This window comes from Molossus molossus, unplaced genomic scaffold (assembly GCF_014108415.1).
Source record: "Molossus molossus isolate mMolMol1 unplaced genomic scaffold, mMolMol1.p scaffold_m16_p_21, whole genome shotgun sequence".
NCBI classification, from domain to species: domain Eukaryota; kingdom Metazoa; phylum Chordata; class Mammalia; order Chiroptera; family Molossidae; genus Molossus; species Molossus molossus.
Genome location: NW_023425357.1, coordinates 48449946 through 48520276, shown reverse-complemented (window position 1 = coordinate 48520276; position 70331 = coordinate 48449946). Strand labels below are relative to the sequence as shown.

At 53.6% G+C, this 70331-nt stretch overlaps 1 protein-coding gene across 5 annotated transcripts; it reads right to left on the bottom strand.

Annotated features, from left to right (window-relative positions):
• Nucleotides 1-18698: 18698 nt before the first annotated feature.
• Nucleotides 18699-54939, bottom strand: N4BP1 (NEDD4 binding protein 1). 5 transcript variants are annotated; one of them, XM_036274367.1, is made up of 7 exons: nucleotides 54742-54939; nucleotides 35036-36726; nucleotides 27149-27279; nucleotides 25631-25727; nucleotides 24473-24580; nucleotides 20796-20903; nucleotides 18699-19336 (listed from the first exon to the last, which is right to left on the bottom strand). In XM_036274367.1, exons 1-7 carry the CDS (start codon nucleotides 54937-54939, stop codon nucleotides 18979-18981), a joined length of 2691 nt encoding a protein of 896 aa, XP_036130260.1. In that variant the 3' UTR covers nucleotides 18699-18978. The 5 variants fall into 5 exon arrangements, with proteins under 5 accessions (XP_036130260.1, XP_036130262.1, XP_036130261.1 ...); XM_036274369.1 differs by lacking the exon at nucleotides 18699-19336 and adding an exon at nucleotides 50283-50426 and having other exon boundaries at nucleotides 19558-20903; nucleotides 54742-54808; XM_036274368.1 differs by lacking the exons at nucleotides 18699-19336; nucleotides 54742-54939 and adding an exon at nucleotides 50283-50845 and having other exon boundaries at nucleotides 19558-20903.
• Between the last annotated feature and the right edge of the window lie 15392 nt (nucleotides 54940-70331).

The window sequence follows — 70331 nt, the reverse complement described above, 5'->3', positions numbered from 1 at the left end:
AACACTAGCGGGGCTGCCAGAGTGAGGCTGGATTCTGTTTCAGGGCCCCTGAGGTCTTCAGAAGGGGTCTCCTCTTCCTCGCCAGTTGGGTGCCCCTGAGCCGCAGGCCAGCCTCGCAGTCCAGGCGGGGCGGCCCCTGCAGCAGGGCCGGAGCCGGGGAGGCGGAGGGTGGTCTGCCGCTCCCAGGCCTCTGCCAGGCGCCGGGGGCACTGGGCCCTCCTGGCATTCCAGCCCGCCGAGGATCCCCGCGGGTGCCAAGTCTCCAGTATCAGGAGAAATTGCCTCAGCACTTTGGACGTGGCCAGCAGGCTACTGCCCAGACTTCAAGGTCCCCCGGCGCACCTGTCACCGGAGCTGCCATCCTTCCCCACCCCAGACCTTCCAGAAGGGAGCTGCTGGTTCTGGGAAAGAAAAGAGGCCTCTGGGGTGAGGCCTCGGAATCCCAAAGCCCCCGTTTGAACGTCCGGCTCCCTGAGGTCTGCACACAGCTTTCCTGTCGGGTCGGGTGGGAGAAGGGGACCTGCTAAATGGCTGCGGCCCTGTTGGAAGGGGCCGGAAAAAGACCCTCTCTTGCCCCCAGGGACCAACTGCTACCCCTCCCTGTGGGAGAGAACCAGAAAGAAGGGCTGCTCTCCACACTGACTCGACTTCCAGGGCCTGCGCCCCTCCCCCCCGCAAGGGCTGGGACTACGGTCAGAGTATTTCACAGTGGAGGAGCCGGGCCAGAAGAGTTACTTGTGATCCATCCAGAGCCAGGGACCAAAGCCACCTGGGTGTTCTGGGTACAAGGAGCTGCACTCTTGGGTCAGTAACACGATGTCAAAGAGCCAGGGTCTGAAGTTCAAGTTCTGGTCCCACCTCCTAACTGGCTGTGTGGTTTTAAAGAATACCTAACCTCCCTGTGCCCCCTTTCCTTGGGGGAAGACAGAGGTCATCATTATATCTGCCTCTTGGTTGTCATGAGGGATAGTGAGATAATGAGTACATGGCACTTTGCGGGGTGCCGCCCCCAAAGTGCTCCACGCAGGTTGACGGTGGTTATTACCGGGGCCGCGCGTAGGCTCGGGGGGGTCAGCCTGGACCTCGGTCATGTTCTCATGGCTGCATCTCCTGCTCACCGTCATGGGTGTTTCAGATCTAATTTGCTCTATGATTCGGTTGCTGAGCGACGGTGTCATTTTCCCATGCTGACTCAGCATTGTCAACGACAAGCAAAATGACAGGGCTGCACCGGCCCGGGCCCAGGGGCCTGTTTTCCCTGCTTTGTTCTGCAGCAGTGGAGTTTTTTTCTTTTTTTAATCAAATAAACAAGTCAGCCAACACTCTCCAGCCTCATCGTGATCTCTGGCAGCCTGGAACGGGTCTGATCCCCTAGGGCCTGGAGCCGAGCCCAGGGCCCGGAGGGGGTCAGGCCGCGGTGGCTGAGGACGCCTGACGCCTCTGAAGTCATCAGGTGTCAGGACAGCTGGCGTTGGCACCAGGCCTCAGGGGACCGGCGAGAGCATGATTGGGGGGGTGGGAGGCCCCGAGAGCCCTCTGCCCCCTGACTCGCCGCTTCATTCACCTGGAGCTCGCTCCGTTTGTCACCGAGACGATCGCGTGTTGTTGGAAGTAGTAGATGTTCCTGCTGCAATAAAGACATCTGTGAGCATGAACACGTGAGCTGTGTTTGCGTTTCCAAGGACTGGGTTGAAACTGTATGATTTTCTATTTCTCCAGCAGTGTCTCGTTACCACGAAGCATCTCCTGTTTGCTGGGTTCCGGGCCCAGGGTTTCATTCCAGCGAACACGTCTGCAGGCCACCAAAGGAAGGGAAAACCACGTCGGGGGGCAAGAGAGCTGGGTTTCCCTTCTGTCTCTGATGAGGAGGGACATGTCGCTGGGGCCGGTGGAGGGGCGTGAAGATCCGGGAGCCCGAGCCACCACCGGCTCTTGCAAAGTCTGATGTTGATCACTAAAGACCGTGCCTCCGTTCTGGCCTCCACTTCTGTGACTCCTCGAGTTCCCGGGCCACGCCCAAGGGCGTGGCCACAAGTCAGGCCACAAGCGGCCAGTGTTGGCCTTTTCCGGGCTCCACCAACACTCGGTCTTTGTGTTTCATTGTATTTGTTTTAGAACAAGTAACAGGCTGTGAGAAAACCAAGTATCAGGTCACGTTGCCACTCAGAGATACGGACCAGATCTGGGCCGCTTGGGTGACAAACGAAGCGTCGTTTCCCGAATTCGAAGCAAGAGTTCCCACGGAACAGGGGCAGACGCTCACGGCAGCCGGGTGGAGACAGAATGGCTGTGCGCTCCGTGGGCACCATGCTGCAGGCACACGCACAGCGTGGCATGTCGCAAAGCGGGTGACCCTTGAAAACTAAGTGAAAAAGGGGGGCGGACACCAAAGGCGCATATTGTGTGGTTCCACCGAAGTGAACCGCCCAGAATGGGCAAATCTCCAGACTCAGAAAGCAGATTGCTGGTTGCCAAGGGCCTGGGGGAGGGGGGAGGCTTCCTTCTGGGGTGATGAGGAGGTTCTACAACTAGGCAGCTGTGATGACAGACATCACTGTGCGTGTCCTCCATGTCACTAACAGTCAGGTGGGTGCCATGTGTATTATGTCAATTTTTACTTATTTAATTTTTTTCCTTTATTGATGTTAGAGAGAGAGGAAGGGAGAGGGAGAGAGAGAAAGAAACATCGATGAGAGAGAACATCGATTGGCCGCCTCCCGCATGCCCCACCCTGGGGATCAGACCCACAACCTGGGCATGTGCCCTGACCAGGAATCGAACCTGCGACCTCTTGGTGCAGGGGTCAACACTCAACTACTGAGCCACACTAGTCGGGCAATATACCACAGTTTTTTAAAAAACTTCCCTTGAAAGCAAAAGAAAACAACCTTTTTCAGAGATCTTTGAGTATCATTTCAATTTAATATTTACCCAAGTTCCCAGGGAGAAAATCAATCAGTGAACATGTTGGTTACATGGGCGCGTGCATTTGTCAGAACTCCTGGAATTGTGCTCGACACCTGCATGCTTCCCCGTCGGTAAATTTTACCTTGACCGACATCAGCCCCCTGAGACGCCGTCACGACACATACACATACTCTGCGGAAATGCGATGCGCCGCTTAGCGGACGGGTTGAATGCGCGGCCCTGGGAAGCCGAGACTTCGCCTCCATCGCTGTGCAGGGCTCGGGGAAGCATATCGTAAAGTTATTTAAATTTCCGCTGCCGTCGGGAAGGATTCACATTGGTCGTGGTCAGGGTAGATGTTCAGAAGCCTGGGGGTCACAGCGTGTCCCTGTCGCTGACGGTACAGTGGTGGGAACTTGCTTTCTGGACCCAGGAAGTCGGAACCTGAAGTCACCAGAGTCCTTGGGCGGCTCGCTGCACACACCCCTCGGGACAGAGCGCGCCCGGTTGTGGTCCAGCCGGCCAGTCCACCGCCACCTCCCTGCGCCGCACGCTCTGTGGATTCAGCCACCGGGTCTGACAAACGCGTGCAGGGAAGAGTGTTCTCGCGTTGAAATGAACTGCATCCAGGAAGACCCTCCTCAAACAGATGCAAATGTTTAACAACGTGCAGCCAATATCTGTGGAGCATAAAGTGCACGGGATTATAACCCAGCACTCGCTCTGTAGTCCTAATTTCACATCAACTGCATTCCTACTTTTATCCTTAAGGACTATGAAAGTAAAACTGGGCCAGTTTTAGTGTCTTTCTCCCCTTGCTCATTCTTTTTTTTTTTTTAATTCTCACCTGAGGACATTTTTGCATTTATCTTCAGATAGAGCAGGGGGAGGGGGGGAAGAAAGAGAAACATTGATGTGAGAGAGACACATCAACTGAGTGCCACCCACGCGACCCCAACCGGGGCCGGGGACAAACTACAACCAAGGTACGTGCCCTTAGTGGGAACCAAACCCGGGACTCTCTGGTCCATGGGCTGATGCTCTAACCGCTGAGAAAAACCAGCCAGGGCCTCCTGCTCATTCTTTTCTACCAGATAGAAATGGGTTACATGAACAACCCTTTACAATGGCCTACATCAAACACAGCAAGGGGTAAAAAATGGAACCACAAGCTCCAGAAAAACCAAAGAGCTGATAAAAACAAAACAAAAACAATGTAATTAAAAAATATATTTCTTTGGCCCTGGCCGGTTTGGCTCAGTGGTTGGAGCATCAGCCTGTGGACCAGAGAGTCCTGGGTTCATTTCCCGCTCAGGGCATGTACCTCGGTTGTGGTTTGTCCCCGGCCCCAGTTGGGGTCATGTGGGTGGCAACCAGTCAATGTATCTCTCTCACATCGATGTTTCTCTCTCTCTCTCTCTCTCTCTCTCTCTCTCTCTCTCTCTCTTCCCTCTCTCTCCCTCCCACTCTTTCTGAAGATAAATGCAAGAATGTCCTTGGGTGAGGATAAAAAAATGATATTAAAAAACAAAAGGAATCTTGTTTATTAAACTGAAACTCTTACAATCTATAGTTAAACAACATCCAGGTATAACTTTGATTACAGGACAGAAAATACATGCTATTCGCTTTGTCCACATCAAAGTGAAAGTTCAAATTCTAGAAGCTGACAAGCAGAAGGGAGAAGAAGAAGTCAAGGTGAGGGGGCTAATTTCATTTCACAAGACAAAGAGGGGCTGAAAGACACGGCATAATCAATGCCGTTAGAAGTAGAGGGGTCAGTGTCTGACTAGCCGGACCTGGGGCACACACACCACTGACCAGTGCCCCCTGCCCTCGACTTCCTGGTAACAGAACCCCCCTTGGTATCATGCACCCCGATGCAGGCAGGGAATCGTTCCGAACCCAGTGATTCTCATACCTGGGCGAGATGATCATTTTTGATCTAGTTTGTATCAGTGAGTTGGGCGAGGTTTCTCAGTCTTGACACTGTTGCTCTTTCGGGCCGGACGGTGCTCTGCTTGGGGCCGTCCTGTGCATTGTGGATACGTGGCAGCACCTGGCCTCTCCCACTGGTGTCGGGTCCTCCTTCCTACCTACGACCATCAAAGTTCTTGGAAGGAGCCACCAAAACATTTCTTAGCAGAGTTGAAAGTGATTTCTTAGGAGCAGGAGCAGGCCCCAAACCCATCGCTTTTTATTATTGTCCCTTCTGTACTTCTTAATTTTAAACAACGTGTTTACGTTACTTTGATCAAATTTTAAAAGAAAATGTAAAGGAAGAAAAAGTGACATAGGAATATTTCTTTCTTTGTAGCCTTGGAAAAGCTGGAGGCTCTAGCGCGGAAGGATTTCCCTCTCTCGTTTCCAGGCCGGTTGCCAAGTTCAATCCCCTCCCTTCCCTGCCGGTCTCTGCCAGCGCGGTGTGGGACGCTGGGAACGAGCTTGGAAGTCGGAGGGCGTCTTAAAAAAATTAAAAAGCACGTTCTTAATTAAAATCACACCTTTACAATTCTTCAGGCTGGTGACAAGCTCGATGTTCTTCTTAACAGAGAAAAAGTGAGGCACATCCTAATTCAAAATCAATTCCGAATCCCTGTAAACGCTGTTCATCAAGAATAAGGAGGATGTTGCCCTGGCCGGTGTGGCTCTGTGGGTTGGGCATCATCCCACGCACCAGGAGGTCACCTGTTGGATTCCCGCTCAGGGCACATGCCCGGGTTGTGGGCTCAATCCCCAGTAGGGGGCGTGCAGGAGGCAGCCGATCCATGTTCTCTTTCATATCGATGTTTCTATCTCTCCCTTCCTCTCTCTCTGAAAGTCAATAAACTAGTCCTGGACAGTTTGGCTCAGGGGTTAGAGCATCGGCCAGCAGACCAGTGTCCCGGGTTCGGTTTCCTCTAAGGGCACGTACCTCGGTTGCAGTTTGTCCCTGGCCCTGGTTGGGGTCGTGTGGGTGGCAGCCAGTACATGTGTCTCTTTCACATCGTTGTTTCTCTCTCTCTCTCTCTCCAACCCCCCCCCCCCCCCCCGCTCTATCTGAAGATAAATGCAAAAATGTCCTCGGGTGAGGATAAAAAATAATTAACAACAAATAAATAAAATTAAAAAGAAGAAGAAGGGTCCAGCCGGTGTGGCTCAGTGGTTGAGCGTTGACTCTACATCAAGAGGTCACCAGTTCGATTCCCGGTCAGGGCACATGCCCAGGTTGTGGGCCCGATCCCCAGTGGGGGGCATGCAGGAGGCAGCCAACCAATGTTCTCTCTCATCGATGTTTCTATCTCTCTCTCCCTCTCACCTCCTCTCTCTCTAAAACCAATAAAGGGAAACAAAAGTTTGAAAGAAGGAGTGTGTTGAATAGTGGTGTGTCACATTCGCTCGATCTCAACCCCAGACCTGTGGACCAGTGGACAAGGTCACAGTGACAGGACGGCAGATGCCGAGACAGAAGTTCATGCTCCCAACCGGACAATCTGTTTCCCTTGAAACTGTCCCTTCTGCCTGCAGCTGATAATGACCATGATTCCAGATCCATAGGGAATCACAGACCCAGCTTCTCATGAGGGGTGACTGACTTAGAAGGAGAAAAATGTTGTTGTGCACAGATTGCTTCTCGCCTGAGTCAGGAGCAGAGGTCTGGCTGCTGACACGGCCGACGCCTCCCTCCGAGTCCACCTGGGCGCCGTCAGCTCCCGGCCTTTTCCGCCACAGCCTCACACCTTCTCTCGCCTTTCCGAAAGCGTCCGGGCCTCCAGCGCCTTTGCCACCCCTCAAAAGACCCCCAATGGGACTGTGAGATGCTCAAATTGTTCCCGAGTGGACAGAATTGGATGGGGCCCAAAGCCTCGATGCCTGGTTTCCCCGGGAGCCTGAGGCTGACCCGTCCTGTGACCTAGTCCTGCGGACCTCCCTGGACTCTGAGCTCCTGCCTCGGGGGCCTTCTCTCCACGCCCACGCCAGCGGCCCGGAGGGGAGGGTCCTGGTGGTTTTAGTTGTTACCCTGCTTCCCGGGCACTGCCCTCTGCAGCCTGTGAGGCCCCCCGGGCACTGCCCTCTCTGCAGCCTGGACAGCCCCCGGGCACTGCCGCCTGCAGCCTGGACGTCCCCCCGGGCACTGCCCTCTGCAGCCTGGACGGCCCCCCGGGCACTGCCCTCTCTGCAGCCTGGACAGCCCCCGGGCACTGCCGCCTGCAGCCTGGACGTCCCCCCGGGCACTGCCCTCTGCAGCCTGGACGGCCCCCCGGGCACTGCCCTCTCTGCAGCCTGGACATCCCCCCGGGCACTGCCCTCTGCAGCCTGTGAGGCCCCCCCGGGCACTGCCCTCTGCAGCCTGGACATCCCCCCGGGCACTGCCCTCTGCAGCCTGGACATCCCCCCGGGCACTGCCCTCTCTGCAGCCTGGACATCCCCCCGGGCACTGCCCTCTGCAGCCTGTGAGGCCCCCCGGGCACTGCCCTCTGCAGCCTGTGAGGCCCCCCGGGCACTGCCCTCTGCAGCCTGGACATCCCCCCGGGCACTGCCCTCTCTGCAGCCTGGACATCCCCCCGGGCACTGCCCTCTGCAGCCTGTGAGGCCCCCCGGGCACTGCCCTCTGCAGCCTGGACATCCCCCCGGGCACTGCCCTCTCTGCAGCCTGGACGTCCCCCCGGGCACTGCCCTCTCTGCAGCCTGGACATCCCCCCGGGCACTGCCCTCTCTGCAGCCTGGACGTCCCCCCGGGCACTGCCCTCTGCAGCCTGGACATCCCCCTGGGCACTGCCCTCTCTGCAGCCTGGACATCCCCCCGGGCACTGCCCTCTGCAGCCTGGACGGACCCCCAGGCACTGCCCTCTGCAGCCTGGACATCCCCCCGGGCACTGCCCTCTGCAGCCTGGACATCCCCCCGGGCACTGCCCTCTGCAGCCTGGACGGACCCCCAGGCACTGCCCTCTGCAGCCTGGACATCCCCCCGGGCACTGCCCTCTCTGCAGCCTGGACATCCCCCCGGGCACTGCCCTCTCTGCAGCCTGGACATCCCCCCGGGCACTGCCCTCTGCAGCCTGTGAGGCCCCCCGGGCACTGCCCTCTCTGCAGCCTGGACGGACCCCGGGCACTGCCCTCTGCAGCCTGGACATCCCCCCGGGCACTGCCCTCTCTGCAGCCTGGACATCCCCCCGGGCACTGCCCTCTTTGCAGCCTGGACGGCCCCCCGGGCACTGCCCTCTCTGCAGCCTGGACATCCCCCCGGGCACTGCCCTCTGCAGCCTGTGAGGCCCCCCGGGCACTGCCCTCTCTGCAGCCTGGACGTCCCCCCGGGCACTGCCCTCTGCAGCCTGGACATCCCCCCGGGCACTGCCCTCTCTGCAGCCTGGACATCCCCCCGGGCACTGCCCTCTGCAGCCTGGACGGACCCCCAGGCACTGCCCTCTGCAGCCTGGACATCCCCCCGGGCACTGCCCTCTCTGCAGCCTGGACATCCCCCCGGGCACTGCCCTCTCTGCAGCCTGGACATCCCCCCGGGCACTGCCCTCTGCAGCCTGTGAGGCCCCCCGGGCACTGCCCTCTCTGCAGCCTGGACGGACCCCCGGGCACTGCCCTCTGCAGCCTGGACATCCCCCCGGGCACTGCCCTCTGCAGCCTGTGAGGCCCCCCGGGCACTGCCCTCTCTGCAGCCTGGACGGACCCCCGGGCACTGCCCTCTCTGCAGCCTGGACATCCCCCCGGACACTGCCCTCTGCAGCCTGGACATCCCCCCGGGCACTGCCCTCTCTGCAGCCTGGACGGACCCCCAGGCACCGCCCTCTGCAGCCTGGACATCCCCCCGGGCACTGCCCTCTCTGCAGCCTGGACATCCCCCCGGGCACTGCCCTCTGCAGCCTGGACATCCCCCCGGGCACTGCCCTCTGCAGCCTGGACGGACCCCCGGGCACTGTCCTCTCTGCAGCCTGGACGGCCCCCGGGCACTGCCCTCTGCAGCCTGGACATCCCCCCGGGCACTGCCCTCTGCAGCCTGGACATCCCCCCGGGCACTGCCCTCTCTGCAGCCTGGACGGCCCCCGGGCACTGCCCTCTAGCCTGGGAGGCCTTCCCCAGCCAAGGCCACAGTGACGGTGGGGCTGTGGGGCCGGTGGAGGTTCAGGAGCAGTTCGGCTCCTGCTAATCCTGGCACCCCCCCACCCCAAGGAGGAAGGCGGCACCCCCAGGAACGATGGATGCCAACAGCTCCGGGCTCCCCACTGCCAGCGCCCTAGCTTGTGAGAAAGAGTCTCCAGCAGTTTCAGGAAGTCTCAGAACGGACCCCCTCGCGGGGTTTGAGTCTCATGCTCAGCACAGCCAATCAGGGGCCAGGTGGAGGATTCGGATGGGCCTGCCCTGGTTCCGTGCCACCCACCGTGGACCACGGCACGGGAGCCAGGTGGGAGCTCCCCAAATAAGGGCGATGGGTGGCAGACACACAGGACTGATGACCGCTTAAGGGAACAAGATGACCAAGGGAAGAGATGAGGGCAAACACTGGGGACTTAAAGCCACTACGGTCCCTAGACAGACGTGTCCTTGGGACCCGTCTCCGCTCACCACTTTCACTTGATGACAGCAGTTACTGTATCCAGTGCTCTGAGCTCCGCAGGGGGGTGCACAGTCCACTGGGTCCAGAAGGCCTGCCTCGGGCAGATTTCAGCTCTGCACCCCACTCTCGGCCGAGCCCTGCTCCCCACTCCTGTCCCACGCAGCACAGCACAGACTGTCCTCCCCCAGGGGGACCTCTTTCTGGGAAGGCAGCTCTGAGGCCGAAGAATCAGGACACAGGCACCTACCTGTGTCTCTCGCCCTTTCACCTCCTTGGGGGAGGCCCCCAACCTGGTGAGCCTCCCTCCCGCTCCCCTCAGGTGTTGGCTGTGTCTGGTGTATGGTGAGACCTCTCCAGAGTCACTCACATTTGAATCACAGGGCCTGGGGAGACTGGATGGTGGAACTTTGGCCAGCAGACCTGCACGGAGGAGACCCTCCCAGGTGACGTCAGGCGGCCCTGCACGGAGGAGACCCTGCCAGGAGACGTCAGGCAGACCTGCACGGAGGAGACCCCACCAGGTGACGTCAGGCGGCCCTGCACGGAGCAGACCCTCCCAGGTGACGTCAGGCGGCCCTGCACGGAGCAGACCCTCCCAGGTGACGTCAGGCGGCCCTGCACGGAGCAGACCCTCCCAGGTGACGTCAGGCGGCCCTGCACGGGGGAGACCCTCCCAGGAGACGTCAGGCGGCCCTGTACGGGGGAGACCCTCCCGGGTGACGTCAGGCAGACTTGTTTCGCTCCCAGCTTTGCCTCTTGAGTCTGTGGCTTTGAGCAAAATACTTCATCTCACCAAGCCTCGGTTATTTTGAGGATTAATTCAAAAGAACGATTGTATTTCAAACATTTATCTGGGAATCTGGTTTAACTTAGGCCCCCAATCAGCATGTTGCAATTGCCATTAATAAATAGTGTGTATTTCCACCGGCGCGCACTGGGGTCGGGGACCTGCTTGCTGGCTGACCTTTGCCGAGTCCCTGCCCCTGTCTGGACAATGAGGGTGAGATCGACATTCTGTCTGGGAGCGCGGGGTCTCCAAGGGCGGGCTCGACGGAAGGCCAGTGCCGGAGAGGGGCTGGGCTGTGTGTCCCTGTGCGCTAGGTGGAGGTTACCCCCGAACCCAGTTGGAGAACCTGAGCCGCAGCAGGGGGACCAGTCTGCAGGAATCACAGGCTGGGCTGCCAACCAGTGCTGGTCACTCCCTCTCCTGCCTCAGGCTCCTTGGAGGCACAGAGGGCTGGGCGGCCCCGGGGAGTCCTCAGCAGCTGTGTCTGTGGAAAAGGGAATGGCAGGCCCAGGCCCTCCCGTGGGGTGCTGGCTGGTGGCCAGGCCTCAGTCCACGGTCCCAGCTAAATTGGGTCCAGATGCAGCCCAGGACTCTGAGCGCAACAAACTTGTTCCTGGGGCGGCCAGTTCCTCCTACTGCGGGGAGCCTCGGGCCCGAGCCCCAGGCCCATGCGACCCCAGAAGAGCAGTTCTGGGGGACAGTGGGGAGGACCCTGCTAGTCTCAGAGGTCAGGGAATGCAGGAGCGGGGAGTGGACCGAGCACAGGCTGGGAGCACAGCGGGGGTGAGCGGAGCCCGCCCCAGGGCAGGAGAGACCGAGCCCTTCTGCAGGGAGAAGGCCCCCGGGTTGGTGTCCGGTTTCTCAGCTCACAGCAGGGTTGCCCATGTGCAGATGGTGCCCCCAGCCCGACCTCAGCAGGGCAGGGACCAGAAAGGACTCCCTGATGCCCTCCGTGGACACCAGACAGCCTGGAAGTTTCAGGCAGTCCTACAAAATGATGCCGTCACTCCGCTCGCTCGCTCGCTCCTTCATTTGCCCGTTTGTCCGCTCGCTCGCACATGCCTTCCCTGCCGAAGGCCACCTGGCTGGCCTGTTTGGAAAGTGCCCTCAGGCCACACCCTCAGGCCCCAACCCCAAGCCTGCCGCTGGGCTGGCCCTAGGTGGATGAGGACACCGCGGACACTTGCCTCTGGTTCAGGTCCTGGGTCTCTGTGGGCCTGTACAGGTGAGGACAGTGGTCGTGGGTCATCTCAGGTGAACGGTGTGCCATGGAGGGAGCTGGGAATTGAGCCAGGACAGGTCTGGGTTCAAATCTCCATTTCTTGACGTCTCCGCCTTGAAACTGGGCAAGTCCCTTAACCTCAGTGAGCCTGTTTCTGTCTGTGAAATGGGCACGATCCAGGCCCCCCCAGGAGCACTGACCATGGTGCGTACCTCAATGCTCGTCACTGGAGCCACTTTTCCGGTGACTCATTTTGTTCATAATGGTCCTTTGTAAGCTCCGAAGGGTAGCAGCCATGCCCATCATCATTAGCAATAATCAATGAAGGCTGAGAATTGGAGTCATGTAGGAAGAAGGCCAGGGTGCACATTACCCTGGGGACCCCGGTCTGGCTGCACCCTCTTTCCTTTCTTGCTGGCCTGGCTCCCCTGCTGGCTTCCTGGGGCACCCCGGACATTGTCTTACCTGTTTGTGCAATGAGCCCCAGGCCCTTTCTGCTCTGACCATCTGTGTTCCCACAGTGCATCTGAGGGCCCACTGGGAGGAGCCAGACCTCCTAGGTCCCAGCATGGGGCTTCATCCCGGGCATGCGGGACCTACAAGGCTCTGTGCAGGCCTGGCCTCCATCCCCCCGCGGAAGGCTCTGACCACCCAGGGAGGACCTGCTCCTGACATCAGCCTTCTCCCCCAGCACCCCTCCCCTCCCCTCCCCGGGGCTCCCACCAGCTCCGCCATCCTGCTCAGGTTCCTACAGACAGCCCACAGGGTCCCAGTGTCCCGCTAATGCAGGGCCCCCGGCCACAGGTTGGAGGGGTTTCTGCCTCCCGTCCAGGAAGCTGTGCGTCAGTCAGGAGCTGCTGGGAACACTGACTGGCTTCTGGCCGTCTGGTCCCGACAGCTCCCGACAGCTCCCTCCCACCTGGGCCCGCCTGCTGTCTCCATCTGCAGACTCCGAGGTCCGAACGCATCCACCAGACACGCTTGGCATAATCCGCGAAGAATGTGGCCCCCAGGGGCGAGGCCGACCTCATGACGGTGTCCCCAGAACACGGGAGTCCTAGACCAGTGCTGTCCGCCCCGTCACACACGTGACACGGGCTCCTAGACATGCCTGAACCCCTCTGCGGGGTGAGGGGCTCGCCTCACCCCCATCACCCGTTTACCTGCTCACGCAGTGCCCACTACGTGCCACGCTGTGCTGCACGTAGGGAACAGTCACAAAAGCATAAATCCTCGTGGCCTAGAAGGGCAGACGGACGTCACATATAATCTAGGGAACATTTGATGACGCGTGTGCTCTGTACACCCCTCCAGCCCAGGGCCGGGCTGCGGGCTCTGGGCCTGTGGCTGACGAGATGGCAGAGGGGCTGCCCTGTGTGGACGATCACCCCCACTGACTGTCCCTAGTGCATGACCGTCCCTGTGCCTTAAGCTGGGACAAGCTCTGGGGGACCCTGTGCGCCCCAGATCCCCACAGCGTCAGGCAGAGCCACCTCCGTGGGGACAGTCTACAGTGAGCTCTGTTCCTGGGCTATGCCTCTTTCCTCCCCCTCCTCCTCCGAGAACCCCTTCCACAAACCTCCCCACGCACCCCTGTCCACATCCCTGTCCGTCTGTCCGCAGCTCTGCCTCTGCTCGCGGGCACCTCCTCAGATTCTCTCGGCCTCCCCGGTTCCCAGGCTGTCAGCCCTTTGGAGCTCCGCACTGCCCCCCATTATCAGTCTCCCATCCTTGGGGTCCTTCGGCGCTGCAGCGGCCCTGGCACCCGGCCCGCACCCAAGCAGCTCTGGTCTCCGGAGGCCCGTCCAGGTCTGGGGCCCAGTGGTTCTGGCCCCTGGGCAGGGTGAACACCTGCACCGTCAGAGGTTGTTTTGCTGGTTAAATAGGAGCCCCCTGGAGTGTAGTGTGTCCCACAGCGCTGGGCACGTAGTAGATGCTCAATAAATCCAAGCATTCCCAGCGGCCAGGGGCTGCTCTCTGGGAGACTTCCTGGAAGAGGAGGCTTGGAGCTGATCCCGCCCACCTCTCCCAGCGCTCTCACCCCCATGGGTCTCGCCACTGAAACGCGGACCCCCGGAGAGGGAAAGGGCCCAGCCTGAGGGATCCTGGCAGAGCTGAAACCGAACTGGGGTCTCCTTGACCTGAGAGGAGATAGGGTGGCAAGGGTGGGTTCCTCCCTCGACCCCCAGTTTCCGCTCTGCCCAGCTGGGTGCAATGCCTAATCCAGGGGAACAGGCGGCCAGGAGCCCTCTCCGCTGCTGAGCCTCGGGATGGGACTGAGCCCGGTGGCCCTGTCCTCCGGTCTCTGGGATGTGGCATGGCCTGGCCTCCTGAGGGCCTGGCAAGGCCACAGGGACCCGATGGCCTCAAGGGACACCGGTTTGTGAGCAAAGCAGCGTCCGCGGCTCCCCGGGCAGGGGCGGGTGGCCCTCTCCTTCCTGCGGCCTTTTTTGGTGGCTGAAACCTTAGACTGATCCCGGAGCCAGACAGGCGGGCAGACAAGCACATTCTTTTCGGGGGAGGCCTCCTCCTCACTCTGGGAGCAGGACGGGGGAAGGGCAGTCCTGCCCAGGCCTGTGAGGCCTGGAGGGCGGGCTCCCGGGGGACTCGGTGGGGTGGGGAGCCCCAAGGCCCAGGACTGTGGCTGGGGGTCCAGCAGGAGGACCTGGGAGGGGCTGATTCAAGGAGCCCCAGGCCCCTGGGCGTCCAACTCCAGCAATGGCTGTGGGCACGTCGCCGTTTCTGGGCAAAGCCTGGCTTGTCCAGCCTCGGTTTCCCCGGTGGCTTCCCAGCTCGGGAACCCCTGCTGCCAGGAGACTGACCCCCGAGCTGTGAAAAGTCGCCTTTCAGTTTTCAGAAACCATCGGGGCCACTTTACGGATCTGCGCCCCCCAGTGAAACGGAAGCGGGGTGACAAGCGTGTGGGCTCAGTCTGGACAGGGCTGCGCTGCGGCCAGTCCGCTTCCCCTTTTCAGAACTGTGCCCGTGGCCCCCCCACAGGAGCAGGGCTGCGTGGGGCCCCTGGATGAGCAGGGAGGAGGGGGTGCGAGGCGGGCTGACACCCCTGACCTGGGCCCAGGCCTGTCTGCTCACTGGGTGGGGGCGGGGTCGCGTAGGTGCCCCTGTGGGAGAGTGTGCGTCGTGGGGCGTGGCAGGGCCTGTGGGGGACCCCGAGCCCTGGACACCGGCTGTGGGAACCGGTCCATCCCAGCGGCCGCTCTGCTCAGTGTCGCCAGGCCACTCTCCTGGCAGGGCCTATACCCTGCCCCCCATCTGCCCGGCCCCGCCCTGTGGGCAGGGGCAGAGGACACGCCCAGAATCTGGAAGATGTGATCACGGAGCGTTTGGAGACTGGGTCCCTGGCCTCTGGCCAGGGGAGGTGTGGGTGCTCTGTGGCAGGCACAGAAGTGTCCCCAGGGCCGCTGACGAGAGCCACAGCAGTAAGAACACACCTGTCCCTCCCAGCGCCTGGGCGGGAGGACCACCCCGGTCGGCCTGTTTCCGGCGGGGCGGGGAGAGCTCAGCAGGGCCAAGCGCACGTGGGCAGGAGTGGTCTCACCCCACTCGGGCACTGGGCCTCGAGAAGCAGGGCCCCGAGGGGCAGCCGGGGAGGGAAGGACGCTGTCCCTCCGCAGCCGCGGGGCTCTGACCATCCAAGTGGGGTGAGCATTCTCAGTTCTGTGGGCGCACATCCTCGGGGTCTTTCTAGACACGAGGTGCCTCCCCGTCTCAGCTGCTGCGCCGAGGGCAGTGATGCAGAACACTTGCCTTTTGGTTTTAAAGGAGGTGCACCCGTTTGTACCAGCTGAGGTTAGGATCCTGGGCTGCCAGGACAGTGGAGGAAGGTGTTCATGACAACAGGGACCTAGGACTTACGCCACCAGGCCTCTCGCAGGCTGGCTTCTGCCTCTCGCAGGTCTGGCGTGACCCTCCCGGCTCCCATCACCAGAGGGAGAATCTAGGAGGAGGGGCTCGGGTCAGCCCCAGCAGGACAGGTGTCTGCCCTCCCCCCCCCCCAGCCCACTGCGTGGCCAGCCGGCCAGGTGCCATCCCTGCAGAAGGGAAGAGGGAGGGAGCCAGGCAGCCGCCCACTGAGGTCTCCGAGGCAGAGCGGGCACCGTGGTCCTCCAGTTCAGCTGAGCACCCACGTGCAAGGCCCGCAGGGGCTCACAGTCCGGAGGGAGGTAAAGCTACACGGCCGCAGGGACACCGGCCGCTCCGCGGGCCCTGGACCACGGCTGCCTCTGCTCGGCAGGTGGGCTCCGGGCCGGGCCCCGAGGGGACGCCACTGGGGGGCAGAGAGGAGGTGCACCGGGCAGGAGACCACAGCCAGGAAGTGTGAGCGTGGGGGTGGGGAAACAAAGTGGGCAAACAAGCAGGCCGGGGGTGGGCAGCCAAGGAGACCACACCCGGGTCTGAGCTGGGTGCTCTGGTCTCTAGCCACTGCAGCCCACGGGGGCACAACTGGCGGTCAAAGGGCCAGAGAGGAGCCAGGGCGGACGAGGCGGCCTGGGAGGCGGCGGCGGGAAAGGCCAGCCAGGCAGAGGCAGGCCGCGGGCCGGGTGAGCCCGCGGGTGTCCCGGGGCTTCAGGTGGAGCTGGAAATGCACTCCTGAGGGGCAGCGGGCACAGCTGGAGCGGGAAGAGCGGCTCCCCAAGGTGACTGGTGCTGGTCAGTTGTGGTCCACGGCCCACCGCACGGGCGCGGGCAGGGGCTGCCGTGCAGGCGTCCAGCCTCTCCCAGAGCCGCCGCACACACCTCGGGACGGGCCGGAGTCCGCGCGGGGAGAGCCGCCCTGTCCGCCCTGAGTCCCTCCGCTGGCCCGAAGCTCCAGAAGCACCCTGGGGAGGGTGAGGGACTGGCCTCTGGGGAAAAGGAGGTCAACGGTGTCAACTGCCAAAGCCCAGCGTGGGCGTGGGTCTGGGGGTCCTGCGGCATGAGCGGTGTCTCGCATCTCCCGTGCCATCCCCACGCGGCAGGGCGGAGGCCAGTGTGCAGGCCGGGAGCAGGGCGCGGAGGCGAGGAGGCGAGGAAAGCAATGGCCAAGGATGAACCTCAAAGGAAATCAGTTATCTTCTTTTAATCGAAGGACCTGAAATATGCAGGAATAACGAGGAGGTAGGTAATGACCACTAGATGGGGGGGTGCAGACACAGGAAGCAGGCAGAAGGGGCCTGGCGGTGCTGGGGGAAGGCTTCCTGAAGGCAGGAAGGTCTGCGAGCTGGGTGCAGGGGAGGCCGGGACCAGGAGCTGGGGCTGCTGAGAGCACCCTGGAGGGCACGGGCCTGGTCTGCGAGGTGGGTGCAGGGGAGGCCGGGACCGGGAGCTGGGGCTGCAGAGAGCACCCTGGAGGGCACGGGTCTTCAAGTGCAGGTCAGATGCCCCCCCTCCTCTCACCAACACCAAAGTCTCCGGCGACACTGCCAACACAAGGTCAAGCCTGCCAGACAACGATGACCAGTCACCCAGGATGGCCGAGGTGACTTCTCACTGCCCGGCTAGCTGACAGCTTCCAGGGGCGCAAACACAGGTACTGGGCACAAAGGTCACACAAGCCTCCTCCCGGAGGAGAGCCTGGGGCACCTGCGGGCCTGATGCAACCAGCACAGCTGCAGCTCGGTCTCGGACGACGGCCTTCGAGCAGAGGGCGTGCCTGCAGATGGCCTGTGCCCTGCGGCCTGCGCGGGTGGGAGCTGCAGGACACGGCCCCTGGGCACGAAGGCCTGGAGGCGGCTCAGGCGTCCCCCGCGGCAGGCAGACCACAGAAACACTCATCCGCACTGAGCTGAGGATCAAGAGGAGTCGGAGTAGGTAATGACTGTTTTTGATGATTTGAAAATTGAGGTTTTAAGTATTAAATTTAACTAAAGACTTGATGAATTTCAGAAAGATCTGTGAATCGTGTTTTCTGTACGCCTCCCACAGTTCTCTGCATTTTCCTTCCCACACCCAAGAAAGGGGCAGGCAGAGGGCTCACAGACAATACACACTTCAAAGGGCAAAGCGCCAGTCACTGGCAGAGCCCACCCAGCTGCACCTGACACCAGGGAGGCCCGGCCCCTCCAGGCGGACCTGGGGCTGGGCCCCGGCTACCAGGGAGCGCCACCTGGGCCCGTCTCTGAAACGGCAGAGAAACACTGGACTGGCAAGGCTGCTGGGCCAAACCTTGACCCCGAAGGTCAGGGTCACTGCCAGACAGCCCGGCCTCACACCTGCAGTGTCCGAAGCCACTTCCTGGCCCACCTCAAGCCTTGTGCCTGCACCCACAGTGACAGCTGACACCAGTCCCACGCTGGCCTGTGCCTGGAGGGCATCCGAGAGGAGAGGAGATGGGAGAAGTCTAGCCGCCTGGGAGCCACCCAGCTCTGCTCACGGCTGGGAGTCCCCTTGCCAGAGGGCAAACCAGGCCTCGGCGGGGTCTCGGGGGCTGGGAGACAGGATCCAAGGGCTGGACAGTGACCGTGAGCAGCCTGGGGAGGAACGGGTGTGAAACATGAGCCCTTCGAAGCTCCAGAGAACCGTGAGGATGTTCATTAACTGCCAGCGAAGAGCTTCACTGACACGGAATGTGGGCAGCACTGAAGACACAGCACTGAGACCAACTCCGAGAAGGCTCCCCGGAAGGGCAGCTTAGGAGGGCCCTACAGAGACAAGCACAGGAGAAATAAACACAGGGGCTCTGCACCCCCACACAAGCAACTAACGCTTTATTGGCTTGGGCCATTTTGAAAATAGAAACTGTTTTTGGCAAAACCGCAGAGTTCACGTGAGCATCTCCTGTGGCCACGGACACAAAATCACCACAGTTGAGAGGCTGTTCACTGCGCCCCCCCCCCACTTTCAAAGGCTAACAAAGGACGAGAGTCAGGTCAGGTCAGTGAGGCTCCGCCGTGCGTGTGCCAGGGCGGAGCAGCGGGCAGCGGGCAGGGGCGTGGGCCGGCGGGCAGGGCTCGGCCCCCCAGGGGTGGGGCGGGAGAGCTGTGGGGTGGAGCTCCTCGCCTCGCCAACAATGGCAGGCACAAGATGCCATCTAGTGGCGCCCTGGCCAGTCTGGCAACCGGCTCCCTTGCAAGACCCCACAGGAGCAGAGCCACTTCCAGAGGGGAGGGCAGAGGCGGCGGCAGGGGCGCACTTCCCGTGAGTGGACGTGACAGTCATCTCAAGAAAATATGCTTTAAGAGGTCTTGCTTCCCCTAAGAAAGCAGGATTTTTTTTTTTTATTTAGAAAGGCTAATCATATCAATGTGTCAATATTTTCAGCTTTAAGGAAAATAGTTTAAAAAACATAAAAATGTAATACACTCAAGAGTAACTGCTATTAAACAGTTCTGAACAGGCAGAAAATGTACACTTTCCCTTTACAGAAAATGTTAACTCTGTGTAGCAGCATAATTTATATATAGAAAAAGCTGGTTTGGAAACCCAGGTTTTACAACACAGAACGTCTGTGTCTTCTGTACACGACTGCATCTCCACCGGAGACCGTGTCTTCACATTACGTGGCCTCGTGCGGCCCTAGTCCAGCACCATGGCCGAAAGCGCGTTCAGGTCTTTCATGTACGGATGCGCCCCCAGGACCTGGTCGATCTTCAGCCTCTGCTCGGCGCCCGGGAAGATCTTCAGCAGGGCCCCCCGCAGCTCGCTGGTCTCCGCGGAGGACCGCTGGGCCGGCAGGGGCACGCTCGGGGGCATGCCGGGCAGGCTGGGCACAAGCGGGAAGCGGGGCTGCTGAGGGAGCCAGGCGCTGGGCGGAGGGCCCTGGACCCGGGCCGGAGGCTGGGGGCTGGTGCTGGCTGCCTGGGCGCCAGGCCCTCTGAAGCTGGGCGCGAGCATGCCCACGGCTGGCAGGGCGGGAAGGAGGGGCTGCATGTCTCTGTGAAGGGAAGTGAGTCCGGGTGAGTTGGGTTGTAAGATAAAGGAGAGACGCTGCCGAAACGACCTGCTGACCTCGAGGCCCACAGGCTGGCCCCTGCTTCTGACGGCACCACCCGCAGCCTGGTCCGAACGGAACGCCCACGAGGACCGACCCCGCCCGCGGTCTGCTCTACACCTGGGGCACCCGCATCACCTGGGCACTTGTAACAGGTATGGATGACGGGGCCCCACTCTTCTGAGATTCTGACCCTGTGTGGGGTCCTGGTTGTCAGGTCTCAGAAAAGGGAGCCCTGTGGGCAGACGGGCAGCCCTCTGTCCCCAAAGTCTGGAAGAGAAAGTGGCATCCACAGCTCATATGCACAGGGTGTGTTTCACTTCCTCGGCCATTAGTTGGCACCTCTGTCAAGAGCCATTAGGTGAGCAGACTGCCCTGCTGCCAGGCCGCTCTGGTTGTGGGGGGAGCAGAGAGCTCTCTTTCCATTAAGTCTGACCCATGGACTTGCACACAGGCCTCGGGACGTGAGCCTGGCAGCGGATTTCAAGGTAAGATGCTGGAAAGAGACGAGACGTGTGATGTTCAGCAGGTGCTGACAATGCTCCAATCTCTCGGGGCAAAGAAACAGGGCCTTCGGGTACCAAGTCCTCATCCTTTGTAATAAAACCCAAAGGCTCAAAAGAGAAAGGATTCACAAGACCAGGGCAGGAAGTCACCTGGTCTCCTCTGCAGAAGATACCTGTGTGTGAAGCCACCCCCCAAACCACATCCAAGTCTAGAAGCCCCAAAGGATCTCCCTGTAAACGGACACGATTCACAGAAAAGCCTTCCTTGTGTAGACATCTGCTGGGAAACACACACAAGTGCAGCCTGTTTTAGTTTGAAGTGAGACCTGTTACTGGATCACAGGACCTGCCAGCCAGGCACATGGGGTACTGCAGCTAACAATGACCCTGCCCCCTAGAGCAAACCCACACTACAACAAACAAAACCTGGGTGTCAAGCCCGTCGGACGTGGGGAACGCCCGCTCTCCCTCCGTGGAGCAGAAGGTGACAGCTCACCACGCAGTGGTCCCTGAGCAGTGAATGAAGGAACACAGCAGTAACAGCAGGTGACCAGAAAGGGATGTGAAGACCCTCAGGCACACATACTGAGTCAAAGTGGCATCTGTTAGTGAGTGACCACCAGCAAAACCTGCTGTCTTTTTGGATCCACAGGAGGTCTGGCTCCTCATCCTCCCCTAGGGTTAGCATCCAAAGGATCCAAGCCAAAAAACCCAGACGAGGATGGATCTGGTCTCTGGGGTGCTTTGCCTGACCAGCTTGCACACACGACGCGAGCACTGACTCTAAGACTATCAGGAAACGGAACGAAAGGCCAGCGTCCGTGTCCAGGGACATGCTTGCATAGCACAGGGAAGGGAGAGAAACGAGTTGACACACGACAGTCTGAAGAAAATACCTCGGGAAGACTTCCTTCCGGAGAAATTCTTCTAACCGAGGCCCGCTTCTGCCCAGAGGGTCGTCGGGAACCATGAATATGTCCCCCACGAAGGTGTACTGGAGCAACCTGCAACAGAGAGACCGCGCTGGAGGAGAGGCCGCGCGGACTGCGGCGGGGGGGTCTCAGGCAGCCAGCTGGCTCCGAAGCAAGATCGCCTGTGACATCGCGACACGCTCGCCCGCCTAAAGGACAAACGCACACCCGAGCGACACCGTTTCGACTTCTCCAGTATAGCAGGTGAGCAGCTCTCACCAGCGGGCTCTCCTACTTCCTACCGAGACCTTCAGGTTTTTGTCTGAGCCTGGGAAGCAGCTTCCCTCAATGTGACTTTCAATATCACTTTAAAAAGCAAGACTTACAGCTCTGACCTGATTGGCTCGGCGGTTAGAGCATCAGTCCGTGGACCAGAGAGTCACGGGTCCGATTCCCATCAAGGGCACGTACCTTGGCCAGGGTCCTTCGGAAGGCCAACTGACGTGTCTCTCACATCGATGCTTCTCCCCCTGCCCTTCCCTCCCTGAAAATCAATGGAAAAATACCCTCCAGGGAGGACTAAAAAAAAATCATTGTTTTCATTAGAAAGAAAGAAAAATGAACTAATGTAATTCAAAAAGGCATCTGAAATGAGCAGTAAGAAAACAAAAAGCAAGACTTAGACTCAGTTCAGGACATGACAGGTGCTCAACAAGGGTCACTTCTGAACGAATGCGCCCGAGGAACCGGCTGGGACGTCCTGCTGTGAGTTACAGCCGAGGAAGGCAGGGGACCAGCCAGCCCGCGGGCTCACTCCGGCCGCCCGGCGCTCCCACACCGCAGAGCCCCGAGCCCCCGCGTCCAGGAGCACGAACTCTCAGGGCTGTTGCCCACAGCCGATCAAAGCAGTGGCCATCCATTCCTCACGGATGGCGCACCTCTCCCTGCCCTCCTGATCCGTGTGCATTTTTCAAAACAGCGGATGTCTCTCCCCCCCTAAACATAATGTGTAAAAGCACCTGTCGGCCCCAGGACTTCAGACATTTTGTCCTCTCTGCCCAGCCCTGCGGCTGGTGGTTCGAACTTCATGCTCCTGGACCAGATCCTTTCTGGCTACAAAAGGCCCAATAACCCTTCTTCTAGAAGAGCTTTCGGCCGTGACAGTTTTTAACATGTCCACTGGCAAACCCACTGAAGACAACCTTTTAAAAAGGAACACAGCCCTGGCTGGTTTGGCTCAGCAGTTAGAGCATTGGCCTGCGGTCCTGAGAGACCTGGGTTCGGTTCCTGCTAAAGGTATGTACCTTGGTTGCAGTTTGTCCCCAGCCCTGGTTGGTCGTGCGGGTGGCAGCCACTCGATGTGTCCCTTTCGCGTCGATGTTTCTCTCTCTCCCTCCCTCTCTCTCTCTCTCTCTCTCTCTCTCCCTCCCCCGCTCCCACTCTATCTGAACAAAATATTAGAAAGTGTCCTCGGGTAAGGATAAAAAACAAATTAAAAATGAACATAATACGATATATGAAAAAATAAACTCCTAGGTCAGTGGAGTATCCTTTATCAAGTCTGGGGAAAATGTAAAAAACACAAGTCCAAGTGCCTGTCTTGGTCCAGATCTGGGTTTCTGCGCAAACATGTCCTAATGCATTTAAACTGCATGTGTACACAGATGAGTGTCCAATAAATACCGACAATGAGCGCAGGGCAAAGATCCAACAGAAACAAGTCCTAAAAGATGCATGGCTTGTAAACTGTGCCAGAGGTCAAAGACCATTCTCAGTTCGGCTATCACAAGCTTCGAACAACATATGGGTCAACGTGCAAACAGTAATTAACTCTTACCTGGGCATTTATCACAAAATACCATTTTTCTATAATCCCCTAATGATTCAGCAAAATACAAGTACTGGACCCCGGCAGCTGTGGCGCCCACCCGCGGTGACCACCTAGTGGCGCTACAGGGCTGAGGTGCTCTCTGCTCCGACACCTCTGGCACACCCGCCTGGCTGGCTCTCTCTGAAGGAACTGGTCACATCACGCTCTGTCTGGCAAGCTGTGCCCACTGGCCTCAAGCAACTGGGCCATGCTCGTCACAATAAAGCTCACAGCAGTGAGTGCTCAGTCCTGGTGTGACTTTATCCTGAATGACACTCAGACATGCCTCGGTACAGACGGTCCCACTAGGATGGTGAAACGCTCACAGAAGCGTCCAATAGCAGAGAACAGAAATGCTCTCCCTCCTCCCAAGAAGGGAGGATCTGATCAGGCACTGACTGTGGTCCCACCCTCTTGCTGGAGTCACAGCTGTCACTGAACCCACTTGTGATACTGTGATTTAGAAAAAACATATGCATTTGGTCACTCGGATGTCCAAAATAGACTTCTCCCCTATGGATTTGGAATTTATCTGCAGTTCCTGAAACCCTGGAATTCTCCAAGTGTAGAGTGATCAAGTGTCTTCTGTTATGTTAACAAGGTGACTTCAGGAAGCACTTAGGATGGAGGCTGGTTGCCAGGAGAGCAAACCAAGTGATCTGAGGGTTGGAACTTACAGTCTGCCCCCCCACCTACTGGAAGGGGAGAGGGGGTTACTGAATTAGTCACGCCTGTCAATGAAGCCCCCAAAAACCCCGGGGAAGGGGCTTCACAGAGGCCCTGGGCTGCTGGACGAGTGGGGGTGCTGAGGAGGGAGGAGCTCCAGCCCCCATCTGCCTGCGCACTCCTCCCCCTCTGGCTGCTCCTGAGCCCACCCTTCCACAACAGATCCGTGAGCTCGTCCGTGACGTGTTTCCCGAGTACTGTGGGCTGTCCTAGCAAATCAATCCAGCCCAAGGAGGGGCTGTGGGAACCGCTCCTCTAAGCCAGGTGGTCAGAAGTCCAGGGGACGTGGACTTGCAACTGCACTCTGAGCTGGAGGTGGGGGCTGGAACCTGGTTGGTCAGAGCGCAGGTAAGAGCCCGGGCAACTGGTGTCGGGGGGGGGGGGGGGCAGGGAGGGCAGCAATGTGGGGCTGAGCCGAGAATCTGGGGGCCCGAGGCTGCCTCCAGGTTGACAGTGTCACAGCTGAGATCTGAGACACCATGCTGGTGGCTAAGAACTGTTTGTTGGTGTGGGGGGAACCCCACCCCATACCCTCCACACTGGAACTGGATTTGGGACCCCGATTTACCAACAACATTCATATTCATAGCTGAGTGAAGTGTGGAGCCTGGTGAGCTGCCCAAGTCTCCCTGGTATCAGGGCAAGGCCAGGCTGGGGCCACTTCTGCTGCAGAGATGAGTCCCTGCCCCGGCAGCACACTGTCTGAGGCACCTGCAGGCTCCACAGCCCCCGCCCTCCACCTGCAGGCTCCACAGCCCCCGCCCTCCACCTGCAGGCTCCACAGCCCCCGCCCTCCACCTGCAGGCTCCACAGCCCCCGCCCTCCACCTGCAGGCTCCACAGCCCCCGCCCTCCACCTGCAGGCTCCACAGCCCCCGCCCTCCACCTGCAGGCTCCCTGCTTTGCTGGGTCCTGCCACCTGCCCAGAGGCCCAGGTCTTGGGAGCAGAGTGTTCGGGGACTTTGGTTCCTATTTTGCTTTCTGCAGGGCCAAGGTGAACACAAAACAAAATGTAAACAGAACCGAACAACAAAAGCATTTTTGACCAAGGACAAAGAAAATATTACCTTTTTGTAATAATTTCTCTCCAAGAGATGGACTCAGTCACAAATTCTCTGAAGTTATCATTTGTTACAATTATGCCACCAGTTTTGTCCGCTAAGTGTAGCAGAAACCTGTGGTGACAGAACAGAGGTTAACACGGGCCGGCAGGCTTCCCGGGCTCACCGCAGCTGTGCTGAAAGAAAACACAAGGACCGCCTCTTCCCAGGACAACCCAGAGCTCACCGAGGCTGGGAGACAGAAGAGTGAAGCCCTGGCAACTGAGGATCAACGGGAAGTGTCGAGTACCTCTGAGATGACCAGTGTGAGAGTGAACGAAGATCTGGCTCTCATACAATTCTCCTTTTAAAAACCATCTCCACCACCTTTATGTTCTAGAGAGCTGCACTCAATACGTGGTGGCGGTGACCGAGGCCTGAGGCCTGGAGCCTGGGGAACTGGCCCACCCGCCTGCAGTCCCTCCGCGGGTCTCAGCTGTGAGCCCCTGCTTGGTTCTGAGACCAGCTGCTGGTACAGACAGCCCTGCAATTTTTTCCCCATAGGTTCACATTTTCTGCTCTTGAGAAGTAATGTTCAGAAATGCCATTCTGTATAGTCCAAGTGATAGATTCACTCAAATTCAAGCTATGGAAAGATACATGATAAAAAAAAAAAGGTCAGAATGAATGTGGAGAAGAGATGTGTCTCATTGCTGGAGTGTCCATGGCTTGAGCCCTCTCGATGAGACCTGGGAGCATGATGGCATGAAGTCAGAGGGCTCAGGCACCGCAATGACAGTCACTGGCCGAAGTAACCAGGAGATAGGTAATGTTTGAAAACCACTTGAGGCTGTCACACTGAGATAAGAAAACATTACTTTTAGCACCAAAAAAGACTAAAACCTGCTTTTCCTTATGGATCCCCAGTCATGTTTTATGTAAGTAAAGACCAAAACACGCTAACTCAACAGCTTTTATAAATGTTCCCATACCCCTACATTAAGTATAAACAAAGAACATTAAGTATATAACCTGAATAACCATAAATAGTAAAAGTCTCAACCCCTGAATGAAGTGAGTCCTTTAGAGATGTGGGTCCAGAGGTAGGGTGAAGGGTCCCACGGAGCAGGTGGCTGGCTTCTCCCACCCCACGCCCACCTGAGAAAGGAGAACGGTCTTTCCTACCTGTCGTCATGAGAAGCAATTCTTTCTCCGAAGACCATCCGTGCGGGAGTCAGCGATAATATGCCGAGCTCCTGGAGCTGGGTTAGGAAGTGCTGTTCTGTTCATGGAATAAGGTGGACACGTGTTCAGAAAGGCCATTTCCCCCAACGTTTAAATTAATGAATGGACCCCCAAATGTTTCACCTGGAGAGTTGTGGGAAAACCTTTTTTCTACTGACTCAGGAAGACTCAATTTTACTAACTTACTGGGAAGGAAAAAAAAAATCTATCAAGATAGCAAGACATATACTAGGGCAAATGCGATGTAAAAACTGACTAGAAATTTGTGAACATGAAAAAGTTAATCTCATTTGCTTCTTAACCACCCAGGACTCTTTGCTGGCCACACTGCAGGTAGCAGAGGACAGTGAGGCCGAAGCCCCCGATGGGAGAAGCAGCGTGAGAGGCCTGCTCGGCCTGGGACCCAGGAAGGCCTGCGGGTCCCCACCCAGGGCCGGCCAAGGCCTCCCTCTAGCCGGCACCCTGCTCAGCCTCTGTTATCTGACAGATATGCACCGACTTTCATGTTCATTGCTGGGGATGGGGGGTGACAGAAGAGAAACGAGGGCCACAGCCACATTTTAGAAAACCAGCGATGGGCAAAGAAGCCAAAGGCCCGGGCGACAAGGGCAAGCACCCTCACTTCCGCTGGAACGCCCTGCAGTCTTACTGGACGGACACGCACCGCGCCCAGGGCTCACCAGACTCCCAGGGACACCAGTGCAAACACAACCGCCAGTGAGAGGCTCTGCTCGTCCTCAGTGCCTACTGCCAGGACAAACACTCCCCAAGGCGAGGGAGGCCGGGCCCTTGGGAATGTGCGCTTTCACCATCCCATCTCGGTGGCCAAGGCTGAATCCTGCTCAGTGCTTTGGGTAAATCCTGCCTTCACCCCACACCCCCGGTTATTTCCAGGTGCTCAGGTTCTCTGTGTGAAGCTGCCCCAACAGCCCTTCCAGTCTGCCCACTACGACCTGAGAAACAAACGACCTTCAGTTTCCCCGGAATATTTCATGATTCACAGTAAGTTCAAGCCTTGTGTGTGTGGCCTGCAGGTCAGCTATGCAGTACCATACGATTCACAAATCATTTGTATTAGCTATTAAGCAGGCCATTAAAAAGCCATTCTATTTGAGGGATCTAAATTTATCAAGTGATCATTTTCATTTTTTTTTTTTTTTTAATTCTCACCTGAGGATATTTTTCCATTTATCTTCAAATAGAGTGGAGGGAGGGAAAGAGGGAGGGAGGGAGAGAAACATCAATGTGAGAGGGACACATCGACTGGTTGCTTCCCACACAACCCCAAGCAGGGCTGGGGACGAACTGCAAACGAGGTCTGCGCCCTTGACTGGAATCGAACCCGGGACTCTCTGGTCCGTGGGCAACCGCGCAGCCACAGGCCAGGGCTGCAGTTGCAATTATAAACCAACTCATTAAACACCTGATCAGAAACCTGGGAGAAGGAGCCTGCCTCACCTGTGACATTGGGGTCGCGCCTTGTCCTCCACTGTGGGACAAACACAGTGATGTTTCTGTTCCCAAGCTTCCAGAAATACTCGACTGCAATCGCGATTCCACGACAAGAAAAGAACTTTTTCAGACCGTGGCTGTGGGAACACAAGTGAGACTGTTTACGGCAAGGTCGTGGGGGTGACTGCGTGCTGCTGTGCAGGGGCGGGGCTTCGTGGGGAGACGTGCGCGCTGCCCTGCGACTGTGTGTTGTTCGCACGAAGAGCCCATTCTGTCGTCCCTGCCTCATCACTGGCCTCGTTGGCTCCCCGAACATGATCAGATCTGCTGCTGAAGCCGAGTGGCTGCACCAGTAGCCAGGGACAGGTCAGCGGCAGCACAGCTTCCGGAGGCCGGGGCTTCCTGCGGCAGGAGGGCTCCGTGCCCTTCCCGGGACTGCACAGCACACTGTCTGCAGCCCGAGGGCAAGGCTGAAGGGGAACTCCTGGGGCCTCAGAGGACAGCATGGCGAAGGTGCAGAAGGCAGGGAGGAAGGAAACAGACAGGAACCCCGCAGAACACAGTCAGTGAGCTTTGCTGTCAAGGGCAGGGCTGCCCGGCCACGCCGGCTCTGAGGCACCGCCCACCCTCCGATGGAGAACGAGCGAGCACGGCTGTGTTCCAGACACACAGACACAGACACAGTGCTGCATGGCCCGTGCACAGGGCTACTAAATGTCCTCTGCCCCAGATCTGGTAACACACTTAAAAAGAAACAAGAAAAACATTCAAGTTTTATTCTCGGGCAGTTAAGTAAAAGTGGAAGTTACAGAAGTGTTTTTAAAAAGTTTAAAATTTTGCAAGTGGTAATCTGTTTGCCAACCCATGAGTATTAGAAAGAAAGAAAAAAAGATCTAAATCCAAACTATGATGCTCCAGTTTGAGACCAGCACAATGGATCTTCACCGCTTCCATGAGCACCTGTGCACCAACCACATCAACTTCTGCATTTTCAGGCCCGTCTTCTCTCCACGTCTAGTGTCTCCATGTCACAACCACTTGGTGGCTACGTCCATCCCTTGGAAGTCCTGCCACCGCAAGCTCATGTGCCCCCACCCACCCCCGGCTCTCCTAACTCCAACCCACCCCAACTCTAGTTAGACTGATCCTGAAACGCAGCCTGTCCGGGTCTTCGACAGCACCGTCCTGCCAGACAAACCAGGGTCTGCCCTCAGTCCCTCCATGTCTGACTGGCCAGAGGGGATCTGGCCGCGACCACGTGTCATCTCACCCCTGACATGGGCCAGGAGGTCGAGCTGCTCTCGCTGCTTCATGAGCGATCTCTGCCGCCTGCCCTGCTCCCCCAGCGACCCTCAGGCCCAGCCGCAGCCTCTTCTGGTCTCCAGCCCTAGGCCTCACCGTCCTCTCCCCTCCTGTACTTGCGCCGGAATCGCAGCACTCAGCTGACGCAATGGACTTCGACTCCTTAGGGAGCAGAGCAAACAGCTGGCGAGAGACCCGGCAGCTTGACTGGGCTGCACTGCCAGAGGGACCCGGGCTGGCACCACTCAGGCCGCAGCCGCAGCCGCAGCCGCAGCCGCAGCCAGGGGCCTTCCCAAGACCCCACAGGGCACGTCCCCAGTGAATCTCTATTCTCGTGGAGCAGGAGTGGGCTGGACACCAGCAAACATCGAGCACCCAGAAGAGAGCCGCACAGACACACCGCGTGCAGAGAGCACGCAGTGACCAGCCCATTCCTGATGGACTGATGCAGTGGCTGTTTGTCCAGAAACATTCACAATGTGGCAAGAATGCAGTCATAGGACATTTGTCACTGGAAGATAGGCTGCACGTTTTTGTAGGTTATGTGTGTGTGTGTGTGTAATTTTTAAAAAGAATAAATCATTCTAATTGTTTAACAGCCAGGACAGGCCTATAGTTGATGTCAACCACAGGCCAAACCAAATACAACTTGTATGTATCCCTTGGTTTTTTGAAGAACCAAGGGCTACTTATACGTCTTAGAAAAGGATACAACAAATACCCTTGAGGGAAAGGCACTAAACATTTTTGTCAAGTGCTTCCTTAGTTTATTCATCAGATACAAATGTGAACTTAGTCTCCTCTTCCCTCAAATGCTTGGAGATGCAACAAGGAAACGGCGGACGCAGCGGACCCAGCCACCCGGTGGAGCACCGAGGGAAGGGGGAGACGCCAGCAGGCCAGACGCTGCCGCCCGGGACCACTCACGAGCGCAGAGGGAAAGCTCAGAGCTAGAGCTTCTAGGAACACTAGCTCTACATCAGTTTCTAAAACATTCTCCTAAGTGGTTAAGATCAAATTACTTGCTAACCTGAAAATTTTCTAATGGAGAACATAGAGATTTACCCAGAAAATAAGACTACAGAGGAAGATCAAGTGGAGCCAAACTGCTGTCTTCAAAATAATTCAGAGGGTCCTTCCTACCCCAGCTCCCACCTCCAGACCAGGCAGAAATGCGCTTCATCACCACTGTCTCGTTGCCTCTGTGATCAAGCCAGCGGAGCTGGTGGACTGCTACGCCCACACCAGCTGTCTACTTTGACTCAGCGACAAAGAGCACATACACAGTGACCCCCTAGTTCTGGGAAGGCAGCGCTCTGGGGCGCCCAGCTCCAAACGTGGAGTGGGCGGGCATCAGGCCTGAGGCCAGGGGTCCAGGCTCGCAAGGGAGACTCAGGCTCCTGCTCTCACAACTGGAAACAAGTGAGGTATCACCTGGTTGTTTCCTACACTACAGTAGGCAGCCAACTAGAAGGAAGAGTATCCAAAGCAGAAAGAAGGTGGGTGACAGGTGACAGAGCTGGTGATAACTGATGACAATCATAGAACCAGGCAGGGCAGTGTGGGGAAATAGTGAAAAACCCTTTCTGAATTACCCAGGAAAGAGCAGTTTCCTTCTATAGCTGCAACTTAATAAAAATCGCCCTGGCCCTGGCCAGTTTTGCTCAGTGGTTAGAGCATCAGCCTATGGACCAGAGTCCCAGGTTGGGTTCCCGCTAAGGGCATGTACCTCGGTTGCAGTTTGTCCCCAGCCCCGGTTGGGGTCTTATGGGTGGTAACCACTAGATGTCTCTCTCTCACGTCGATGTTTCTCTCTCCCTCCCTTCCACTCTCCCTCCCACTCGATCTGAAGATAAATGCAAAAATGCCCTCGGACGAGGATTAAAAAAAAAAAAAAAGCCCTGGACCCCTGATAATACATAGTTCTGGCAAGTGAAGGGGCAAACCTCAACTATGGAAAATTGTCCACCCAGATAAGTCAGGTGTTCTCATGCTGAAGTTTCAGACTGACAGAGCTAGCATTATCTGGCTGCCACTGTAATGTCTAGCTATACACCGCAAGCAATTTCCATTGACTCATCGTGTGACTCACTCATGGTGACAAAGGGGAAAAACCAAGTACAGATATGAATAATCAGCAGCACTATGTAGGGTATTTTGGAATTTCTCACGATGTGCATGAACTGCGGACATTCTGGCTGGCAGATAAACAAAGGCTTTGCAGAAACCGTGGTGGGTGGGCTTGAGCTGCTGCAGGATGGGTTCCAAGATCCTACTGCTTAAGGGTTCACATTTCCTTTTTAACTGTTTCCCCAATGGGTTGAATTAAATGAGCGACATTTGCTCAGCAGGGCGTAAGCAGCTCAACAGTAGGATCAGTGTTGCCGAGCCCCTGGTCCTAGCCTCCACCTCTATGGAAGAGGCAGGGCGTGTGCTGGAAAGGGCAGGACGGGCCCCATGTCATGTCTGTCATCTTGCACAAGATTTTAAAGCCACTTTACTCTATGTAAATTAGATGATTTTCACCTCCCAAAATTGGTGTGAAGTTTATGTTTTAAAAGATAAAGTACGTCCAGCCGGTGTGGCTCAGTAGCTGAGCGTCGACCCATGCATCAAGAGGTCGCTGGTTCAATTCCTGGTCAGGGCACATGCCCAGGTTGTGGGCCTGATCCCCGGTGGGGGGCATGCAGGAGGTGGCCAGTCGATGTTCTCTCATCGATGTTTCTATCTCTCTCTCCCTCTCACTTCCCCTCTCTCTAAAATCAATAAAGAAAAAATAAATGTCAATGATGTTTAAGAAAAAAGAAAAATAAATAAAGTACATGCCCCGGCCAGGGTGGCTTGGTTGGCTGAGCATCATCCATGCACCAGGGAGCTGCCGGTCTGATCCCTGGTTGGGGGCACACGCTTGGTTGTGGGCTTGATCTATGTTTCTCTCTCTCCCTCTCCTCTCTCTTCCTCTCTACAATCACTAAAAACATATTTAAAACAATAATAAAGTACAGACCTCTCATATAACAATTTCAGCTTTAAGATTCCAAACATTTGTTAAATCAAATATATTGCCTCAGTTAAAGTTTAACCTAAATCGATCACTGGAATAGAAACTGGAAATGCAAGTTGTAAATGGGTGCTGAAAAGTAATAAAAAAAACAAACTACTCTGTTCTTGACAGACATGAATTTGTTACTCAGTGTATTCGTGCACTCACTGGTTGACTCCTGTATGTGCCCTGGCCAGGGATCAAACTCACAACCTTGGCATATCTGGACGATGCTATAACCAACTGAGCTTCCAGGCATGGGCCAAAAATTCTAACCTTTAACAATTCCGTCATTCATTCATTCACTCACTTGTTCATTCATTCACTCACTCGTTCGTTCGTTCGTTCGTTCATTCAACAAACTGTTACTGAGAGCCCACCATGTGCCAGGCACCACTGACCTTGGGGGTAGTTCAGAGAACAGAACAAACACAATCTAATCACTTTCTTCATGAAATTTATAGACTATAATTTGCATTTCATACTCAAGTAATTAATTTAGAATAAGGCTTAATTTTAATCAACTTTCAAAAAATTCTGAGATGAAATAAACAACAAAAAACAATCACTTTAAAGTGAACAATTCAGTGGTATTTAGTACATTCACAATGTAGTACAACCACCACTTACATCTTGTTCCAAAACATCTCCCTCACTCCAAAATAAAACCCTATACCCATTAAGCAGTTTCTCTCCAGAATAAGTTAATTTTAATCACTGGTGTTTTGAAATCAATCTACATCAAGTTGTAAGTCTGTCTTCTTTGTAAAAGTGGTGCCTTTGCCCTGGCTGGTTTTGCTCAGTGGTTAGAGCGTCAGCTTGTGGACCAAAGTCACCGTTCAATTCGGTCAAGGGCACAGACCTCGGTTGTGGTTCGTCCCCGGCCTTAGTTGGGGTCATGTGGGGGGCAACCAGTCAATGTGTCCCTCTCACATCGATGTTTCTCTCTCCCTCCCTCCCACTCTATCTGAAGATAAATAGAAAAATATCCTTGGGTGAAAATTATAAAAACAAAAAAACAAAAAACTGGTGCCTTTAAACTTAAGACATCTGTTCAAAGAAAATTGAAACCCTCCTCAAAGAATCAGTTTTCAAAAAATTAATGCAAGTCAGCTTGTGGTTTCCCTTAGTGCACTGATTCAGAGGTTTTCAAGAAATGGTACTGCACCCAAGGGTGTCAGGAAAAACGTGGGAGAGTGTTGGGCTACCACATGACTAGGGGGAGGCGCTACGGCCACAGTAGGAGGGACCAGATATGCAAAACACCCTGTCCGGGACAGAGACACCACTCCAAATTGCAATAGCGGCCCCTCTGAGAAATACAGTACTACTCCAAAAAGGTTTAAAAAAAGTGTCACTATCACCACTTGTTCTATGTAAATTTGCATTTCTTATTCTTTGAACACCAATTTGGGAAATCCTTCCACATACAGAAAAATGAAAAAGGATTAGTATCACTCACAATCGTGACCTACATTTTATATCATCATTTGGCTCAAGACATTGTGACAGTGAGGACCTGGGAGGCCGGAGCTGCCCTTCAAACGTGCTCAGATCATGCACAGCAGCGGGGCCCTTTGCCGGGCATCCCTAAAGGAACTGCCAGAACCCGAGGTGGAATGACGACAATGGTGCTGCTCGGAAAGGAAGACAAGTATGCACATCTCTTTACGCCCTCTCTTCAAGCTTGAACGTGAAATGCTGGCATTTTCTTTTTTTTTTTGATCCTCATCCGAGGACATTTTTCCATTTTTTGTACAGACAGTGTGGGAAGGAGAGAGAGGAAGAGAGAGAGAGGGAAACACCGATGTGAAAGGGACACATCGAGTGGCTGCCACCCGCACGACCAACCAGGGCCGGGGACAAACTGCAACCGAGGTACATGCCCTTAGCGGGAACCGAACCCGGGTCTCTCCAGACCGCAGGCCGACGCTCTAACCGCTGAGCCAAACCGGCCAGGGCAATGCTGGCATTTTCTTTCTCCTTTGACAACAAAGAACAGCAGCAATAATCTATTACAAAATTTAAAAAATAATTCTTTTATTTAAAAAAATAGGCATGACTGGTTTGGCTCAGTGGTTGGAGCCACAGCCTGCAGACCAGAGAGTCCTGGGTTCGATTCCCACTAGGAGCACGTACCACCCCCCCAAAAAAACAAAACAAAACAAAGATACTCAAATGATGTAGATGAAATGACCTATCTGAGATGCAGTGATACAGGCCAGAGCCGGTCACTACTGAAGATGGGCACGGGCTTGTCATGGGAACCCCAAGTGAATCCAACATGGGGTTCCTTATATTACCTTCTTGTGCATTTATTTAAAAATTTAACAAAACAAAATATGAATATATATATTTCAATAATAAAACTTATTTTCAATTTCACCCAGTATTCCTATAAAAGAAAGGCATGAATTGGTGTTCGGCAGTTCAGAGAAACGTTTCGGCTTCTCCGTTCGCTCCACGCTCAGGTGCCCCGACTCCTGAGCAGCAGGTCTTCTTCAAAGTCAATGGAGCGACTGACCGTGGAAACCGGAGGGAGGCTGGACTGGCAGTAGTTGAGACGGCACGACAAAGACGTCCTCTAGGACGGGTGAAAGGCCAGGGAAAGTCAGCGGGCAGAAGCCTGCCACAGTCACCAGCTGGCCCAAGTGGGGCGGAGACTCTGACTCTCCCCTCCCACTCTTTTTAAAAAAGTATGTTTTTATTGATTTTTTTTTTTTAGAGAGAGAAGAAGGGAGAGATAGAAACATCGGTGTGAGAAACATCAAATGGCTGCCTCCTGCACAGTCTCTTACTGGGGATCAAGCCTGCAACCCAGGTATGTGCCCTGACTGGGAATCAAACTGGGACCTCTCAGTCCATGGGACGATGCTCAATCCACTGAGCCACACCGGCCGGGCCCTCCCACTCTTCTTAGCCACCATATTAAACTGCTCCTCACAGAAGAAACCCAAGCTCATGACCGAGGTATAAAATCAGAATCATATGAGGGTTCTAAGACAGGCTACATAGAAATGATCATTTAGCTGTTTTTACTAAAAACAAATACAGAAGCTTTTTGTAAGAGTAGAGGCCCATAAAACTCAAACTGACGCAGTTCCTTAGGAAGGAAATTGCTCTCACAAGTACATCACTCCTGTTCTCACTGTACACTCTTGGCCTGACACCTGGCAGACTGTTGCATACAAAGACAGAAAACTGTTTTTGCCTTAAGCTCCATCCTTGTATTCAGAACCTAATGGTATTCATGCTGTTAAGAACCTAAGGATTTAAAAGTCTCGATACTGCTCCTCACCGGGCAAAGCAACGTGAGAGATACACTTTCTATCATCTCCTGGCTCCAGAAGTGTAGGCTCTGCAGGGCGGAGCGAACTTTACATCCAGAAGACGGAATAACGGGACCTTTCCGACCAGCTGCCCCCGCCCCCAGGAAAGGCAGTAGATCAACTAGACACACAACACAGTTCCTTACAAATGCATGTAATTCTGGGATGTTGCTCAAAGCCCCACCTAAAACTATAATAAAAATTGCAGAGTGGACTTACGTAATTGCAACATTGCTCCCGTCTATAACGATGTGCTTCAGATCCGTCCTCCCTGGCTCGTTTTTCAATTCCAGCTTGTAGGGCACTTTCAGAGTATCTCGGAACCTTTGAACCCCCGTAACCGAGGAGTCGATGTGATCAGAAAGCCCTGCCAGCCTCGCGTCCGCAGCAGCAAGCGCCAGCTGGGGCAGCAGCGCCGCCGCAGAAAGGGGCTGGCAGCTGGGCTTAGACTGAGGAGAGCCACAGCACCCAGGATGCGCGTCGCAGGCAGACTTGAGATGATGCGGAAGCAAGGGTTCCCCGTGCTGCTGCAGACCATTTTCGGGGAAACTTGGAATTCTGGGCTGGTGACTTGAAGCTCCTCTCGAAACAAAATTCACTTCTTTGGGATTTGAAGGGGCAACAGAGAGTGCAAGGCCATCGGTTTCAAGGTCCACGTTCCCAGTGTAGTTCTGATGTGAACTCCAGGGTTCTTGTTTCTGTTCTACTGGCACTGTTTTGAAAGCATTAATTTTGCAATTTGAGGTACATGGTTTTGATTCTACTTTGAATGGTGACTGAGAAAATTTTTTAACCATATTTTGCTGTGTGTGAGTTTGTGTTTTCTTTGGAGTAGAATCCATTGTAAGCTCATTTATGCTGCTACAAACATCTTTATTTTTGGTTTTGTTGGTCTCCAGATACACAGTGCCAGTTGAAAATTCTCTGTCTTCCTGGAATCTTTTATTTTCCTTTTCAATTTCCTCTAAGAGCAATAATGGTTCAGTAGATGGCCCATACTCCCTAATGACTTTTTCAACAATTTCCTGGGAGTAGCCCATGGTTTTAAAAAAGTTCACCAGGATACTGTGTTCCATTTCCTCAGTGGTGTCTTTCACATCTGGACTTAAGACGTCAGGATCACTGGACGAGTCAGACAGGTCAGTGATGACACCTCCAGCTGACGTCTTACCATCGGGTACAAGCTCCCCCTCGTCAACGTTTTCCAGAGAAAACTGCTTCTTCGTATGCCTTTCTTCAGAGTCGGAAAACCTCCTTTTGTGACAAGCTCTGCCTTTGCAAAGCGCCTCTTCCTCAGCGGTTAGGCCGTTTACAGGAACAAAGAAAACATCTTGTGAACTGGAAAACACTGTGTCCATTTGCTTCGTAAGCTCGGAAACAGGGGTCCCAGCTTTATTTCTCGCGTCTTCCTGCAGAGCCACCTCGTCTGCGGAGACATTCTGTCCTGTGGCAGCACCCTGTGGGAACTCCGTCTGCTTCGAAGCTCTGATTTCAGTGCCGTCACCATCGCCCGTTCCAAACAGAGTCTCTTCACCTAGTGTGAGCGTCAAGAGTTCTTTTTTCAAGGAAGTGGGCAAAAGCAACAAGTCCATTGTATAATTGTCTGCACGAGCTTCAACAAATTGTTTGAATTCCCTTTTCACCTCGGACTCCTTCTGGCTGCTGGGCAGGTTCTCATGACTCTCAAAGAGCTTCACAAACTGCTGAATGTGACTCCTGGCCATGACCACGGCTTCCGCGCTTCCTCGGATGCCAAGGAGACCAATATCCAGGACGCAGAGGTCGGCGCAGGTGTCCTGGATCAAGCTCTTCAGAAACAGGCTCTGAGCCCCAACAAAAATGCAGTGCATGGCCCGGGGATAGCATTCTCTTTCTTCTAGTTCAGGCTCACAGATTCCTTTAATATACTCCTGTAAGGAGAGGAAATCAGATCCGTTCACAAAAGCTCTCTGTAACAGATTACATCACACATGTAATTACGAATGATGAGCTGAACGAAAGCGAGGAGCGTGCTCACAGCCGTGGGGAAAAGGCATGCTTTAAATAAGGGATTTAAAGTAACGGGTATAAGCTGCTCAACTGTTTACAGAAAGTGAAAACGCTGCCTCTAAGTCTGAGGGGGGTGCCTGCCCAGCAGTGCACCCTGCAATGTGAACTCGGGGCTTTGCCCAGCTGCACAGTGGAGAGTGGCAAGGCCAGACTTACTTACATTGTACAGAACAAACATCTTTGTTTGCTACTTGTCATTCATTACTTCTTATGACATAATTAAGAGATAAGATAATCAAGTTAAACAATTTATTCCCGAACAAACCTTGACTTGTGCTTCACTACTGCTGTCCTTCGTTTCCAGATAAAGCAAATGGGAGTTCCTGAAGGCGTTAAAACTTTAATTTAATGACAACTTCCTTCCAGCTGGAACAAGGTCTAACCCATATAACCTAGTGTCTGTTTTCTAAGCAAGCCTGGACTGTCTAACTACGGACCTGCATGTAAAGAATCAGACAGTCCGGGCAGCTGCCGTTCTCAGATACACCGCGGGCTCCTGGTAAAATCTGCTATCGGGGGAGGTCTGAACGCTGTGCCTCAGAAAGCTGGGTCCTCTGGCAATCAGCTGCTCTGGGAGGTAGAAGTGAGCGGAGCAAACAGGCACGCACGCATGAACAGAGGAACACACTCTGTCATAACCTGGGCACTGGAGTCAGTTCTCAGGCTCAATTCCAGCCACACAACTGGTGACCTGGTTCAAGTTACCTCACCCCTCTGAGCCCAGTTTCTTGAACTGTAAAAGAGACATAAGGATAGTGTGGTCTTGGGTATTTGAGGGCCTGCCACGAAATAATGAATGTAAAATTCTGACAACAGTGTCTTGCACGTGTAAGTGCTTACTAAATAACACTGTTACTCAAATTAAATCATCAGTGCAAATGTTCTGAACGGATAGCTATTTGTAAGAAATGAGCCTGGACACCTGATTTATACTTTAAAATTAGAATAATGCTACCTCAAATGGTGCTGTTGAAAAGTCCCACCCACGCAGCGCCAGCCACAGGAGGCTCTGCAAACCTGCACCTAGATCCAGACTCGCTGGGTGAGGGCCAGGTGTCCTCGGTGGAATGGATCCTCACGTGCACACTCTGCATACACACCCACAACTACAGTGGAGGAGAACGTCACAGCGGGAAAGTTCCACCTGAACAGTGTGATGCAGTCATGACTGTGCTGCTTCCTTGTGTCCTTCTGGGTAAACCTGGGATGTCTGGGGACTCGGTAAAGAATGACGGGGACAGCGGCTGAGCAGAGGGGCCGTGTTGTTTCATGAGAGCAGCCTGCTGTTCTCTCAGTGGGGTCATTGCACTGAACACAAAGCACATGACTGACCATCCCTCTGTCCCGATGTGCAGGCAGAGTTCAACACTGCGTCAGCATCCCTGAACACCTCCAAACCGACACTTTGCTGCCACCTGTTTAAACTGATTCCAATTTGGGCTGTGGGTTTAAAGTTGTTTTTGTTTTTAAAAATTTTATTTTGAAATAATTATAGGCTCACAGGAAGTTGCCAAGATAATACATAAAGGTTCTTTGCTGCTTCCTCCAATCGTTACATCTTACATAATTACAGTCCGGTGTCAAAATGGGGATATTTACATTGAGACAGTGTGTAGCTACTTCTATGGCATTTTATCACATGTACAGTCATGAAATACCACTTCAATCAAGATACAGAATGATTCCACCACCACAATGACTTCCTCCATGTTTCCCTTTAATAGTCACATTTACCCCGCCTCCTGCAACCACTAATCTGTTCTCATCGCTACGATTATGTGACTTCTAGAGCGTTATATGAATGAGTTGTACAGTATGTGGCTTTTGAGACAGGCTCCTCTGCACACACTGCTCCTGAACTCCGCCTGCAGTGCTGCGTGCATGGAGCACTGCTCTGTGACACGGAGGGACGACCGTGCTTTACCACCTACTGGGGCCTTTCGGCTTTCCTGTGGGCTCTTACACGGAACGATGCTGCGAACACACACGCACAGGTTTTATGTGGGCTTGTTTTAATTTCTCTGGGGTGACTGTCCATGAGGGCAACCGCTGGGTCAAAGGGTAAGTGCGTGTCTGGTTTTTCAAGGAACTGCCACAACTGTGTTCCAGCACAGCTATGCCATTTTACATTCCCATAGCAACGCACGAGACATCCGATCCTCCCCATCCGGGCCGGCATCGATACTGTCATTGCAGTAGCTCCCCCTTACCCGAGTCTCGCTTTCCGCAGTTTCAGTCACCCGTGGACACTCGTCTTGGCTTGAGGATCCAGGATCACCCAGAGCAGATGATCCTCCTGACGTATCATCTGGTGAGAAGGTCAACAAGAGCCTAACACTTCACTACGACCCAACATCTTCACCTCACTGCACCTCATCACGCAAGCATCTCCTCATCACGAGAAGGGTGAGGTACTCTGAGAGACCACGTGCACACAGCTTTCATTATAGTACATGGTCACAATTCTTCCATTTTATTAGTTATGTTGTTAATCTCTTCCTGTCTTAATTTATAAATTAAACTTTATCAGAGATAGGTATGTATAGGAAATCACAGTACAGCAGGTCCTCAAACAATGTCATTTCATTCAACGTAACACTGATGAGATGCCATAGGAACTTAACTCTTATTTATATTAATTACCTATGGTAGAATCGGGTTTGCTCTACATCGTTTCATTTAAAGTTGTAGCTGTTTTAGCTCCTTTGTCTGTCCATACACATTTAGACTGATCCTGTCCAGCACTGTGTCCCGCTGTGCAGTGACCTGAGGGAAGTGCAGGTGCCGAGTCGCTGGCGCCTGAGCGTGCAGCATGCTCTCCATCCCGACCTCTGCTTTGTCAGCAGGGTGTTGCCTTTAAGCAACAAGTTCTGTACATAGTTATTAGTTTTACACTCCAGTATTTCATTTTGGTTTCTATGTGTTCACTGTTAGTAAACAGAAATACAATTGACTTTTGTATATTGATCATGTATCTTGTGACTTGCTGAACCTCTTTCTAGTTCTAGCATTTTTTTCTTATAGTTTCCTTGGTATTTTCTATGCAGATAATTGTCACCCACAACATTTTTTCCTGATCTATATGCCTTTTATTTTATTTTCCTGCCTTAATGTACTAGCTAGAACTTTCGACACTGTGCTGACAGGTAGTGGTGAGAGCTGACACGCTTGCCGAGTTCACTAAGAGAGAAAGCATCCAATCTTATGCCATTAAGTATATTAGATTTTTTAATAGATATTCATCATCATGTTGAGGAAATTGTCCTATACTTTTCTAGGAACATGAAGATGAATGGGTGTTGAAGCTTGCTAAACACATTCCTGTATCAACTGATATAATTGTGTGATTTTACTTCCTCAGCCTATTCATACAGCAGGTTATACTGATGGATTTCCAGCCTTGTATTCCTGGAATAATCACCACTTGGTCATAATGTATAATTCTTTTATATATTGATGGATTACATTTGCTAATATTCTGTTACAAATTTCCACATCTTTTGCATCTATATTCACGAGAAACTTTGGGTCTGTAGTTTCCCCCCTATTTTGCCCTGTCTGTCTGGTTTTGGCATCAGGACTGTACTAATCACAAGTGAGTGAAGAGAAACTGTCCTCTCATCCCTCTCAATGGCACTGACATCTCTGTGCCACCATTCAATCACCTCCACAACTCAAAACCCATGGGCACAAATGTTAGAGGGATCTCACACATTATATGTATATACTTCTGAAATCCCATAAATGTTTTAAAAAAAAAAAAGCTGCTTTCAGACATTAACTCATTTTTTAAAAATCCTTATCAGAGGATATTTTTTCCATTTATTTTTAGCCAGAATGGGTGGGGGTGGGGGGGTAGCAAAACACCAATATGAGAGAAGACACAATGACCGGTTGCCTCCCACATGAACTCAACCTGGGTCTGGGACTGAACACTGACTGGATGCCTCCCACACAACCCCTGACCAGGGCCGGGACTGAACCAAAACCGAGGTACATGCCCTTGACCGGAACCGATTCTGTGACTCTTTGGCCCGCAGGCCAACGCTCTAACCGCTGAGCCAAACCGGTCAGGGCCAGCCATTAACTCATTTTAAAGAACTCAAGGAGAAAGTAATCTGTTACATTTACCCAGATTTTTTATCATTTCTGTCTGAAGAACCTCCTTTAGCAATTCTTTTGGAACAGGCTACTGGCAATGATCTCCCTCTAGTTTTCTTCAGTGGGGTGCTCTATTTCATTCCCACTCTCAAAGGCAGGCTCCACTGAAGAGAGAATTCCTGGCTGAGTCCTTTTCCAGCACTCGAATCCTGGGCCACTTCTCCGGCCTCTGTGGTTTCTGATGAGCGATCTGTGCTCCTTCTAACTGATGCTCCCTGCATGTGGCTTTTCTCCAGATGCTTTCTTTCATGACTTTTCATTCGTCTTCGGTTTTCAGCAGTGTGGTCAGAATGCATCTGGGTGTGGAATTCTTCAAGTGTATTCTGTGTGTGTTCACTGAGCTTCTTGAATCGTTGTTTGTATCTTCTGCCAAATTTGGGAAGTCTTTAGCCATTATTTCTCCAAATACTTTCACCGCACTTTCTCCTCTGCTCCTGTCAAGATCAGATAACATCTATCTCTAAATTCACGAACTCTTTCCTCTGTCATCTCCATTTTGAAATTGAGCTTATCCAGGGAGTTTTTATGTAGGTTACTGTATTTTTCCATTCTAACTTTTCCATTTGGTTCTTCTTTATATCTTCTATTTCTTTGCTGAAACTTTCTACTAGTTTTAATAGTATCTGTAATTGTCTGTTGGAGAATTTTTATAATAGATGCTTTAAAGCCTTATTAAATCCAACATCTGTGTCATCTTGGCATGGTGTCTGCCGTCTTTTCTCATAACAATGAACATTCCTGGTTCTTCATATACCGGGTAGTTTTGTATTATATCCATTTTGAATATTGTGAGACTCTGGGTCTTGATTAAATCCTATAACGAATGTGGACACTTCTGTTCTAGCAGGTAACTGACCTAGATTCAGGTTACAAGCTGAGATTCCAACAGCGATTCTGTTTTAAAGCTTCTGCAATGCTATCTGCACCCGCCCCACGTGTTAGAAATTCCAACAGCAACTCTGGGTGATCTGGAAGAAAGCACTCAGAATTCTAAGGGAGAATGATTTTCAACCTGGAATTCTATACCATCCACAATACGTGCCAAATATAAGGGGGACAAAGACACCTAGACACGCTAGAGCCTGAGAAAATCAGTCCCGCCAACTCTTTTCTTTCTTTATTTTTTTAATCCTCACCTGAGGACATTTTCTCATTTTTTGTTCAGGTAGAGTGGGATGGAGAGAGAGGGAGAAACATCGATGTGAAAGGGACACATCGAGTGGCTGCCACCCGCATGACCAACTAGGGATGGGGACAAACTGCAACCGAGGTACATGCCCTTAGCGGGAACCGAACCCGGGTCTCTCCGGACCGTAGGCCGACGCTCTAACCGCTGAGCCAAACCAGCCAGGGCTTTCTTTTTCTTTCTTTTTAATCCTCACCTGAGGATATTTTTCTATTTATCTTCAGATAAAGTGGGAGGGAGAGAGAGCAACATGAGAGAGACACATGGACTGGTTGCCTCCCACATGACCCTGACCAGGGCCAGGGACAAACCACAACCGAGGTACATGCCCTTGGCTGGAATCGAACCTGTGACTCATTGGTCCACGGGATGACGCTCTAACCGCTGAGCCAAACCAGCCAGGGCCAACATATGAATTCTGAGGAGGGACACAAATATTTAGACCAATTGGGAAAATGGAGGCCGTTTCCGCTCGCCATCTATCTTAAATAAAGTGATTAGGGAGGGGGGGATCAGTGGGGGGAAAAGGGGAAACATCTGTAAAAAAAATAAAAACAAAAACAAAACAAAAACGAAGTGATTAATGCCTAAAATCGATAAGAAATAGCAGTACATTATTTCATTATTTGGGTAACCATCAGAACAAGAAGCAAAGTAGTTGCCGCGGCTGGGGAGCACAGCAGCAAGAGCTGCTCTTCTTGACTCTAGAAAACCTCGGAGCCGCTCGCTTGTTCGCTTTGACCACGTGCACACGTAACTGGCACACTCCGCACTTTCTCATTTTAATGGAAAGGGAAAGGAGATGTAGGACATGCTGTGAGGCTGCACCAGTGAGCGCTCTGCCCTTCATTTTAAGTTTTGCCCAATTCTTGTTCAAGATCAGGGATCTTAGCAGTAATGAAATACTGAGTAATTCATCTTTGAAACAATTATTTTCTATGATTCCTCTGTTACTTTTCTGGATTAATTTAATCGAAGAACATTCTGTAAGAAGAAACCATTACATCTGTAACTAATTAACTATATGATTTAGGATGTTCTCAACCCTATGCAACCAAAAGAAAATGTAAAATTAAAATGGATACTGAGACAGATAGGTAACTGCAAAGATTAGTGAAAAACCCTGACTTTTTAATTTATTTCAGACAGAGTGAGAGGGAGAGAGAGAGGAAGGGAGGGAGGGAGAGGGAGGGAGGGAGAAGGAGAGAGAGAGAAACAGACAGACACATTGACTGGATGCCTCCCGCACAACCCTGACCAGGCCCGGGACAAACCGAAACCGAGATACACGCCCTTGACTGGAATCAAACCCGCGACTCATTGGTCCGTGGGCTGACACTCCAACCGCTGAGCTACACCGGCCAGGGCAAAGATTTTATTTTTTAAAGCAGCTTTAGGCTCATGGAAAAATTAAGCAGAAGGTACAGAGATTTCCCAGATGTACTTTTTAAAATGATAATCACAGAAGTCCCCATTTTTATCAATTTAAGTCACTTTTATAAACATTATCCCTGAAATAACTAAAACTATTGTTGCATTATCAACTGTACAGTTCTGAGGAATAGTTGTGCTAACGCCTGCTACAGCTTTGCATGTACAAATCGCGTGTGTGCGCATGTGCCCTAAAAGAAATGAGTACCTGTCCCTTGGGAACTACTCATTTTCTTCATTAATTTACTCTTGAGAATTACTAAGTAACAACAATTGATTTTTATACTCAAGTTCTGAGATGAACAATAAAATATACAGTATTATTACATTCTAGGAGCAGTCTGGCCATCACTTGTACTGATAAGAAAGATTCTGTGGATCCAAGTAGCCATCGTTGATATCTGGCTGTATTTGATATCTGATCATTTGAATGTTAGTAAAAAGCTGTCTCCCCATCCTGCAATATTCATTTTTTTTTTTAAAAAAAATTGGTTTTAGAGAGAGGAAGGGAGAAACATCAATGTGAGAAAATTGATTGGTTGCCCTTCCAACAGGGATTGAACCCGCAACCCGGGTGTGCCCTGATCAGGAACTGAACCCACCACCTTTCGGTGTGCAGACAACGCTCCAACCAGCCGAAGCCACACCAGCCAGGGATTCATATTCTGTTTTACATTATTCAGGCTTTTAAGGGAAAAGGGGGGAGGCATATAACACATAATAACTTCCCTTTCACATGGCAACGTGAATTTCTGTAAGTCTGCCTTCCACAGCCTCAGCTCTTCTCGACGCTCACGTGGTTTCATGAATCCAGAGGGAATATAGTTCAAACCAGGAGGGATCCAAGTGGCCATTTCAGAGTCTGCAGGCTTGACCTGGGGCGGACTTCTCAGCACCCCTGTTCACCACCTACCATCTCTTATTATGGGCACACACACCTGAGGGGCTTTGCCAGCCTGACCCCCAGATCACGTGTTGTTTGAAGCAGCTGACAGTCAGCGGGAAAAGCACAGGGCGCTACCTGCAAAGCACCCAGCAGCGCACGACAACCGATGGCACCGGCACAAAAACAAGTTTACACAAGACATAAGGTTAAAAACCATGGCAACCTGAGATCAGCTACCACGAGTGCAGACCTAACAGACATGGCCAGCTGCCAGGAGCGTAAGTGGGCCCTGGCACTAAGCCAGCCACAGACCAGCGAGGAAGGAGAAGCCACGCAGGCCAGGAAGATCTCTCTAGCACAGTACCACTGACCAACTTCTCTTGGACAAGTCGTTCCTCTACACACTGCTGAGGTGCCACTGGCTGTCTGTTACTTCCTATTTTTCTGACTGCTCCCCCAAATCCTTTGTTGCCTTTCCCACTGCATCTTAAATGCAGCTATTCCTCAAGGTTCCGTTCTGGTCCTCTTCCTCAATTACACCCCACAGACTCTTCAGGCTCCAACCGGAACTTTCACTTCTCTGGTGAAAACTCCAAACCTCTACCTCTAGCTTTTACTACTTCGCGCTGTCTGTCAGGCTGAGGCTCTGCCTGGGCATTTCCACGAGGGCTTCACTCTTACAAGGTCTGGATTGTAGCCCACAGCTCTCCTCTCCTGCACCTTCGGTCCAAGCTCACTCTCAACGAAACACTGTCACCAAGACTCAACGCTCTTGCCTTCTCAACACACGAACCCTGCAGAGTCTTGTTCCACATGAACACGAAACCAGCTCTGAACGCTTCTTTCTGTTGCCAGTCTCGACACACTCCACTCCCGTTTTGCAACAGCATCGACGTTATGTCTGAAAGCACACCCATTTCACTTCCTCTCTCAGAAGCTTTCTAAAGTTCCTGGCCGCGCAGGATTAATGTTCAAGGTCCTCAGAACCATATTCAGAGTCCTCTGTGGTTTCGATTTTAGCATGTCTCTTATTTTTGCAGCCTAATCTAACCTTTCTTTCCTTCCTTCCACTCTTATCCAAAAACACATTCCAAGAATGAGGGGGAGGGGGTCCCGATGGGGAGAAATGTTCATCTGTTTCCTACATACAAGGGTATCTCATTAAACTAGAGCATTTACCACTTTACTAGACAGCGTGGGGGGGGGGGGGGCTGGCCTTGGTCACTTAATACAGTGGGTCCCAACCAGGGGCGAATCTGCTCTGCTTGGGGGCACTGGCCATGTCGGGAGACATTTCTGGCTGCCACAGCTGGGGGTGTGCTCTTGGCATCTCGGGGTAGAGGCTGAGCATCTGCTGAATACCCCACAATGTGCAGCACAGCCTGCACAACAAAGCACTCCCTGACTGAAATGTCCACAGTACCACTGCTGGGAAACCCTGAACCAACTATAAATGTCTGCAAATACATGTCAAAACAGGAGTGATAAGTGTGGGGACACTGGCTGGCATCACTCAAGTATCAATGATGTGGGTAACACTGTTTTAAGAAAGAAAGTGGCTAAAAAGGCCAAAAAAGGTGTGTTCCATTTTAATAGTTGCATACAGTTAAGAAAAATTATCAAATACTTCTAAATAAGGCAAAAAGAGGGTCTTTCAGTCATGATGGAGCACTCTCTTTGGCCTGCCCACAGACTATTTAATTCTCTGGGAAATTTAACCTTTTCCTGACTCATCACTCATTATTGCTTTGGGCCTGGACTGTGATGTTACATGTTAAAATGTAGATTTTTGTCCAGCAGAGATGCCAATGATCTTGGTCTGGTAGAAAAGATATCCCTGGAGGTTATAATTTCACTGTCTATAAGGTACTAGCCAATTTATATAGAACCAAGCAATCCTATTTTATGTTTTTTCAGTAGTGCTGATACAAACTCAGATCTTCACATGCTCTCTGAACCACTTATATTTCTGATGGTCCCTCATTCATAAGTTACCTGTCTGGAGGTCATGCTTGTAACTCTAAAAAAATACCTACACTTCGGCAGTTTGTAGGACCCATGGAGATGTCCCTGAACTCACCAGCTTGGACCCGCTAAACCGAATGGCCCGTGAAGGGCAGCTGGCGGCCATGTGGCCCAAGCACGTTCCACTTGGCACCCAGAGTGACCGCGGCAGAGAGAGATTTACCAGCTCTATTTCCCGGCTGCTCTCTTTTCTCTTGGTTCTGGGCCACATGTCCCTTTTCACAGTGGCTCAGGGACCAGTGGATGCAGATGATCAGGTCAATCTCAACTGTGCCCTCCTATAAACGTGAACCTGGTCTGCAGAAACCTGACTTTACGGCCTGACCATGTGGACGGCAGGGATCTGGTCAATGAGAGACTGTGTGGAAGCCTGGCGCTAGTCTTTCTGCTCTTCTGTCATGCAAGGGCGGGTCTCGGGACCACCGAGAGAGCCTTTCCCGGCCTGCTTCTAGACTCCTAGACTCCGGGCCAGTTCTGTGTTTCTGCTTTTCTGTCATGCAAGAGCGGGTCTCGGGACCACCGAGAAAGCCTTTCACGGCCTGCTTCTAGACTCCGGGCCAGTTCTGTGTTTGGGTTACTTCTGACCTGTGGTTAACATTGTGGGGAATGAAAAAGGCTGAAGGCTCTCTGCATGTTTGTGTCTAAAAATAAAAAAGTCAAGGGGGACATCTGTAATACTTTCAACAATAAAAAATAAAAATAAAAGACCAAAACAAAAAGAATCCATCACAATAAAAATAAACAAATAAATAGAAATAAATAAAAATGAGAAAAGTCTTTTTCTCATGGTGTGAGTGTGAAATATAGTCCTTCTCAAGGGATATTAATAAATTAGATTGCAACGTTTCTTAAAGAACCTCTGTTCTAATTGGTTTACAGAGAACAAGCTTTTACATAAATATATATTTCTAGAATTCCTAGAAAATAAAGAAAATAAACATCTGATACTTGTATTCTGTTAGCCCTTCAAGGACCCCACAAAAACTCCAAAAGTCACAGAAACGGATACTTGAAAAGAATTTTTATTTATGAATCCAGATTGAGCCCTGGCGGGTTTGGCTCAGCAGTTAGGGCGTTGGCGCAAGGACCAAAGGATCGTGGGTTCGATTACTGGTCAAGGGCATGTACCTGAGTTACAGGTTTGATCCCTGGCCTCTACTGGAGTAATTTTGGAGGCAACCAATTGATGTGTCTCTCACACAATGATATTTCTCTCTCTCTCCCTTCCACTCTCTCTAAAAACCAATGGAAAGCCCTGGCCAGTTTGGCTCAGAGGTTAGAGCGTTGGCCTGAGGACCAGAGAGGTTCGGGTTTGGTTCCTGGTAAGGAAACATACCTCAGCTGCAGTTTGTCCCTGCCCCGGTTGGGGTCGTGTGGGCGGCAACCACTTGATGTGTCTCTCTCACATTGATGTTTCTCTCTCTCTCTTCCTCCCTCTCTCCCTCCCACTCTATCTGAAGATAAATGCAAAAATGTCCTTGGGTGGGATAAAAAAACAAAACAAAACAAAACAAAAAACAATGGAAAAATATCCTCAGGTGAGGATCAACAACAAATAAATAAATAAAATGTAACTCCTCACAAATTTAAAAAAAAAAAAAAAGGATCCAAATTATGTAAAGTGATCGAATGTGATTTGATTATTTTAATACTAATTTTAAATTAGATATCCTAGCCTGGCTGGTGTGGCTCAGTGGATTGAGCATCGTCTTATGGACCGAGAGGTCCCGAGTTGATCCCGTCAGGGCACATGCCTGGGTTTTGGCTCAATCCCCAGTTCGGGGGGCGGGTGGGGGGGGGTAGGGGGCGGTGCAGGAGGCAGCGATTGATGTTTCTCTCTCATATCGATGTTTCTATCTCTCTTCCTTCCTCTCTCTTTAAAACATCAATAAAAACATTAAAAAAAAAAAAATTGATGCCCTTTCCTTGATTTTATTAACCTACCTATTATAACAAAGTAATAAATTCATTATCTTAGGTTTTTTTTTTCATCCTCACCCAAGGATTTTTTTCTATTTATCTTCAGATAGAGTGGGAGGGAGAGAGAGAAACAGCGACGTGAGAGGGACACATCAACTGGATGCCTTCTGTATGACCCCGACCAGGGCCAGGGACAAAACTGAGGTACGTGCCCTTGATGGGAATCGAACCCGAGACTCATTGGTCCGAGGGCCAACACTCTACCGCTGAGCCAAGCCGGCCAGGGTTCATTATCTTAGTTTTAAGACTATCAGGGCTGATACTGAAACACTGTGAACTGAACATGCAGGTTCCAGGATGGATCAAGACCCCAGACAGTCAACTGGTTGACAGGGAGCTCCGATCCAAGACCCAGACAGTCGACTGGTCGACAGGGAGCTCCGATCCAAGACCCAGACAGTTGACTGGTCGACAGGGAGCTCCGATCCAAGACCCAGACAGTCGACTGGTCGACAGGGAGCTCCGATCCAAGACCCAGACAGTCGACTGGTTGACAGGGAGCTCCGATCCAAGACCCAGACAGTCGACTGGTTGACAGGGAGCTCCGATCCAAGACCCAGACAGTTGACTGGTCGACAGGGAGCTCCGATCCAAGACCTAGACAGTCGACTGGTCGACAGGGAGCTCCGATCCAAGACCCAGACAGTCGACTGGTCGACAGGGAGCTCCGATCCAAGCTGCCACATCACAGCTGCCATGTGCAGAGAGTTCAGACGTGAGCGCACACGGCCCTTCCTCGTCCACTAACGAAAATGACTACTTCTGTCAGCACTGAGACTGAGCAAGCCTTCTTGAAGTTGAAAGGAACACCTTAAAACAACAACTAAAAGAAATAATTCAGCTTCTTTAAACAAAAGGATTTTCCTATGTCGTTTCCATATGGCATATTTAAAAAATATTCTTTAATTAATTATATAATAATTCCCCACAATTTTGTTCTTGAATTGCAAGACTGCTAACTTCACACAATCACATTAATTTAGCAAAAGGGCAGCACAGAACAGGCTGTCCATGATTTAATTAAACCCCACAACACTAGCTGGGGTAAACAGACAGGGAAGGAAACTAGTCACTTTTACTCCAGCAGACTCAGGGTGAGAACCCCTTATTTCAACATTCTGGCATAACCCCAAAATATTAACCATACAAAAGACTGAACAAACCACCATTTCTTAAGACAATTTTCACAACCATAGTGAGTTAAAAAATACCATTCTTGGAAATGCAAAAGGCCACCAACCTCCTTTCTGGTAAAATCAAAACAAAAACTCTATGTCTCCACCCAATATGATATCTGCGAATTATTTCCTCCATGAACAAATCCACTGTTCAAGAATCCATTCGCAAAACCAGGGACCAAAAAAAAAAGAACAAACAAAAGAAACCAGGTACCAAGTGTTTCTAACAGAAACAGAAATGAAACAATCCAAGGTCGACTCAGACATCTGAAGTCAGAGCAGTAACAGGGCCACTTCTACTAGAATCGTATTTTCTTTCTTCTCCACTCTTGCTCTATAAATATGGAAGTCAGAACTCAAAGTTGGGTAAAAGACAATCACCAACTCTTCCTAAGACCCCCTCTCTTCTTTTTCTTCTCCTCAGTTTCTGTTGATGAAGGCTGAGCAGTCTGCTGCACTGCTCCTGACAAGTCCCCAGATGGTGCTCTTGGAGGTCCCTGGCTGGGCCTCCCAGTGGCTCCTCACTACCTAAAGTTCACGACAAACACACTGAAGAGCTATGCCATTTACCTTCAATCACTTTGCTTTTGTTTGTTAATCTCTGGGACAGGATCCTGGCTCACCAGCTAACTTCAGCACCCAACTCCCCGCGTTGGGCCTTGACCACCTCAGCACTGCAGCATCTCCAGAGGCCTCCCGCGCCCATCTCTTCACCTAAGTGGAAAGGAAGAGTTCTACTTCACGCAGGAACAATGAAATACCCCCTCCCCAACTGTGGTTCTCAGAATCACCCTCAGAATTCCTCTGTATCCAAGATTCTGAGCTCTGAACTCTCTGGCTACACCCTCCAGAACTGTCCAGTACTTACTGAGCTTGTCCTCTATCGGCATGATTCCCTGAGTCTAGAGGGGACACAGTTTCAGGTCTGGTCCCCTATTCACAGTTCATTATGCCCTTCACCTGCCTCCTCTCCAGGCTGAACTCTCAGGCCGTTAGTCACAGAAAGTAGAGGATAAGTCTAGTATGTTTTTGGACTGTTCTAGCCCTTAAGGCTGGCTATTCAGAAACATTTCCTGAGCCCCTGTTTGCCTTGCTTAAGTGCACATCAGGTTCTCTTAGTCCTAGCAGGTTGGCTTCACCAACACCTAGAGTGAGTGGGGCAATCATCACCCACTTGAGAATTTCCAGATCAAGTCATACTATAAAGCCATGCCATCTAACCTTCCTTGGCCCTTCCTTGAGATCCACAGTGCTTTCATGTTCTCCAATGTACTTCCAACAGCTTCTCCGCATCGGCCCTAACACATGCCACGTCTTCCGGCTCGCACCTGTCTCCAGGCAGGGCTGGCGCCCTACTTCGCTGAGACAGCACTGCAGGCCAGCAGGCCTCCGCTGTCCTAGTCCTTGAATGAGGCGCACAGAAGCGCATCTGCACTCACCCTGGCTCCTGCCATCTGAGAGCGGCCCTAGAAAAGCAATCCAAAAGCTGAATCTGGTCCACTTGACACGTTTGGCTTAGCGTGCATGGTTGATTTGTTTTGTTTTCTTTTTTTAGAATACGTATACTTTAAAAACAATGTAGTAATGCAAAACCTTGATTGGGGTATAATTCACAGCAATTGTGCAATACTAAGCATGGGACCCTACCTCTCCCACAGGGCACAAGCTCATTAGTTCACCAGTTCCTTCCTACTGATCAGCCACTGCCCTGGCAGTCTCTTGGCCTAGTCCCAGGGAGCATCGGAATTTGTGGCTCTTTGCTCTAAAGCAAGAGTTCTAACTTCTCACTCCCCAGGGCTGAGCTCTCTTCCTTCAGCCTCATTCCTCTCACCACACCCGACATCGAGGGTCCCACCCTGCTTTGCATCTGCCATCTCTCTGGAATGAGGCAGCATCTCGCAAGTACTTCCACTTCCTCTCTGAAAGTCATCCACAAACTTCTCTGTTTCCTTGTCAGCCACCAGCCCCTCCCACTGGGCCCTATGGACAATGCCCACTGCTGGTTTTCCTCACTTCTAGACACTGCCTCTCTACGCCTTGCAGTAATGTTGCACTGCTATACAAGTGGCTAAATACCACCAATTTATACCACCACCAACCAGCAATGGCCCACACCAAGCAGCCAATCCTGGAGACATAAACACTGACAACAGGGGCATTTCTTTGGAAACATAATCCTACGGCATCACTCTTGCTCTTACAACCCTTCCAAGCCTCCCCAATGTCCGCTTGGAAACATCCACATTCTTAGCAGGCTCTACTTGCCTGGTGCCCTGGCCCTCACTGCCTCTGCCTGTTTCCTCTGCCCCTCTTGCACTGGAGGGGTCTGTGACGAAACAGCTGCTCACATCGCTGGGACGTAGCACCTGCTCTCCCCTCGGGAAAGCTCTCACTGTCGTCTAGCACCCACCTGGGCAGAGCCACGCCTCCTTTCCGGAACCACTGTGACTCCGCACACACTAAGCTCTGTTCCTTGAGGTCAAGAGGCAGAAGTCAGTATACTTCTTGGCACATTTTCTCTAGATGTCAGCTACGTGCTCCAAGCAACAGGCAATCAAGATATCCACCACCCTTCTGACATCAGGGCCTTTTGACACCCGTACTTCCTACACCCAAGTCCCAGTAAAAACCTTGTCACCTCACTCATGTGTAGCTGTGACTTTGAACAATGTCCTTTCCAATGTTGGGTTTTCTTGCCTCCAAATACAGATTTTGAGACAGATTCTTCCCCTGTCAAAATCCTCACTGGCTTCCTAATGAACACGGCAATGGCCTGAGCTGGCACTGGGTCCTCTGAAGGCTTCATCAAGCCGCTCCAATGTGTTTTCTGGCTTCCTGGCCTTCGCTCACAGTCATCTCCACCTGGGAATCACCCCCACCTGGGAATCACCTCCACCTGGGAATCACCCAGGCTCTCCAAGTCCAGCTCAAGCTGCTTCCCCAACAAACTCCCCTTTGACAGAAGTGGCCACTGTCGAAGCACCTGTGCCTGTCGCCGTCTCCCAGGATGTCCTCGCTGTACCCACTGCACCTCTGCTAGCCCTCGGAGCCCTAACTAAACCTCCATGTGCTCCTCTCGCACTGGTTACAAAGTGGCAAATTAACATTTTAAAAGCAAGAAAACGAAGTAACCCGCTTGATGGGACCCAGAACAGTTGCCCATATCTTATTTTAATTTTTTAAGCTAGTTTAAAAAATTCTTTCCTCGAAATCTTCCTTCTTCTAAACCTTCTCCTTCACAGCTTAACATATTGTAGATGCTGAAGTTTGCTTTCGTGTTCTTAATTTAAAAAATCAAGTTAATGGTCTTCTCTCCCTCAAAGGAATGCAAAACAAACTCCAAAACGAGCTAACAAAAACAAAAAGCCCTTGAGTGTGGTATTCAACTCTCACCCGTGAGTCTTAAGGGAAAAAAAAAATTCTTACAAGTGGGAGGGTTGGCTTATGAGTAACACATCACAAAGATAAACGGGCAGGTGACACATACTTTCAAGATACTGTAAGACACACCTTTTCCAATTAGCTCACGCTGAACTGTGTGCAGGGACAGGCAAGAGAACTGGAGTGGGAGGGTCTGGCAAGACAGGCAGCCCTTTTCTGTTGTGCAAAAGCAGCACTTTCCACGCTTGGGGTGAGCCCAGAGTAAAGCTGAACTGGAGCAGGCAGTGCCACAGAGAAGCGAGACTGCTCAGGCTCGCGGAGGTTTACGCAGGGAACCGGGAAAGTAAGGTGGGGCTGGCTCAGTAAACTGTAATCAGAGGAGGAGTTTAGAGTGAACAAGACAGGCAAGAGGAGCCCTGGAAGGTCCCAGGGCGGGAGAATGGCTTTTCGTGAGGATTAGTCTAATGCAAGTGGTACAGGAAGGGCGTGAGCACAGCAGAGAGGGCAATGAAGTAAGGGGTGGGGGCGGCACACACCAAGGACGAAGGTCTTATTTGCAGACAAGGTGATGGGCAGGAGAGCAATTCATGCAGGTAGGAGAGAACACGGCTCAGTCAGGGCAGCGTTTTCATCCTGAGAGCTGGGAAGAAGTTAGATTAATTGTCTCAAGTCAGACAAAGGGTTCAAAAAACGAACAGGAAAGCAAACCTGATTCAACATCGACGCTGGTTTAAGCGAAGCTGTGGAGGAGTCACACAGTTGTGTTCTGACTCCTCTGCGCACGTTAAGCACAAGCATCTAAGAAAGTCAGGAGTCAGAGATCCCTCAAGGGCGCCGTGAGATTTCTGGAGGAGGAAGCCAAAACAGGGCTCCCCCTCCCGCCAGAGGGCTCGTCATCCGGGAGACAGGGCTCTGGAAACGAACTCGAGAGACTTGGATCCGTGGGGTGTGTGTGGGGGGTGTATTCTGCTGTTTTTTGGCTGGGGAGGGAGGGGAGCAGCTGACCGCCCCAGTAGGTGTGAGACTAAAATGCTGATCTAGAGAGAAGGTGAGTCACCTCCTCAAAAGTTTCGGTTTCCCCAGCTGTTAATTTAAAGAGAGGACGAGAAGAGGAGGGTAAAATCGACCTCGCTGGATGTTTAGGGTCTGCATCACATACTCCCCCAGTGCTCAGCATCAGTTCTCGTGGTCGTGGCACCTAGCATCAGTACAAGACGCTACCTTGAACTCTGGGCTTGAACATCGCCACCTCTCCCGGATGTCCCGAGTCCGATTCCCAAAGGGGCCGCAATCCCCGGGCGGTTCAGGGCCCTGCAGAGGAGGCCTGGCCCCCGCGCCGGCCCCGGCGGCCACCAGCCTGCGCGCCCCCGGGCGCGCGGAGCGGCCACAACAGGCACCCGTCGCGGCGCGCTCGCCCCGGCCTGGAGGGTAGGTGCTTCCGTCGGCGCCGCTCCACAAACGGGGAAACTGAGGCGCCCCGGGAAGAACCGCTAGCCCGGAGTCGCATGGCTGGAGAGCGGGGCGCGCAGGTCCGCGGGCGCCGGCGGCTGCGCTTCCACCGCCGGGAGGGCGGGGTGGGCGCCCCGAGCCCCGACGAGCGCGCCGCGGGCCGGGGGCCGGAGGGGGCACGGGGGCGGCGGCCACTCACCTTGGCGCTGTGCACCGCCTCCTGCGCCCCGCGGAGCTGCAGCCAGATGCGCGCGGGCAGCGGCTCCTCCGCCCCGAGCGCGCCGAGCACGGCCAGGCTCACGCCGAACAGGCCCTCGATGCGGCCGCGGCTCCGCTCCAGCAGCGCCGCCTTCTCGGCGGGCGCCGTGAACTCGTCCAGCACCAGCCGGGCCGCCATGGCGGGCGCGGCCTCCCGCGGCGACGCCGGGGGCCGGCGACGCCCCCTCAGCGTGCGGCCGCGGCGCCCGAGCCCGTCCGGCGGCGTCGGCCCTCAGGCCGCCTCGCCCGCGCCCCGCCGCCCGCCCGCCCGCTCGCAGGCCGGGCTACACCATCCCGCCACGGCCGCCACGGCTGGGCCACTGCGGGCAGGAGCCCTCCGCCCCTCCGTCGCCGTCGCCGCGGGCCGGGCCCCGCCGCGCATGCGCCCCGCCCGCTGCCGTCACTGAGGCTCGCCGCCCACCTGGGACGGGGCGGGGGCGGGGCGGCGGAAGGCGACGTCACCGCGGCCGCCATGTTTGTTGAGGGCGAAGCCCGGCTCCCGGAGCGGCGTGGGCGGCCTTCTTTGGTGAGGGCACGGCGCTTCCGGGAGACCTGGTGGGTGGTGCCGTTCTGGTCTTACAGGTGGGGAAACCGAGGCACGGAGCCGGGCGGCCGGGCGGAGTGGCACAAGGGGTTCGGCGTGCCTTCCGAAACTGGGTTCCGGAGATGGAGTTTTCCAGCTGAACTGACAGCAGAGGGTGCTGATAGAGGAGGCGGTTAGGCGACAGGGCAGGTAGGGATGTCACCGCGGCGGGAAGTCCCGGCGCCTGGCAGAGGGCAAAACCCGGAGAACATGTATTATAGGCTAGTCCGTACCCCGGGGCGCTCCTCCTCCAGCATGTCCTAGGCCTTCCCTCAGACACCCCCCGACTTCCTACCCTAACGTGCCCCTTAGACGAGGAACGAGGGGCTGGACAACAGCCTCCTGGGGCTCCCGTGCAAGCCCTCGCGTGACCCCTCCTTCAAGCATGCAGCCCTCAGGACAGCGAGGTTCTGACCCGCATCAAATAATCTTAGGAAAAGCCTGGAATCTGTTGACCACAGAGACCGAGTTCTGGTCAAACGAGAGATAACATCTGGGCTTCAGCTGTGTTTCAGCTCCAGGCCCAGAAAAGCAGCAAAACCGGACACAGGGACCCCCATGGCTGACATCAGGACCAGCTTGACTAATGACCCCCGGCCCTGTGCGGGTCAGTCAGTAGACACCACACCCTGAAAGGAGGCACCTGGAAAACCCATGCATACTTTATTGAGACCACCCCTGACACCTCACCTACAATCCCTGCCTTAGAAAAGACAAGCACCTGTCTCTCTCTCTCTCACGCACACACGCACAGCCTTACTGCACCTGCGCCTTCCCCCCTTCTCTCCTTAGGCACAGAGCCTTTGCTTTCTCCTAAGCGCCTGGGGCCCTCCTTTTGCCTCTGTAACTTGTTTCCTGAGTCCGCACAGCCCAGCGGTCTCACTTCTTCTACCTCTGACTTTCTAAATACACTTGTGCAAGACTTCTTGCTCTGAATCCTTTCTTAGCTGAACTCATCACTGTTAGCAGTTCCCTCTGTCCCTACCCTCTCTCTCTTTTTTCTCTTCTTCTCACTCTCCCTACCCATCTCCCTCTTTCTTTCTTCTTTCCTTTCCCTTCCCTCGTTTCTTACCCCTCCCCCCTTTTTCACTAAAAATGGTAACAAGAAAAAAATGGGAATAATAAGTATGGACAATTGAAAAAGCAAACAAATGATTAAGAAAAATTCGAGAAAGTGATTTCTTCTGGGAGGAAAGGAGGGGGATGTTCTAGGAGAGGGACAGAAAGTGGGGATCAGGGACTCATCCACGATTCTACTGTGGGATTTGGGCAAATACCCTAACCCCTCTCCAGGTCTGTTTTCCCATCAGTAAAATCAGGGTTGCACTCAGTTATGTCTAAAGTCTTTCCCACATCTTAGCATTCTTTGTGTAGGAAAACAGATTTTGGAAGACAAAGTGTTGCTTTCCTTTCTCTGGGCTAACTGTCGTAGATATAGTAGATATGTCTTAATTCCTCATCTGTAAAAGGCGGTTAGCAATAGTACTTCCTATTGTTGTGAAAATTAATATAGTACTAAGGAATAGAGTGAAGAATAAAATAGTCACTATAGTCAAGCAGTTAAATTCCTAAAATCAAGTAGGTTGAAGAAACAGTTCTGTTCTTGTCCTAACTAGCTCCAGAACTTAAATATCTGAACTTTCCAGTCCTGTGTGGGTGCCTGGATATGGATCACACCTCCAGATAACCCTCTGAGCGCCCCTGAAGGACTAAGGAAAGAGTGTTCATGTATTTAGACCACCGGTCACCTAGAGGATGACCATTTCAGACCAACCCAGAGGCTAAAGTGCAGGACTGATTTTTCTTAAGAATGTACTTTTGGCCCTGGCCAGTTTGCTCAGCGGCTAGAGCGTCAGTCCGAGGATGGAAGAGTCCCGGATTCGGTTCCCGCTAAGGGCACGTACCTCGCTTTCAGTTTGTCCCTGGCCCTGGTTGGGGTCGTGTGGGTACAACCACTCGATGTGTCTCTCTCACATCGATGTTTCTCTCTCTCTGCCTCCCTCTTTCCTTCCCGCTCTATCTGAAGATGCATGCAAAACAGTCCTCGGGTGAGGATTAAAAAAAAAAAGAATGCACTTTTGTACTGTAGGAACCCTCAGATTTTCCCTCCTCTTCAGAACACTCTGGGTATTGCCTAGTTGTGTTTCCAGTTTGCAAACCCTAAGATCCTCGGAGAACTCTTGATTACTTATTTCTGCTGAAGCCTCCTGGTTCATTTAGGCTCAGTCAACAATACCTGGACACAGCAAGTGATTACTAAATATTAGCTATTGTTATTGCTAAATCAGCAGTATATTTGTGTGGATTTATGTGACCATACTGAACTTTTGCGCCTGGGAGCCCCCTCCATCGGGGTGGATTCCCCATTGAGGAGAAAGAGGGGATCTAAAGGTGTTGCTGTTGGAAATGCCAAGGGGGAATGGTAAGAGGGATTACCCAAGGTAAAACCTCTCAGGGATGCTGGCTGCTGGGGTTTTCCGTATGCCTCAGAAACTCAGGTAGGTGTGGTCCCCTGGTGTCCCACTGAGATATGACTCAGGCGAGGGAAGAGAGCCACTGGCCTTGAAGACCAACAGTTTCCTGCTCCCCTGGGCTTTTCCCTTGGTGTCCACACAGCCAGCAGCCTTCCTCCATCAGGTAGGTGACCTGCCATTGGCTGAGGCGTTCAGATGGTGAGCATGGCCTTGATGACAGGTTGCACCCAGAGTGAACACGACATGTTATTTCCTGTCTTCCTGCTGCCCTGGCCTTAAATGGAGTGGCTATTGTTGTTGAGTGGAAAGGGCTTCCCCAGGGTAGTTCCTGTTTGCTTCCAGTGACTTCCCAGCCGGTGATTCTTAGTCGCTGAACCGTAAGGGATGAGGAGAGGCCGCCTTGAAAAACACGAAGCAGCCCCTCCCCTCCCCCAAACCCCACCCTCAAACAAGAAAGTAGTGCCTACACACACGCAGAGAGGAAGCTAGACCATTGTACTCGCAAGTCCCTGGCTCTAGCACAGGAGACAGCGTTGGGGTTTTTCCCTCTGCTTAGAAGACTTGCAGTTCCCATCTGGTCAGCATTTCCCTTTAGGAAACTCTCGAGATTTCCTGAGCATAGGGAACAAGGGGAGAAGGGGAAATAGAGAAATCCCCTTGAAGAAACTCCCTTGCTTCATGCAGTTGCCCAACCACAACTTCCCTCCGTGGAGCAGCCTTGCCAGTCCGGGGCAGCGGCTGCGGGCTTGGGACCTCTCCAGAGTCCACCCTCCAGACACTGCCCACTTTGCCCCAGTCTCCATGGCAACCCCCCGGAAGGTGTTGAGGGAGTCACTTCTTCCCTCTTCTCAACTTCTCATAGGGGAGAGGGGTTTCCTCCCCGTTCCCAGCTTGGCCGACTTGGAGGAGCTCGTCCAGCTCCCGTCTGCCTGCTGCTCACTTCCCCGGGGCAGGGGAAGACATCTGTGACCTGCCGACCGTGACTTTCCGAGAAGCTCAGTGCGGGCTGGACCACCTGCCCCAGAGCGGGTGGGTGTGCTCTCTGCTGCCTGCGGTTGCTCACAGTGTCAGTGACTGCGGGAAGCACTGTCCCCTCAGCCGCATCCTCCAGTCCAGCCTTGTCGGTCGCAGAGATGACATTTTGATCTTTACCTGTCTGGTGTCTGAAAGCAGGAGGGGTGGAAGGAGTGTTTATTTGGCCCCCAAAACTCCAACAGTAGTGGCTGTTATTATCTCTCCCATGTTAAAGATGAGGAAACAGGAGCATAGAGAGGTTCTGGAACGTTCCACAGAGCTGGTGACTGCAGCGGTAGGGACAGGCATTTGAATCCAGGCGTGCTTGGTGCCGTAATGACAACAAGCCTTTACGCACAACCAGCCCCCTTTGCTGCCCTTTCGCCAACGTAAGCAAGAGGAGACGGTATGTTCTCATGACCAACCCTTCATGCTGGGACCCTACCGCTTCGGGATGCGGTCAGAGCAACTTGCACACGTGATGTTGCTTAGTACACCCAGCCAGTCTGGCAAGCAAACTCGCCATGTCCTTGGCCATCAGTCTGTAGGATGGTGTGTCTTCTCGGGTTCTTCATCAATGACACCTAGGGCTTGGGAGTAAGACACAGGAAGACAGTGGTGCTCCAGCCACACACAAGCTTTAGTACATTTGCAAACTGTTCTCTCTCTCTCGTCTCCCTTGTCACTAGTCCAGGCCATCATCGTCTCTCCCTTTGACGACTGTGGGGTCTCCCCACATTCTTTCTGGTCTCTCTCTATTTCAGGAGCTACACCTGCTCTGAGGTTAGGCTGGGAGGAATTATTTACAGTGTCAATGCAGCAGCCAGAGTAATCTTCTTGAATGGCAAATGTCATCAGTGAAGCTCTTGAGACCCTCCAGAAGCGGCTCCGTATCCTCAGAATAGAACCTAAACTCCATAGCATGAGCGCAGCCCTTGCCTAGTCTGTCTCCTGCTCACTCCCTCCTCTGCCCTCCACCTGGCCAGGCTGGCACTGCCTCAGGGTGTCTGCACATGCCCCCCCCCCCCAGCTCCTTTCTTTCCACGCAGTAACTCCTGCTCACCCATCAGATTCCAGTTCAAGACTGACTAGTCCAGGAAGTCATGCATTCACTGGCCTCTCTGAGGAGTGGAAGCCCCTTGCCCCGGGCTCGTGGGGCCCTGGGGCCTCTCCATAGCACCAGGGCCCGCTTTACGCATGCTTGCGACATGTTTCATCCGTGTCCAGCTCAGAGGTTATCCGACTCAGCTGCATGCAGGCTGCGGCCTGAGGCTGGGTTGCGCTTGACGTGCTCCAGGGACAGAAAGCAGGCCGGCAGGCAGCGGCTCCTGGCTGGAGTGTGCTGAGGCCGGCAGCCCCCGCGGTCGGACAGCTAGTTACAGACGTGTCATCTGCAGTGCCCCGGGAAGCCCTCCCTGGTTTTTTAGCAGCAAGTGCACCATTTAATTTGTGCTCCAAGATCCAGGGCTCCCAAGATTAATTCTTAAGACACCGTAAGCTTCTGCTTCCTCCCTCTGGGAACGTTTGCTCGCGGAGCAGTCCTGTTTGGAACCTAGTTACCATGCCAAGAGGAAGCCCAAGCGAACGTGGGGGAGAGCCCCACCCCCGCTGACAGCCCCAGCTAGGAGCCAGCACCAATACCAGGCGTGTGAACGGAGACATCTGAGACTCTGCAGCTGGTCCAGTGTCGTGGCTGACAACATGTAGAGCAAAAGAACCATCTGGTCAACCCACAGACCCGATGAGAAAATAGTAAGGAGTAGTAGATTGTTAATTGAAGCCGCTGAGTTTTGGGTGAGTTGTTATGCTGCAATATGCAAAACCCATCACCATTGACAGACCTCCATCGGAGCCAGGCAGACACTTAAATGTACAGCCAAGGTGTGGAACAGGATGTGGCTAGGTGATGCTCTCCTCACGAATGAGACAGTGCCAGCAGTGTACTCCCTCTGGCCTACCCCCTCCTGGGCTGGTGGTGGGGCGGGGGGGGGAGTACTTTTCTGCAAGACAGAGCAGACAAAACGTACTCTCTGCAGGTACGCTGGCTCCCCAAGAGAAGGGGCTGAGTTGGGCGTACTCAGTATCCCCCAAACTCATCAGGCAGACACTCAGCCCTCCCACAGGAGAGAGGGAGGGACAGGTAGGGAGACAGGCCCAGAGATGGCCGCGCTGGTCGGCCCCATGTGGAAATGTGGAGAATGGAGGAAAAGAGTGTGTCGGCAGAGTAGGATTCTGAGGTGGAGGCCTGTGCTCTGTTAGCAGGCGGGGCAGGAAGCCTCTCCAAGGCGGACGTTCGAGCAGGGACCTGAGTGGGGCTGGGAGCCATGGAGAGGTCTGGAGAAGTTTCCCGGCAGAGAGAGTGTCGGTGTGTTTGCAGAAAAGCAAGGATTCCTGGGTGCTTAGAGCTGGTGAGCAAAGTGAGGAGGTGAGGCTGGGAGGGGGGCAATGGCCCGAGCATGGGGGCCTTGGGCCCTTGGGGCCCTGGAAGGACATCGACTCTATCTTACCTGTGACGGGAAGTCATGAGGTCGTCATCAACGTTCCTCGGTAAATAGGTTCTTCAAGTCAAGGGCTGCAAGGGCTTCAGCGACCTTGTCAGGTTTCCTGTTTGTGGTGAGTGTGTCTGAGCCAGGGCGGAGGGGTTAGGGCTCATGCACGTGGGTGAGGCTGCGGAGCTGGGGTGCGATTCCCAGGCTCAGCTGTGTGAGCTGCAGTCTGACACCTGGCTGCTTAGCTGCTTTCACCACAAAATGCCGAACAGAAGGTGTCTTCTCTGGGCGACCTCAGGTCTGAGCCAGTAGGATTTCAGACAAACTTCGCATGAGTGCCTGGAATTGGCAGGGTGTCCAAGCACCTGGTGAGATGGAGGGAGGCGGTCACTGCTTATCTCTGGAAGAGGAGAAGTCAGATCATGTCTCCATGGCGAAAGGGCCAGCGATCAGGAGGTGCAGAGACTGTGCGTGAGGAGGGGTGGATGGAACTGCTGTGGCACGGAGGTATACCATGTACACACTCGTGTACACTGTGCACATTGCTTTTCCAATGCCCCTGCGTGCTTACCCTGAAGAAGGGGCTGGCTGCACACCAGCACTTACAACAGCAGGCCTTCTGGGCGTCACTGACCGGCCGGCTCCACAAATAACCTTAGCCCCACAAACAATGCTTCGAAGTAGGCATCGCACCCATTTTACACAGGAGGAAACTGAGACTTAGGGAGGTTAGGGAACTTGTCTGAAGTCCCAGCTGGAGGAAGGGATGGAGCCAGGCCTGGCCCAGCAGGACTGCAATATTGAAGACTTCTCTGCAGACAGGGTGAAGCTGAATGCCCCCGCCCCCTAGCATGTACCGGGCTAGTTCGGCGGGAAACTGAGGGTCCCTAGGACTTCAGTGAGATTTAATTTTAAATCCTACTCTAGGAATCATTTTTCTCTCTCTGTCTAAACCCCTCAGAGACCTAGCCTTTCCCTTGGATGGTTGGCAGCCCCCGAGACAGCAGAAGACAGAGCCGGACCTGACTGATGGTCACACAGTCCCGGCCTCTGGCAGCCTGCAGATAACATTTATTTACTTTTTGTTAATCCTCACCTGAGGATATTTTTTCCATTGATTTTTAGAGAGTGGAAGGGAGGGACGGAAGGAGAGAGAGAGAAACATTGATGTGAGAGAGACACATAGCTTGGTCACCTCCTGCACTCACCCCAACCGGGCTGGGGATCTAACCTGCAACCCAGGTATGTGCCCTTGACCAGGAATTGAACCCGCGAGCCTTTCGTGGGAGGTCCGATGTTCTAACCACGGAGCCACACCAGCCAAGGCAAGGTGAGATTTAGATGTAAGTGACGTTCCGGCTCCTGTGCCCTGAGCTGGAATGAGCCCCTGGCTGCTTTCCCATGAGACCGTCTCGAGAGGTGACAGGGGGGAGACCTCAGTTGTCTTCACAGCCTGAAGACACGAGTCATTGCCCTTGTGGCACCTCCAGGTGGCGCCCAGCACCGCCCAAGCCCCTGACCCGGTGTCTTGTGAGCTCCCTGTAACCCTGTGCCACCAGGGGGTCTAAGAGCACAGCTCTCATTTCCGTGTGGCCGACTGAACACTAAACTTCTTCCCTTCCGCTCGCCAGCTCCTGCTGGTGCGTCCCTTTGGGCCAGTGTGCGCAGGCGGGCAGTCGGGGAAGGGACGATGGGCATCTGGTGACGCGCGACTTCCCGGGGCCAGTGGCTGGGTCTTCTTGACCTAAGGATCTAGGACAAGGGGGCACAAATGACCCCCCACACTCCAGGGTCGAAGGGCACAGACGGTGAAGCAGGTCTTTCTCCTTGGCCACGGTCTCCTGGGTTCTCTGAGGAAGAGGGAGCACGCGGGCCACCCTGTCACAGAACTGGAGCACGCTCTGGACGACAGCGTTGGCCAGGAGCGGGCGCTCCTGCGGGCCCCGTGTGCCCCTCCCTCTTATTTGCAGAGGAGGAGCCCAGACTGAGCAGACGAACCTCCAGCAACTGGCCCTCCAAGGCCTGTCTGGGAAGGACCCCTGCACCTTCTCTGTCGCCAGCCCCAGGTCCCACTGTTGTCCTGGCCAGGCCCATGCCCGCCTCTGGGCCCCGCCGCAGGCAGTACGCTGGCGTCAGAGATGAGCTGCCCTGCAAGGGAGTGGGAGAGATCAGCCCAAGCTGCAGGGAGCTCCTCACCCTGAGGCCTAGCGGGCTTTCCCTGGGCGCCAGGGTGGGCATGTGACAGGGAGCCAGGTCTCGGCCCTGCCCTCCAGCTTCCAGGGTTAAGAATGACTTGCCCTTCCGGAAGGGGAAGGACGTGTGACCCTGCTGCAGCAGGGACGTGGGGCACCGCCAGGGTCCCTTTGTTCTGCAGCCGCCGGTGTCTGTGGTTCCTTCGCTCCCCTCACCACCTCTGGTCTCATCTCCTTCAGAATTCCTGTGTGGGGGGCTGTTGTCCTGGAATTCGGTTTTCCCTGGACTGTGGAAAATACACCACCGGTGATACGCAGATGATTTTTATTGGGAAGCAGCCAGACTTGGACGAAATCGTAATTGTTACATATTTATTTTTACAGTCCTGTTTTTGATAAAAAAGAAAAATATGGGGCCTCCAGTTACTGTAGCAATAAAATGTCCCCTTTATAATTAGTTTTAACTTGGAAAAGTGTTAGAAACAAAATGGAATCAATTAAATTTGAAGATCTAATTGACCTTATTCAGCAATTCACGAATTGGACAGCATCCCACCCAGCAACTAGAGGGGTGCTCATGGGGGCTGTATAGAACAGAAGGTTTTTATAGGCAGAAGGGCTGGCAAGGAGGAATTAGCAAAAGAAGAGGAAGGGTTGCCCTGACCGGTCTGGCTCAGTGGTCGGACCAATGAGTCACGGGTTTGATTCCGGTCAAGGGCATGTACCTTGGTTGCGGTTGGTCCCTGGCCCTGGTTGGGTTGTGTGGGAGGCAACCAGTTGATGTGTCCCTCTCACGTTGATGTTTCTCTCTCTCTCCCTCCCTCCCTCCCTCCCACTCTGTCTGATGATAAATGGAAAAATATCCTCGGGTGAGAATTAGAAAAAGAAAAGAAAGGGTTGTTTCAGACCAGCTCAGTGTATTTTGGGGGCACGGGTTACCTCACTGTTGGGGAACTGGGGATAAGGGTAGGGACACAGCCTATAGGCCATGGTCAGGGCTGGCTGCCACAACAGTGCTAATCAGGGAACGTCAGGTTGAGAACAGGTCACAGTTTCAATAAGTCTTGGTTTGCTGTCTGGTGAGCAAATGACTCCATTTTGGGGTTTCTTTCCTTTCCATCTTTCTTTTCCCTCCCCCCCCCCCTTTTCCTACCTTCCCTCCCTCTTTTTTTTTTAATCCTGACTTGAGGACATTTTTGCATTTATCTTCAGATACAGCGGGAGCGGGGGGGGGGGGAGAGAAAGAAACATCAATGTGAGAGAGACACATCAACTGGTTGCCACCTACCCTACTCCAACTGGGGCCGGGGACAAACTGCAACCGAGGTGCATGCCCTTAGTGGGAACCGAACCCGGGTCTCTCTGTTCCCGCGGGCTGACGTTCTAAATGCTGAGCCAAACCAGTCAGGGACCTTCCCTCTTTTTTTTCTTTCTCTTCGTTTTTAACAAAAGTGAGTTGGTTTTAAGAAAAATATTAACCAAATAACACCCCTGGCAGTGTGCAGCTATGGCTAGAATCACGGAGAGGGACCTACAAACTCAAGTGGAACATACACATCGTAGCTGGGGCCGGGTGCCCCGTACACCGGCCCTTGTGCAGGGATGTGCTCACAGTGACAGGCAGGTCTGTGGGCTGGCTCTAGCTGGCTGGACAGGAGTCTGGGCTCCGCCCTTCTCCGTGGGTGCCTGGATGAGTGTCCCCATTGCTGCCTGTGGGGGTAACAGCCTTTTCAGATGACATATTCTCAAGTTCTTTCACCATCCTTCTAGCTTGGAGCCCAGACCAGGAGACAGTGTGATGGTAAATTATTCCCTGTGTTGCATGCACACTTGCTCCACTACCGGATATTTATCACGCCCCTCTTGCACTGAACTCCTCATCTCTCTAGGAAAGTCTCACTCCGGGTTCCGTCTCTGCCGCTGAAGTCTGGGGTGCCACCTGCTGTCCCTAGGGCATTAGTGCAGCCTCCGAGCAGGCTGGATTTCCAGCCCCCTCCAACCCCAGGGAAAGTGAACAAATCCCCTGGGAAATCAGGGGCTGCAGATCTTTGGGGAGCAGATGGCAAGTCCGGATGGGAATGCAAAGTAAATGGATCTGTGTGACTGGCAGAAAAGCCTCCCACGGGTGAAAGGACCTCAGAGGGAACCGAAAGGAAGTGGGCAAGCAGCTGCGGCGGCCTGAGCCAGGCTCTGCTCTGACATAAAGGCTTCCCGCGGGCACCTCCAGGCAACGGGGCGGGTCTGCTCCCCGGCGCCTGGGTGTGGAGAGGCAGCAGGGAGCCAGCGGGGAGCTGATTTACTTGGGACACCGTGCTCTCTTCTTGTTGCTTTAAGTGGAGGAAACTGAGGCTACACGTCAGTGCAGGAAAGGCAACGCCCTCCTGTCCCACGCGGGGGGACTTGCTCCCCAGAGCTCGCTCTCTGAGCAGTCTGGCTGATGAGGGTGGGTCTCCTCAGCATCCAGAGTAACAACGTCCGCAGGGCAGTTTGCCTGTACCCGCCACCTGTGCCTGGCTCTGCCACCTGCTGGAACTGGGAGTCACAGATCCACGTCCGGTTAGGCGTGGCTGCCGAGGCAGGAGGCGCAGGCCAGGGGCACGGGGCCTCGGCCTGACCGACTAGCTTTGGTCTCTTGAGCTAAAGGGAGGGCAGTGCAGTTAAAAGGAGGCTCAGGCTCCACCCTAGTAGGTCCGCTGCATGGGTTTGGGGTGGGCCCTGGGAAGGTGCGTTTTTGACGGGCACCACCAGTGATTCTGGTCCTCCAGAAGTTGCAAACCACTGCACTGGCATAAAGGGTACTCCTTTGTCTGCCTTCTTCCTGGCAAAGTGACACAATTATAGTCCCGACACACTGTGAACTTTGGGCTAGGAACTTGGAGGGGGTGCCATCGGCACCATTTTTTATGTGCATTTTGAGAAGGGACATTTTGGGCAGATGCGTGCAGATAAATTGACATACGTTACATGCAGGAGTGCTGGGGGGCTGTCTCTTGCTGTAGTGCGTGGTGGTGGTCACCGCCCCTGGGTGCTCTCATATTAGCACTTTCTCCCACTCTCCCTCGTTAAACTGTAAGCTCCTTAGAGCCGGAGGCAGAGACTCATCTGCGCCTGCCGTTCCCACAGCCTTGGGAGTATAACCTGGACCTGAGCACGTGCCATAGGCCAGGTGCCCTCGCAGCACCTTCTTCAGCCATCTCACTTAATCTTCGTGACAGTTTCCAGAAGGAGCTGCTATTGTTACTCCCCGTTTCGAGATGAAGGATGTAGGCACAAAGGGGTCGAGCCGCCCGTCAAAGTCACAGCTCCTGGGCAGCAGAGCTGGGCTGGGCCCCCAGCCAGGCGCTCTGGCTCGAGTCTGCCCTCTCCCCGCTCCGCTGCCTAAGCGCCCTTCCCTCTGCCCCGGGAGGTGAGGGGAAAGGCTGGACCGTGTGCGATTCAGCAAAAGTGCGATTCGACTCCTGGCTCTGCTACTAATGAGCTGTTACAAGCTTGGGACGGTTTGTCCCTCGTCCATGACACAGGGACAAGGGTACTGCCTGTGTGGGGCTGTCATGAGGGCTGAATGAAGTGGCGCCTACTCCTGGCGCTCAGACTGGATGCTGCTTTCCTTCGCCAGGCAAGGGGCAGGTCTGTTTGGCTCTTGGTGCTCAAAGCATGGTGCATAGACCCGAGCGTGGGCATCACCGGAGAACTCGCTGGAAATGCAGCATCCCGGGCCCCGCCCCGGACCAGCGGCAGCAGAGTCTGTGCTGTAGCGAGGCCGCAGGCGTTTCTGCGTGTGCGTTAAGGACTGCGAAAGCCCTGGGCTGTGGCTTCCAGTCCCTGCTCCACCAGACTCTCAGGCCGACTAGCCCCAGCCGCGGTGTGGAGGGTGGGACCCGACAGCCCAATTTTACCAGCTCCTTCTGCCTCTTCAGAGGCTTGGGGACCACGCAGACTTGGAGACACAGCTAAGGGGCAGAGAAGATGAACGAGGCAGTTCCCGCTCTTGTGACTGCACTTGCGATGTGACAGGGAGGGTGCCCTTCCTTCCTTCCTTCCTTCCTTCCTTCCTTCCTTCCTTCCTTCCTTCCTTCCTTCCTTCCTTCCTTCCTTCCTTTCTTCCTTCCTGTTTATCTTGGAGCACCCACAATTTGTCATCTTTGTTCCTGGGCCCACCTCCCACCCTTGCCCAACTTGGCATTTTGAGAAATGAAGCTTTAGCGACACCGACTGGCAGGGTCGCCAGAAACAAGAGTGCCACCCTGTGGCGTGAGCCTGGCATTACTGTCCAGGCGCAGCTGGTGAGCACAGGAATGGGGAGTGACTTCTGTCTGTGGTAACAGGACAGTGAGAGCCAAGCCCTCCCTGTGGATCCGTTTATTTAAAGCTCACCACAAGATATGAAGTAGGCACTACTGTCACCCCTGTGTGGAAGGGCTGGGGGTACAGAGAAAAGAAGCAAGGGCCCCTGTGTTGTGAGGCTCTGGAGCCCACAGATTTGATATATTTCCTCTGCAGCACTAGAAGGAGACCTTTCTGGTGTAAACCTCCCTCCCCCGACTTTAGACTATTTTTAGACAGTCCTTTTCTTTATTTTTAAATTTTTATTAATTTTTTTTCCTTTATTGATTTTAGAGACAGAAGTGAGAGAGAGAAACATGGATGAGAGAGAACATCAACTGGCCGCCTCCTGCATGCCCCCCACTGGGGATCGGGCCCACCACCTGGGCATGTGCTCTGACCAGGAATCGAACCCATGACCTCTTGGTGCAGGGGTGGACACACACCACTGAGCCACACCGGCTGGACTAATTTCAGGCTATCTTTAGACTTGTGCCATCTCATTTAGGAAGACAGGGTGGTGCTGCTGGGCCAGGAGTCAGACCTGCCTGGGTTCTGCTGAGCTCGGCTCTGTCCCACCTGGGGCTTAGCAGACAAGACACTGTGAGGACTCTGAATCCCCACAGCCTGACTGGTCGGGACACAACCGCTCTGATTGGCTGGAGCTGCACAGCTCTGATTGGATGGGGAACGCCTCAGTCCTATTGGTTGAGATAGGATTCCAGGAAGTCCTCTAGAAGGGCTGGCTCAGGGGCAGAGATAGTGCAGGGGGACAGCTCAGTGCCGGGGACAGCCCAGCGCAGGCTTCTCCCTGAAGTGCAGTTTGCGGGAGGGGCCCCTGTGCAGACCGGGCTGCTGGGTAGGCTCTGTTTTTACATTCGAGCCTAGTTAGCCACCAGAAGCCCTTTTTAGTAGGTGTCTTCCCCCCCCCCCCCAGGGTTCAGGTGGGCTTAATCTCTTCAGTGTAGTTGGAAGTAGCCATCCCTATCTGGCCCTTGGTGTGGTTGTCAGGGCAACTGCTTCAGTAGGCACTCCATCACGAGCGGTTATGGGTGACAATCTGACGTCGTGATGGCACCACCCACTCTAGGCAGCTGTTACTAACATCCTGATTCCCGAGGACCTCAGCACTGCATTCAGGTCCAAGGACGGGACCAGCCCATCCCAGAATCTCATCTGTGAGGAGCCCTGTCCTCGGATCACTCCTGGTATCCAGTGTTGGGTGGGTGGGAGTCAGGTCAGCGGACACAATCTCGGCAGCTCTCTCTCTATTTAATGACCTCTTTTAAAGGACTTAGACATCAAAAAGGGAACACAGGCATCAGAAGGTAGTAACGCAGAAGGCATCGGTTACTCTTGGGGCTTGAGGAACGAAGTTAAGAAGGTGAGACTATTGGGACCTAGATTCACCTAGATTCTTGCAGGAGGGTACCCTGGAACTCACAGAAGGATGTACGGCCACCTGGAGCCCATAGATCTGGGTGGGTGGGCGGATGCAGTGAGGTATTTCTGGTCATGCTGGAAGAAGTGGGCACATGGGACCCACTGTGGCTACTGGGGAGAAGGGCCATCGCTGGGGGGATGCCAACAGGACACGGCCGACAGGCAAGAACGAGTCTTCTCTCCCTCCTCCGGTTTCTGGTGTCCCTTCAGTGTTGGCCAACAGGAGCCGGCGGCAAAAGAGAAATCTGTTTGCCTGGTTTTAGCCCTGCAGCGAGGGCAGAGTGTGGAAGCCCGGCTTTGACGCCGAGAATGAGCTTACTAGCCGGAACACCGGAGGCCGTGGCATCTGGTAGCATGATTGGCATGCTGAAGGCGCTGCAGGACAGCCCCACCACTGAGGGGTTTTCCTTAAGACTGGGGTTCCCCCAAACATTGCCTGGACCCAAGGGCAGGAGCATAAGAGGGACCCCACACTATTTTGTTTCCTTCTTTTTTCCTCCCGTGGTCTGCACCTCCCTCCTGCCCCCAACCCTGGCTGCAGCCGGTGGGAGTTCAGCTGGAGGGGTGGGGGACCACTCCGTGGTGGCTGCCTCTGCACACACTCGGACCACTGCGCACCCCAACGAGAGCTCTGGGAGTCCCCCGAAGGGAACTTCCCTGTGCCTTTAGGTGGCAGTGGCAGGTGTCCTTTCTTTATTCCAGCACCTGCACGTCATTTTCTCCTTAGCAGTCTTCTGGGGGGAGGGGCAGAGCAGCTCATTAGTGACCCCCAGTGACTGCCTCATCCCTCCAACCTTTCCCACACATCTGACCGCCCCTCCCACTAGAGGGAGCTGCAGTCCGTGGCTAGCACACTTTGTCTTTTGAGAAACTATCAAAAAACATTTACAAATAACTATGATTGCCTTAACATGTAGGAGGGGCACATTTCTCCAGTACAGCCGGGTGATCGCTCCGGCTTGTTTACCTAATGGGGTGTGCACCTGTTTGCCGAGGCCTTAACATGCGTTTTC

Coding starts and splice junctions, on each gene's coding strand:
- N4BP1 (XM_036274367.1), bottom strand. CDS start 54,939: ATGGCGGCCCGGCTGGTGCTGGACGAGTTCACGGCGCCCGCCGAGAAG. Junction 24,581..25,630: donor ATTGCTTCTCATGACGACAG/GTAGGAAAGACC, acceptor CTGTCACCACAG/GTTTCTGCTACACTTAGCGG. Junction 20,904..24,472: donor AGAGAAATTATTACAAAAAG/GTAATATTTTCT, acceptor TCTCTGTTGCAG/GTTGCTCCAGTACACCTTCG.